Source organism: Zingiber officinale, chromosome 7A (assembly GCF_018446385.1).
Source record: "Zingiber officinale cultivar Zhangliang chromosome 7A, Zo_v1.1, whole genome shotgun sequence".
NCBI classification, from domain to species: Eukaryota; Viridiplantae; Streptophyta; class Magnoliopsida; order Zingiberales; family Zingiberaceae; genus Zingiber; species Zingiber officinale.
In genome coordinates, this window is record NC_055998.1 from 72241615 (window position 1) to 72313703 (window position 72089).

General features: G+C 40.6%; 3 protein-coding genes and 1 pseudogene across 3 annotated transcripts; 2 read left to right on the forward strand and 2 right to left on the reverse strand.

The window, feature by feature from the left end:
* The first annotated feature begins 28324 nt into the window (after nt 1-28324).
* On the forward strand, nt 28325-31371 carry LOC122001516 (axial regulator YABBY 5-like). Its single transcript, XM_042556291.1, has 6 exons — nt 28325-28776; nt 30491-30619; nt 30704-30821; nt 30904-30952; nt 31034-31109; nt 31248-31371. Exons 1-6 carry the CDS (start codon nt 28702-28704, stop codon nt 31368-31370), a joined length of 570 nt encoding a protein of 189 aa, XP_042412225.1. The 5' UTR covers nt 28325-28701; the 3' UTR covers nt 31371.
* Nucleotides 31372-32420: 1049 nt separating this feature from the next.
* Nucleotides 32421-35848, forward strand: LOC122001514 (calcium-dependent protein kinase 10-like). Its single transcript, XM_042556289.1, has 7 exons — nt 32421-33666; nt 34217-34360; nt 34476-34628; nt 34776-34891; nt 34993-35160; nt 35285-35509; nt 35579-35848. The coding sequence occupies exons 1-7, from the start codon at nt 32856-32858 to the stop codon at nt 35699-35701; spliced, it is 1740 nt and encodes a 579-aa protein (XP_042412223.1). The 5' UTR covers nt 32421-32855; the 3' UTR covers nt 35702-35848.
* Nucleotides 35849-35888: 40 nt separating this feature from the next.
* Nucleotides 35889-37085, reverse strand: LOC122001515 (probable carboxylesterase 8). The gene has a single exon (XM_042556290.1). The coding sequence runs from the start codon at nt 37076-37078 to the stop codon at nt 36008-36010; it is 1071 nt and encodes a 356-aa protein (XP_042412224.1). The 5' UTR covers nt 37079-37085; the 3' UTR covers nt 35889-36007.
* Nucleotides 37086-39677: 2592 nt separating this feature from the next.
* LOC122003311 lies at nt 39678-39781 on the reverse strand (annotated as a pseudogene).
* Between the last annotated feature and the right edge of the window lie 32308 nt (nt 39782-72089).

Sequence of the window (72089 nt, forward strand, 5' to 3'; positions counted from 1 at the left end):
AGCGGAAAATACAGAAACAAACACACAACGCTAACACGGTTGGTTTTACTTGGTATCCACCTCACAAGAGGTGACTAATCCAAGGATCCACACCAACACACACACCCTCCACTAAATAAAACTCTCCTTTGTGGTAACTACCAAGGGCGGAGAAGCCCTACAATACTCAATACAAGAAGAGAGGGAAAGGATACAAGAAATACAAGCTTACAAGCTTACAATGAGTACAAAACCCTAACCCTAGCTTCTCTTCTTGGCTTTGATCCGCCTCTTGACTTGGAGAGCTTCCAAGATCCTTCAAGAACTGGCGGTGAGTGCTGTGGAGGAGTTGGCGAGAGCTGAGTGAATCGAGAAGCTCTTCCGCAGCCATCACCTGCGGCTATAAGCCAGCGGTCGGATCCGATCGTTCGAATGTTCCCAATCGATCGGGAGGCTTTGGATCGATCCACGGATCGATCCGAGCGCTTCGCTCGAAAGCGCTGGATCGATCCACGGATCGATCTAGCGCTTACAGCAGCCGCGTCCCAATCGATCCACCGATCGATTGGGACATCTGGATCGATCCACGGATCGATCCAGCGCTCGATCGGCGGATCGATCCACGGATCGATCCGACGCTTTTGTCCAAAACTAAGTCCCAAATATCCCAAACCAACATCCGGTCAACCTTGACTGTTGGTATGTCATGCCTAGCATCTAGTCACTCCTTTGACTGCTAGGACTCCCTTACCAAGTGTCGGTCAATCCCTTTGACCCACTTGGACTTTCTCTGTGCCAAGTATCCGGTCAATCCCTTTGACCTACTTGGACTTTTCTTTCATGCCAAGTATCCGGTCAATCCTTTGACCTACTTGGACTTCCCAACACCGGATGTCCGATCATCCTTGATCCATCCGGATTTTCCCTTCGGCTTCACTCACGTGACTTTCACCTAGCTTCACTCACTAGGGTTTTCCATCCCTAGCTTCACTCACTAGGACTTTCACCGCTTCACTCACGGGGTTTTCCATCCGCCTAGCTTCACTCACTAGGACTTTCTTTCTGCCTCACTCCACTGCTCAGCTTCACTCACCGGGACTTTCATTTTGCCTAACATCCCGTTAGGACTTCCCGATCAAGTATCCAGTCAACCTTGACCTACTTGACTCTTCTTCAATCAATATCTTATTGTCAAACATCTAAACCCAAACCAAGACTCAGCTTGGTTACCCAGGTCAACCTTGACCTGAGGGATATTGCACCAACAATCTCCCCCTTTTTGATGTTTGACAATACCACAATAACACTTACAATCCCATATGTAAGTTAGGCTAATCCCATAACCTCCTTCTTCATGCCACTAGGTAATGAAAGCATAAATTAAGCTCTTCATTCTCCCCCTAAGAGGGCAAACTCCCTCTAGGTAATGAAAGCCTAACTTACTCCCTTTCATGAGTCCTTTCATTCTCCCCCTTTTGGCACACATCAACCCATCGTTGGACACACATCAACCCATGCTCCAATTCTGGGCACACTTCAACAAATCCATTTGTTGAAGACTCTCCCCCTGAAGAGTTGCTCATCGTTGTTCACAACATCACTCGTTGTGATCAACACGATAATGAAGGTCCCATACCCTTCATTTATCCTTAACTTCTCCCTCAATGTAGACAACTACCCAACCTTGAGCATTATCTACCACATGAGTGTCCACTTGAAATAATGAGGATATCCACTCCCCATTTCTCCCCATTTCAAGTTTAAATGCTCAACCTTGAGCAAGTTCACAACAGAAGGTTAACCACCTTCCAAGGTTCATGAAAAATAACTTTCATATCTTTAAAGAGTCCCTCCCCCTAAAGACATGGTGGTAACTTCTGTCATTGCACCAACAATGACTTGGAATCCCTAAAACATTAGGAAACCCAAATTTGGAAGTTTTGAGGTTCAAATATTCAAAATTTGAAACAACCTCAACCTAAACTTCTACTTAGTCTTCGTTAACCAATCCATCCTTGTTTTCAACATGAAAACACCCTTTATATGTATACAAATGTATTTAAGGGGTTTGAAATGGTTACCTAGACTCAAAGAGGTTCAAAGATGCTGAAATCAGGCCTTCCCAGCCAAAATCAGCAACTTGGATCGATTGGAGTTGGGTTCCAATCGATTGAACCTTTCTGAATCGATCCACGGATCGATTCAGACACTCCGATCGATCGGTTGATCGATCCAGCGAGCTTCTGTGCATGAGCCGTTGAATCGATCCATGGATCGATTCATGGAACTCAATCGATCCATGGATCGATCGGAGTCTGATAGTTGCTGAAATTCCTTTTCAATCACTTCAGAAACCCTAGAAAATTCTACAAAATCCAAAATTATGAAATTTCGTGTAGACATTATTTAGGGCATACTTAATCATGGAAAAATAGCTTTCTATGAAAATACATCATATTTTCAAAGATTGACACAAACTTGAAAACTTGCAAAGACTTTAGTGTTTTTCTTCAAATTTGTGTCTAACTATTCAATAGTGATTACTATCAAAAGATAGCCTTCACCAAGGTTTTCCAAAAACATTTTAAAAACATTTTCAAAACCAATATCCCATCATGTTCCTTGGGCATAATGCACATGACTTGTACATTAGCTTTCCCAATGATGGGAAAACACATAACTATGTGTTTTGATGAATTTAAAACTCAAAGGAATGCACTAAATCAACATCTTGAGCTTTGTTCATCATCCTAACATCTCACTTGTATCTAATGTGCACTAAACCACATACAAGTCACCTTATAGTCTTTGTGAGATGTAGATTTTGGTTTTTGCCCTAATCTAGGGATCATGCATATCTATCTAGGCATTTTAGAAATGTTAGACATCCACCTAGGATGTCACTTGTCAATAAGTGTCGTTAAATGCCATTTGTCCTTAATTACAAGGAATTAAACTTAATGCATGATTATGTTATGGCATACATCAAAATAAAATAACTTTGAAAAAAAATATTCTATTACTACATGATGTATGAATGTCATGACATGGTATTTTTGGATTTTCCATAATAAAACATGAATGCAAAAACTAGACATGATGTCATGGCATATGATGGGCAAACAATCATGGCAAGATTTAGCATAAATAAAATATACCTAGATTAACTATCTAAGTATCCTTAAAGTCTTAGCTAAACTTACACCTTAAACCTAGATTGCCCTAAAATGCTTCAAGAGAGTGCCAAAACCTAGATTGACATTTCTAATTTCCTCAAGAGTAGCACTTTTAAATTAAGGCTTAGTTTGCCTTTAATTTCCTAAGAACATACCAAAATCCCAACTTGGTAGTTCTTGTGTTTTCTCAAATTTGTGCCACTTTAAAATAAAATCAATACTTCTCCAATTTGGCACATTTACTCTTTCAAGGAGTAATCAAAAGGTCCATTTCATTTTCAAAGGTTAACTAAAACCTTGAAAATGCTCCTTGAGTGTCAATTTCCTCAAAGTTGGGTTAACTACCCTTCTAATCGGAGTTGACACTCTCTAACCCATCTATGGGGTAGAGAAGATGCTCCTAGGAACCCAACACCTATTGGTGCTCCTTGGATGCTCTAGGTACTCACTAGGGATAACTTCCCTAGATACCTTCCTAGTGACCTTGTTCGGCTTCTTAGAAGCCTTGGTCACATTTTCTAGGTCAACTCTAGGGATAACCTCCCTTGTGACCTTGTTTGTGACTTTCTTAGACTTCTTAGAAATCTTAGTCACATTTATTGCAAAAATACTCTTAGGGATGACTTCCCTAGTATTCTTGGCTTGACCACTAGACCTAGGGTTTGTTCCATAACTATATGGAACTCTATGATAAGAGGGCACATCCTTCTTAGCCTTTGGTTTGTATCCCAAACCTCTATGGCCATTGGATGGCTTTTGTACCCCTAAACCTAGGTTATGCTCATTTTGCCCTAATAGGATATTTTCCATCCTTTTTAGGGTCTTTTCCATTTTATCAAGCCTTGATCTCAAGACTTGATTTTCTATCACTAAGTCCTTAGTTTTTGGTTTTTCATTTGATCCATGAGCATTTTTGTTTCTAGGCTTGTATCTTACATCCTTAGAGTTATCGCCTAGGTTTTTACCTACATTCCTAGCCTTAGGGATAGTAGTTTTGGCATGTAGGGCCACATGCTTTTCCTTAAAGCCCTCATGCTTCCTATTCTTATGGTAAATCGCATTAAAATGATAAAAGTTAGAACTATCATGCTTTTTACTATAATGTAAAGGGTTAGGCTCAATAAATGTTACCTTCTTCTTTACCTTGGAGGCTCCCCCTTGCCTAGTGCCTCCTTGAGCCTTGACCACCTTCTTCCCCTTGGGGCATTGACTTCGGTAATGCCCCTTTTGATTGCAAGAGAAGCATATAATATGCTCCTTGCTCTTCTTTGTGTTGGGAATGATCTCCTTGGGCTTCGCCTTGCCCTTTTGTGCCACTTGGCCCTTCTTCTTGGCCAATTTAGGGCACTTGCTCTTGTAGTGCCCATGTTCCCTACACTCAAAGCATATAATATGATTTTTATTATTAATTGAAATATTTATACCTTTGCTTGTAGGGGTGGCATCTTTTTCTTTGGATCCGGAGGTAGAAGCTTCCTCTTGATCGGACCTTGATTCTCCTCCATTTGGTTTTTCTTGACTTGTGGAGGTAGACGCTTCTTCCTCCTCTTCTTCTCTTGACCCGGATGTAGAAGCTTCTTCTTCTTCTTGATCCGGTGTCACCAAGGATTGCTCCCCCTCAATCCTAGAGGTGGAGGCTTCATCATCTTGAATATGAAACAAGGAGTATGCTCCCTCCTTGTTCCCTTCGTTGCATTCCCTTGAGGATGAAGCTTCTTGGATTTCCTCTTCTTCGGAGGTTGAGTATCTCTCAACCTCGGAGTCCTCCTCTTGGTCTTGCTCCAAAGAGTCACCCTCTCTGGATTCTTCATTATCTTGTACAGTGGAGGGGATCTCTTCATGAAGCTTAGCCAATTTGCTCCAAAGTTCCTTTGCATCTTCAAATTCTCCAATTTTGCAAAGAATGGTGCTTGGCAATAAATTGACCAAAAGCTTGGTCACATTGTCATTTGCCTCGCACCTTTGGACTTGCTCCGGGCTCCATTTGCTTTTCTTTAGAGCTTTGCCCTTTGAATTTCTTGGAGCCTTGAAACCTTCCATTAGAGCAAACCATTGCTCTATCTCCATCATCAAGAAATTTTCAATTCTTGATCTCCAAGAATCGAAGCTTGTGGATGTGTATGGTGGAGCCACCCTTGTGTCAAATCCAAGTCCATCTTGGAATTGCATCTTGAAGTTGAGCTTGATAGAATCTTGAATTTGAAGAATTTGCTTCAACTTCTTCACCCTCTAGCTTTTCTTGTTATGCTTGACCCTTCCGGCGATGATTCCGGTGAAGAGCGGCCTTGCTCTGATACCACTTGTTAGGACCAAAAGTAGCTAGAGGGGGGGGTGAATAGCTCGTCGCGTTCGCTCGGTGCTCGGCGTTGCTTGTTCTTTCAAAGATGTGCAGCGGAAAATATAGAAACAAACACACAACGCTAACACGGTTGGTTTTACTTGGTATCCACCTCACAAGAGGTGACTTATCCAAGGATCCACACCAACACACACACCCTCCACTAAATAAAACTCTCCTTTGTGGTAACTACCAAGGGCGGAGAAGCCCTACAATACTCAATACAAGAAGAGAGGGAAAGGATACAAGAAATACAAGCTTACAAGCTTACAATGAGTACAAAACCCTAACCCTAGCTTCTCTTCTTGGCTTTGATCCGCCTCTTGACTTGGAGAGCTTCCAAGATCCTTCAAGAACTGGCGATCTGAGCTTTGTGAGCGCTGTGGAGGAGTTGGCGAGAGCTCTGGAGTGAATCTGAGAAGCTCTTCCGCAGCCATCGAACGCCTGCAGCTATAAACGACGCCAACGGTCGGATCCCGATCGATTCGAATGTTCCCAATCGATCGGGGAGGCTTTGGATCGATCCACGATCGAAAGCGCCTGGATCGATCCACGGATCGATCCAGCGCTTATCGCGCGAAGCAGCCGCGTCCCAATCGATCCACCGATCGATTGGGACATCTGGATCGATCCACGGATCGATCCGGAAGCCTCTGTTCGCTGGGACAGATCTGGATCGATCCACTGATCGATCCAGAGCCTGGATCGATCCACGGATCGATCCAGCACTTGGTTTTTGTCCAAAACCAAGTCCCAAATATCCCAAACCAACATCCGGTCAACCTTGACCTGTTGGTATGTCATGCCTAGCATCTAGTCACTCCCTTGACCTGCTAGGACTCCCTTACCAAGTGTCCGGTCAATCCCTTTGACCCACTTGGACTTTTCTCTGTGCCAAGTATCCAGTCAATCCCTTTGACCTACTTGGACTTTTCTTTCATGCCAAGTATCCAGTCAATCCTTTGACCTACTTGGACTTCCCAACACCAGATGTCCGATCATCCTTGATCCATCTGGATTTTCCCTTGCCTGGCTTCACTCACCAGGACTTTCACCTAGCTTCACTCACTAGGGTTTTCCATCTGCCTAGCTTCACTCACTAGGACTTTCACCTGGCTTCACTCACCAGGGTTTTCCATCTGCCTAGCTTCACTCACTAGGACTTTCTTCTGCCTGGCTTCACTCACCAGGACTTTTCTTCTGCCTGGCTTCACTCACCAGGACTTTCATTTTGCCTAACATCCCAGTTAGGACTTCCCAGTCAAGTATCCAGTCAACCTTGACCTACTTGACTTTTCTTCAATCAATATCTTATTGTCAAACATCTAAACCCAAACCAAGACTCAGCTTGGTTACCCAGGTCAACCTTGACCTGAGGGATATTGCACCAACAGATTTAGGGTTCGTTCCATAACTATATGGAACCCTATGATAACTAGGCACATCCTTCTTAGCGTTTGGTTTGTATCCCAAACCTTTATGGCCATTGGATGGCTTTGATTTTCCTAAACCTAAGTTATGCTCACTTTGCCCTAATAGGATATTTTCCATCATTTTTAGGGTCTTCTCCATTTTGTCAAGTCTTGACCTCAAGACTTGATTTTCTCTCACTAAGTCCTTAGTATTTGATCCATGAGCATTTTTGTTTCTAGGCTTGTATCTTACATCCTTAGAGTTATCGCCTAGGTTTTTACCTACATTCCTAGCCTTAGGGATAGTAGTTTTGGCATGTAGGGCCACATGCTTTTCCTTAAAGCCCTCATGCTTCCTATTCTTATGGTAAATCGCATTAAAATGATAAAAATTTGACCTAGCATGCTTTTTACCATTTTGCAAAGGAATAGGCTCAATGAAAGTTACCTTCCTTTTTACCTTGGAGGCTCCCCCTTGACTAGTGCCTCCTTGAGCCTTGACCATCTTCTTCCCCTTGGGGCATTGACTGCCCTTTTTGTTGGCACAAGAAACACACAATGTGCTCCTTGCTTTTCTTTGTCCCGGGGGTGGTCTCCTTGGGCTTCTCCTTGCCCTTTTGTGCCACTTGGCCCTTCTTCTTGGCCAAGTTGGGACACTTGCTCTTATAGTGCCCATGTTCCCTACACTCAAAACATATTATATGATTTTTATTTTTAATTGAAACATTTATACCTTCTTGTACAGGGATGGCACTTGCTCCTCCATTTGATATTTCTTGAATTTCGGAGGTGGCGCAATCTTCTTCTTCTTCACTTGACCCGGATGTAGAAGCTTCTCCTTCTTCTTGATCCGGCGTCACCAAGAATTGCTCCCCCTCAAACCTAGAGGTGGAGGCTTCATCATTTTGAATGTGAAACAAGGAGTATGCTCCCTCCTTGTTCCCTTCGTTGCATTCCCTTGAGGATGAAGCTTCTTGGATTTCCTCTTCTTCGGAGGTTGAGCATCTATCAACCTCGGAATCCTCCTTTTGGTCTTGCTCCAAAGAGTCACCCTCTTTGGATTCTTCATGATCTTGTACAGTGGAGGGGATCTCTCCATGAAGCTTGGCCAATTTGCTCCAAAGCTCCTTGGCATCTTCGAATTCTCCAACTCGAGCCAAGATGTGGCTAGGCAATAAGTTGACCAGAAGCTTGGTCACTTTGTCATTTGCCTCGCCCCTTTGAATTTGCTCTGAGCTCCATCTGCTTTTCTTTAGAAGCTTGCCCTTGGAGTTCGTTGGAGCTTTGAAGCCTTCCATTAGAGCAAACCATTGCTCTATCTCCATCATCAAGAAATTTTCAATTCTTGATCTCCAAGAATCGAAGCTTGTGGATGTGTATGGTGGAGCCACCCTTGTGTCAAATCCAAGTCCATCTTGGAATTGCATCTTGAAGTTGAGCTTGATAGAATCTTGAACTTGAAGAATTTGCTCCAACTTCTTCACCCTCTAGCTTTTCTTGATATGTTTGCCCCTTCCGGCGGTGATTCCGGTGAAGAGCAACCTTGCTCTGATACCACTTGTTAGGACCAAAAGTAGCTAGAGGGGGGGTGAATAGCTCGTCGCGTTCGCTCGTTGCTCGGCGTTGCTTGTTCCTTCAAAGATGTGCAGCGGAAAATACAGAAACAAACACACAACGCTAACACGGTTGGTTTTACTTGGTATCCACCTCACAGGAGGTGACTAATCCAAGGATCCACACCAACACACACACCCTCCACTAAATAAAACTCTCCTTTGTGGTAACTACCAAGGGCGGAGAAGCCCTACAATACTCAATACAAAAAGAGAGGGAAAGGATACAAGAAATACAAGCTTACAAGCTTACAATGAGTACAAAACCCTTACCCTAGCTTCTCTTCTTGGCTTTGATCCGCCTCTTGACTTGGAGAGCTTCCAAGATCCTTCAAGAACTGGCGATCCGAGCTTTGTGAGTGTTGTGGAGGAGTTGGCGAGTCTGGAGTGAATCGGAGCAGTGATTGCTGCCATCGAACGCCTGCAGCCTTAAACGACGCCAACGGTCGGATCCCGATCGATTCGAATGTTCCCAATCGATCGGGAGGCTTTGGATCGATCCACGGATCGATCCAGCGCTTTCGCTCGAAAGCGCTGGATCGATCCACGGATCGATCGGAGCTCTGATAGTAGATCGATCCATCGATTCGATCGGGACTCTCTGGATCGATCCACGGATCGATCCGAAGCTCTGACCGTGGGACAGTGCGGATCGATCCAGCGATCGATCCGAGCTGAATCGATCCATCGATCGATCCGGACTTGGTTTTATCCAAAACCAAGTCCTAAACCTCCCAAACCAACATCCGGTCAACCTTGACTGTTGGTATGTCATGCCTAGCATCTAGTCACTCCCTTGACCTGTTAGGACTCCCTTACCAAGTGTCCGTCAATCCCTTTGACCCACTTGGACTTTTCTCTGTGCCAAGTATCCGTCAATCCCTTTGACCTACTTGGACTTTTCTTTCATGCCAAGTATCCATCAATCCTTTGACCTACTTGGACTTCCCGACACGGATGTCCGATCATCCTTGATCCATCCGGATTTTCCCTTGCCTGGCTCACCACGGGCTTTCACCTAGCTTCACTCACTAGGGTTTTCCATCCGCTAGCTTCACTCACTAGGACTTTCACTTAGCTTCACTCACTAGGGTTTTCACCGCCTAGCTTCACTCACTAGGACTTTCACCGGCTTCACTCACCAGGATTTCCATCCGCCTAGCTTCACTCACTAGGACTTTCACCGGCTTCACTCACCGTGATTTCCATCGCCTAGCTTCACTCACTAGGACTTCCTGCCTGGCTTCACTCACCGGACTTCCTTGCCTGGCTTCACTCACGGGACTTTCTTCTCGCTTCACTCACCAGGACTTTCATTTTGCCTAACATCCCAGTTAGGACTTCCCAGTCAAGTATCCAGTCAACCTTGACCTACTTGACTCTTCTTCAATCAATATCTTATTGTCAAACATCTAAACCCAAACCAAGACTCAGCTTGGTTACCCAGGTCAACCTTGACCTGAGGGATATTGCACCAACAGAAAGCTCATCTACATCCACAACCCTAGGTAACTCAAACACTGTGATTTCAAGCAAATTACACATAATGTGTTTTGAGTGTAGGAAGTTTGGGCACTACAAGAGTAAGTGTCCAAAGAGGGTTAGAAAGACTCCACCGGCACCAAAGGTCAAGGAAGCCGGAGTCCCGACATGCAAGAGCAAGAAGCACGTGGTGTGCTTCCAATGCAAGCAACGGGGACACTATAGGAGTCAATGTCCAAGGGGGAGGCAACCTCACAAGGACATGAGGCCAAACACGTGTAAAGGGGGAGCTAAGGCAAACCCTAAGGTAACATTTAAAGCTCATTCTTGCAATTCTAGTAGGATGCATGCTAATAGTCTTATTGCCATTGTCAATAATGATAAGCATGTTAACACTAGAAATCGATACATGTGCTTAGGAGCCAAGCATGTTGGCCTAGATAAGAACAATTCTAGAAATGCTAACCCTAGAATTAACTCATCTAAGGCTAAGGAAAATCTAGGTAGAAACCCCAAGACAACTAGACATATGCCTAGGAACACCTCAAGAAAGAATGATAAATTAAAACTTGAGGTTTTAGAGAAAGAAAATCAAGTCTTGAGGTCAAAACTTAACACTCTAGAAAAGGCCCTAAAGAATTTAGAGAAGTCAACTCTAGGGTCTAAGGGTCAAATTTCAAAGCCCAAGGACAAGAAAGGTTTGAGTCACAAACCTAAGTCCCAAATGGTCAAGCCCACCTATCATAATGTTCCATTCGATTATGGAACAAAAACTAGGGCTAGGGAGACCACCACCAAGGTCACAAGGGGAGTCACCCCTAGAGTTGATCTTGATGAGTCCCAAATGATCAAGGCTTTAAAGCCTAGGAGGGTCATTAGGAGGGTTGCTAGGGAAGTTATCCCTAGTGAATATTTAGTGAACCCAATGAGCTCTAATAGGTATTGGGTTCCTAGGAGCATCTTCTCTACCCCATAGATGGGTTAGAGAGTGTCAACTCCGATTAGAAGGGTAGTTAACCCAACTTTAAGGAAATTGACACTCAAGGAGCATTTTCAAGGTTTTGAGAACTTTTGAAAATGAAATGGAATTATCATTTACTCCTTTGAAGAGTTAAATGTGCCTAAAGATTGGAAATTTCATTTTTAATCTTAATTGGCACAATTTGGGAAAATCTAGAGAACTCTCGAAAAAAAATGAAACATGCCAAGTTTTGAGGATAAATTTGATCTTTAAGTGGCATGAATTAATCTAGAGTTCAAGAAGTGTCAAAATTAGGTTTTTGGCATTTTGGGGCAATCTAGGATTAAATTTGAAGTTAGCCAAGTGGTTAAGGATACTTAGATAGGTAATCTAGGTATATTTATTTATGCTAAATCTTGCCATGATTGTTTGCCCTCACATGTCATGACATCATGTTTAGTTTTATTATCATTTGAAATGTCATGATAATGCTTAGGCTAGTTTTTATGTCATGTTTATTTAAGTTTCAAACTTTATGCCATGACATCATGACATTGGCACATGTTTTCATTTATGATACCATTTTATGCCATGTCATCATCTCTTGCATTAATAATCAATTGAATTGATTTAAGGATGAAAAACACATTTTGATATTGAGATCAAATTTGTGTTTAGAAAATGCATGAGACCTTAGTCTAAGATACCTAAACCCATATCTCACATTAAAATTGCCATGGATGTGTTTGATACACTTTAGATGTGTGTGAGATATTAGGATCATGAATTAGGATCAAGGTGCATAGTTCTTGTACCTAGATGAGCCTAATTCAAGAAATGAAGGATCATAGGGAAAGCTTGTGTACAAGTCATGTACATTTAGCCCTAAGATTATGGTCCTAAATTAAAAGGTTTAAAATCATTTTGAAATTGATTTGGAAAACCTTGATGAAGTCATCTTAGTGATTGCATTCATCATTGAACATTGTGATACAAAGTTGAGTTAAACTTGAACTATTTCAAAGTTTTTGAACTTTGTATCAAGATTGAAAAATGGAAGTTATTTTCATAGAAAACTATTTTTCCATGATAGTATATGTTATGAGGAATGTATCCTCAAAATTTCACAATTTTTTGAATTTTCTGGAATTTTCTAGGAGTTTCTGAATTTCGGGAAGGAAATTTCAGAAATCTCCTGTCAGAGTCTGGATCGGTCTGGGGACCGATCCAGGGAAGTCCTGATCGGTCTGCGGACCGATCCAGTGAAGCATGGATCGGTCTGCAGACCGATCCAGTAAGATCCAGAGAGCTTGGTGCGATCTGGTGAAGGCCTGATCGGTCTGGTGACCGATCAGTGACGATCCAATGCGATCAAGCATGGATCGGTCTGGGGACCGATCCAGGGGGTTTTTGATCGGTCTTAGGACCGATCAGTGCGTGCCAGTTTCTGATTTTCAGCAGGTGTCTGAAATTTCAGCTTTTGGGAGTTGAGTTTCGAGTTTCTAAAGGTTTGAAACTCTCCAAGACATTGTTGGTGCAATGGTCAAGGGGGAGTTGACCTTTAGGGGGAGTTTTTACCTAATTGTCAAGGGGAGTTGACTCTTAGGGGGAGTTTTTACTCCTTAAGACTTTTGAGGATTAGTGACATAGGATTGTCACTAAGTTGATTGTTGAGTTTAGTATCAAGGGGGAATTAAGAGTTTCAATGAAAGGTATGGGACTTTCATTAGGAGGAAACTCTTGACCTTGATTCTCTCTTTTTGATGTGTGTCAAAAAGGGGGAGAGTGTTGGAGAATGGGAGAATGTTCTAGATAATGTTCAAGGAAGAACATTGAAGAACATTGGGAAACCTAAGTTAGGTTATCGGATTAACCTAACTTGATTATGGTTTTGTCAAACATCAAAAAGGGGGAATTGTTGGTGCAACCTTAGGTCAAGGTTGATCTGGTTGACCTGACTCGAGTTGACCTGACTCGAGTTGTATTTTGATGTTTGACTTAGGAAGATTGTTGGTGCAACCTTAGGTCAAGGTTGACCTAGTTGAGTTGTATTTTGATGTTTGACACTCGTGGAAGAGTTGTATTCTTGATATGGGACAAATGTTTGGGAGATTATTGGTGCAACGTAAGTCAAGGTTGACCTGGTTGACCTGATTCAGGAAAGAGTTCAAGTATGGAGACTTGGCACGGAGAAGTCCTAACTGGGATGTTAGGCAGGTGGAAAGTCCTGGTGAGTGAAGCCAGGCAGTGGGAAAGTCCTAACTGGGATGTTAGGCAGTTGGAAAGTCCTGGTGAGTGAAGCCAGGCAGTGAGAAAGTCCTAACTGGGATGTTAGGCAGGTGGAAAGTCCTGGTGAGTGAAGGCGGGGAAAGTCCTAACTGGATGTTAGGCGGTGTGGAAAGTCTCGTGAGTGAAGCCAGCGGTGGGAAAGTCCTAACTGGATGTTAGGCGGTTGGAAAGTCGTGAGTGAAGCAGCAGTGAGAAAGTCCTAACGGATGTTGGCGGTGTGGAAGTCCCGTGAGTGAAGCAGGCGGTGGGAAAGTCCTAACTGGGATGTTAGGCGGTTGGAAAGTCCCGTGAGTGAAGCCGGTGAGAAAGTCCTAAGCGGGATGTTGGCGGTGTGGAAATCACAGTGAGTGAAGCCGGTGGAAGTCCTGGTGAGTGAAGCCAGGCAAGGGAAATCCAGATGGGTCAAGGTTGACCAGACATCTGGTGAAAAGTCCAAGCAGAGAGGTTGGCACGGGAAAAGTCCAAGTATAGAGACTTGGCACGGAGAAGACCAAGTTGGAGACTTGGCACGGGAAGTCGGAGAGAGCTCGGTAGCTCGGGAGCTCGGTAGCTCGGTAGCTCTGTAGCTCGATAGCTCGGTAGCTCGGTAGCTCGGGAGCTCGGGAGCTCGTAGCTCGGTAGCTCGGTAGCTCAGTCTCCGGACGAAGTCGGAGAGAGCTCGGTAGCTCGGGAGCTCGGTAGCTCGGTAGCTCGGTCTCAGGACCAGGTAGGATTTAGGGCTGGGAGCTCTAAACCTGGATCAGTCTGGTGACCGATCAGGAGTCGATCAGAAGCCGAACAGGAGCGAGGCGCAAGAGGGGCTGATCGGTCTGGGGACCGATCAGCACAAAGCCTGATCGGTCCCCCGGACCGATCAGGAAGTTCCCTGATCGGTCTGTGGACCGATCAGTAGGTTCCCTGATCGGTCCACAGACCGATCAGGGCACTAGCCGTTGCGACGCAACGGCTAGATTTCTTCTGTGCTTCTTTCTCCGCAGGTATAAAAGGAGGCTGAGAGCTTCTACATTGAGTACTACTTCTTCTTCCTTGGATTGAAGCTTCTGCTTCTGTGCTCTGAGGTTTTGAGCTTTGTTGAGCTCGCTTCCGAAGCTTCGCGTGAGCTTCCAGTCGACGGTCAGCTGCTGCTGTTGTCCGAGAAGTTGTTGCTTCACAGGCAGCCGATGAGAAGGCGAGTTAGTGTTTGTACATTGTTCTTGTCTTTCTACTTGTATTTCTTGTACTCCTTCTTGTTGTTGCATGTTTTGTGGCGAGGTTTCTCCACCCAGAAGGAGTTCATATTAGCCGGTTTTCCAGGGACTCATCCACCGACGGATTGACTGGACTCGTCCACCTTACGGACACGTCGAGGAGTAGGAGCCCTAATCTCCGAACCTCGTTACATCGGTTTGTTTTTCTTCTCCTCAGTTTCTTCCTTGTATTTCCGCTGCGACTAACCCTAACTGTAGGAAGAACGCGAGAATTTGGGGCGGCTATTCACACCCCCCCCTCTCTAGCCGAGTACGAACGATCCTAACAACAATTAGTAGTCACGAGGTGATGTTGGATCTCAACATTCTTGTAACTTGGGTAGCAATGATGTGTTGCTAGATACCGCTCATTACTTATACTTCTAAATGGGTTTAGGAGTATTGCCAACGTTACAAGAACCTATAGGGTCACACACAAAGGACAATTAGATGGAGATTAGGTTCTTTTGATGAACCAAGAGGATTAGGTTCATGTGATGAACCAAATTGGATTAAGAGTAATCCAAATTAGATTAATTGAGTAAGACTCGATTGAGTTAGACTTGAGTTAGACTCAAGTGAGGCTAGATTTGAGTTAGACTCAAGTGAGGCTTAATGATGATATTCATTGAATTTTGAATTCAATGATAAATGGAATTCAATTTGAATTTTAGATTCAAATTTCGAATGAGTTTCAAAATGGTCATTTAATGAAGAATATTAAAGACTCATTAAGGCTCATTAATGAGGCTCATTAATGGTGTTAATGAGCATTAAGTATTTTTCATTAGATGAAAATAATTAAGCCATTTTTTACTCTTAGTTTCATTATCGATCATTATTCCTCCTTGCTTCTTCTCGCCCTCTCCTCCTCCTTGGCCGAAACCCTCAAAGAGTGCTAACACACTCTAAGGTTTCTTCTCTACCTAATTGTTCGTGTGGATACACATAGAGAGGTGTTCACTTGACACCCTTGAGATCCGGCATCTTCTGGGATGAGAGGGATAAGCGAAGGGCTTCCTATCAAAGGTATAAACTCCTAAACATGTAGATCTAAAGTAGATCTAGGATTAGAAAACACATACATGAAAATTTAATATTCGCACGAATCCGGTGGCATGAGATTTCGGGGTTTTCGCAACGCAAAAAATAGTTTTTGCAACCCAAAAGACCCAACACTTGGCTCTTCTTCTTGGCCAACTTGGGACACTTGCTCTTGTAGTGCCCTTGCTCCCTACACTCAAAGCAAATGATATGGTTTTTATTTTTTACAATTAAAGTTTCTATACCTTTGCTTGTAGGGGTGATTCTTGATCCTCCATTTGATGTAGCTTGAATTGTGGAGATTGCATCATCTTCTTCTTCTTCTCCTTTTGAGGATGTGGGTGCTTCCACCTCTTCAACCCTTGAGGATGTGGATGCTTCCACCTCTTACTCTCTCGAAGATGTGGATGATCTCTCCTCATCTTCCTTCTTCTCCTCTTCTTTTTCTTCCTTGAATGTTGCACTCGTGTCAACATCTGATTGGTCCTCCTCTTCTTGGACCAATGAGTCCTTCTCCTTGGGCTCCTCTACTCCTTGGAATTGTGATGGGTGTTCATGATAGGCAATGATCTTTTTCCAAAGATCATATGTACTTGTGCATTCACCTACACTCACAATGATATTAGAAGGTAATAAATTTAACAAGATTTTTGTTACCTCCTTATCCGCCTCCGCTTGCTTCCGTTGCTCCTCGCTCCAATGTCGAGGTGAAAGGCACTTCCCCTTTTTTTCTTTAGGAGCTTAAAATGGGTCTTCCAATGCAACCCATTGGTTCCAATCCATTTGAAACAATGTCTCCAACCGTGTCCTCCAATAATTGAAGTCTTCTTTGTCGTACGGAGGTGGAATTTGGATATCCCATCCGAGCGGTCCTTCAATCTCCATCTTCTTCTTCCTCTAGCTTCTTGCTCTCTTGGCGGTTAGTCCATAGAAGAGACACCTCACTCTGATACCAATTGTTGGGACCGATGTGCCCGCTAGAGGGGGGGGTGAATAGCGTTTCATCGCGCTTGCATTGGTTTGCTTCGTCTTGTTGTTGTGCAGCGGAATACTTGAAGACAAACACTCACAATGCTAACAACTATGATTTACTTGGTATCCACCTCAAGAAAAGGTGACTAATCCAAGGATCCACACATGACCCGCTATCTCCACTAAGAACAACTCCTTCTCGGTCGCAGCCGGAGGCGGAGAAGCCCCGTACAAACTCACACTACAACACAACACTTCCACAAGAAGAAGAAAGGCAAATACAAATGAATACACTCTTCCTCTCGCTCACTTGTTGCTTGTAGTAGCCTCTTGAACCTTGGGGATGCAACCCAAGAGCATTCAAGAACCGGCTGTGAAGATCTGGAGGAATCGCTGTGAAAATCGGAGAGGAATCGCAGAAAAGAACGCAAAGTTCTGGCGAAGAAAACGCTCTGCCTAGGCTTTAAAAAGTGCTCCCAATCGATCGAATTCATCCCCAATCGATTGCCACGTCAACACCGCTCCATCGCAGTCGTCCATCACCTGCATCCTGCACAACGGTCACTTCCCAATCGATCGATCGATCGATTGGGACTTCTTAAATCAATCGCCCGATTAATTCAGAACCTTTCTGTGCTCTAATATTCGCGTGAGAACTTCTGCTACCCAATCGATCGACCGATCGATTGGCAGCTCCCAATCGATCGCTCAATCAATTGGGAAAGCCTTTGTGCTTGTAATTTCACATCCCAATCGATCGACCTATCGATTGGGCCTTCCCACAATCGCAGCACAGTCCAAATCGATCGACCGATCGATTTGGACCCTGTTCAATCGATCACCCGATCGATTGAACACTCTAAACTTGACTCAAACTCAAGTCCAAAGTCCCAAACCCAACTTCTGGTCAACCGTGACCTGTTGGGTCTCCATGCCTAGCATTTGGCCACACCCGACCAACCTCGAAATAGCCTTCTAGCCTCCTCCATTAGCCTTGCGTCCCTCGGATATCTCTCCATCCTTCACGCCTTGCCTTCAGGAGCTTCCTTCGGCCTCATCCTAGTTGTTGGGTCTTCCTTGCCAAGTCATACCACGACTTACCTTGCCAAGACCACGTGCTTGGACTTACATCTTTTGCCAAAATCACACTTGGACTTTCCAATTGCCTGGCTCCTCACCAGGACTTTCTCCTTTGCCAAGATCACACTTGGACTTTCCAATTGCCTGGCTCCTCACCAGGACTTTCTCCTTTGCCTGGCTCCTCACCAGGACTTTCCAATTGTCTAGCTCCTCACCAGGATTTTCTCCTACCTAGCTCCTCACTAGGACTTTCCCGTTGCCTAACTCCTCACCAGGACTTTCCCTTGCCAAGCTCCTCACTAGGACTTTCTAAATGCCTAACATCTAGTTAGGACTTTCCCAGTCAAGTCTCCTGTCAACCTTGACCTACTTGACTTGTATTCTCATCAACCTGGTCAACCCTTTGACCATCTCCATAACAGGACGATTGCTCTAGTAATCTCCTTATATTGTCAAACATCAAAACTCAAATCCTGACTCAAGCTTGACTCAACTCAAGCTTAGTCAAACTGGTCAAACTTGACCTAGGGAAATTGCCCCAATACATTTCGAGGAAACGTGTTTAGAGCATACCTTATCAAGTCTCGTTTCTCCATTTGATGATCGATTATATGAAGCCCGTTGAGGATGCCCTTTATCCTTGCATGTAGTTGACTCACATATTCTCCTTCCTGCATTTTTATGTTATAATTTATTTAAATAGAGGTCCCTTTTTGTTACCTTTGCGTCGTTGGCTCTCTCATGAAGTTCAATAAGTTTGTCCCACAGCTCCTTTGCACTTTCATGTGGGCCGACGCAGTTTAGCTCCTCCTTTGTTAATCTATACTGGATTGTGTTGAGGGCCTTGAAGTCAATTTGGGCTCTCTTCTTCATTTCCATATTCCAATTTTTTGGATCCATTGGAATTCTCGCGTTGTCGACGGGAGCCTTGTAACCTTTGGTGAAGCTGAACCATTGGCCGAAGTCGGTCTTCAGATATATCTCCATCCGCTTCTTCTAGTATGGGAAGTCATCACCATTGAAGAGAGGAGGACTAACAGTGTTGTATCCCTCATTTTGGGCCATGAATCGTGCACAAGGAGAGAAAAACAAAAAGGTGGTCCCAAGATTGGGTCTTGGATTAGCAGTGTAGTAGAAAAATTAAATTATTAAGACTAAATTGGTGTTGCACCAATTTAGAGTAGTTTGCAATGAAAAAAAAAATATCCAAAGAGGTAATTATACCAATTTAGATTATATCGAAAAGCTCAAAACAAAAAAAAGATAGAAGAAAAAAGAAAAGAAAAAAATTATCACCCCCTTTGCCTGATTGGTGGTTGCACCAATTCAGAGTGGTCGGTACTTTCTTTGTTACCTCTTGTAGAATCGAAAAGAACGCTAAAGGGGGGTGAATAGCGATCGTGAAAATCGACAATGAATTAATCGAAGTATGCAGTGGAAGAAAAAAATGAACCAATGCTAACAAATTGAGTTTTACTTGGTTCGGAGCCTTCGACGACTCCTGCTCCAAGGTTCGCACTCGTCAAGTACTTTCGTTGGGCAATCCACTAATAGTTCACAAAAGATTATAGGAGTTAAGTACAAGAACTGGAAAAAGTTACCAACAACAACAATAGAATTGAAAAGTCTTGGTCGTCGGTTGTTGGTGGAGCGTAACAGCATTGCGGGAGCATTTTTGAAGCACCGAGCAAGAAGAAAACTTGTAGTAGTTGCTATTTTAAAGCTCCGAGTTGAAAGCCTTTATATAGTTCCATTCCGAGCGCCTGGACCACATAGCTCGGCCAACCGACGCGCTCCACATCAGCTTGTGGATGAAGTTTCGGGTCCAGGCGCCTGGACCAACTCCAGGCACTCGGATCGCCTAGGTGCCTATGGCTTGCCCGGGTGATCTTGGTCCGGGCGCCCGGATCCCTTTTCTTCAATAGCTTTCCCTTGCAGAAAAGGTTAGTCTTGGGCAACCTAAAAATATTTTTTTCCTATAAAATAGAGTTAGCATAACATAATAGAATATGAGTAGTAATTAAATTCTATCTCCTCGAGACTAGGATCTAGTCAACGTCTCAGTTCAAGTTTCCCAAATTGACCTAAGCTGGACTGACACCTACAGTTCCCTCAACGGGGAGCGCGTCCTCACTGGGTCTCTCCTCCAGTTGCTTACCTTTACTTACCACTTGCAATCACTCAACTTGCCTCTGATCAACTAGGTCTTCCCACCAGTTGTCGGTCTGCAGACCCAACTGGACTTCGGTCAGTTGTCAAGTCTTGCGGACCCAACCAGACTTCCCGCCAGATATCGGGCCCCACGGACCTATCTGGACTTTGCACTAGCTATCGAGCCCCGCGAACCTAGCTGGATTTCAACCTGGTGTCAGGTCCTTCAGACCAGTCAACTCCTGCACAGTTGGTAGAAGCGTTAGACAAACAACCCATCTAATTATAACCTATTTGTCATAGATCAAAACTAGACTATTAGTGCAATCTGCACCAATAGCTTAGTTGATAAAAAAAAAAAAAGAGATCCGGGCGGTTCACATTAATAGGGGATCACTTATACAAGAGGGCTTTCTTGAGACCATTTCTCAAATGCATCGAGTCGGAGGATATTCAATATATTATATAAGAAGTGCACCAAGGTTCTTGCGAAAGTCATCCGGGTAGTCGTTCACTAGCTTGAAAGATTCTATTGGTCGGTTATTTTTGGCTCACCCTACAGGCAGATGCAGCTTGGACTGTGGCAACCTGTTTGTCATGTCAAAGACATCAAAATATACTACATCGACCTATGGAAGAGCTGTAGACATCCATTGTCTCTTGCCCATTCGACTAGTAGGCCATAGATATTGTTAGACATTTTCTCATGGCAACCGATCAGAGAAAATTTCTTCTCATAGCCGTGGACTACTTTTCTAAGTGTGTGGAGGTTGAGCCATTGGCTAAAATAATGGACCAAAGGGTTATTACATTCTTATGGCAGAATATCGTGTGCCTGTTCGGCATCCCTCATAAGCTTATCTCTGACAATGGGAGGCAATTTCAATGATGGAAGATTAAAGAGTGGTGTGTGAGCCTTCACATCTGTGACTTATCTGTAAAGCAATGGTTAAGCAGAAGCCACTAATAGAGAAATCATCAGAGGACTCAAAATTCAACTCGACCACCATGGAGAAAGTTGGGTCCACGAGCTACTGAGCATGCTATGGGCTTATCGCACCATGCCTCGAGAAGCCACCATCCTAACCCCATTCCACATGGTGTACCAATTGAGATCAGCATTGCATCTAATCGGAGATAGTTATATGATAAAGAAAATTACGAGCGACGTCTTATGGAGTTGGACTTAGTAGATAAAATAAGAGATAAACCAGTCGTTCAGCTGATGGTGTACCAGCAAAAAATGAAGCAAAACTACAATAGAAGGGTTATTCCAAGATCTTTCTAAGTCGGCGACTTAGTATGGAAGAGAATCAAACCAATCAGCGATGTTAGCAAGCTAGAGGCTCCATGGTGTGGACTATATAAAATAATATAGAAGTTCAGCTCGGATTCTTACCATCTACAAGATGAGAATGGAAAGAATATGGATGACCATGGAGCGCAAACCATCTACAACCCTATTGGGTCGGATAGTAAGTTTGTGATTGAATTTATATAAATTGTAAAAATATTTGTTTTATGAATGCAGGAAGATTTGAATGAAAAATAACTAAGTGTTCTAGACTTTTGAGTCGATCAACCGAGTTATAAGTGAGCAAAACTCTCGCACTAAGTATCTAGACTCTCGAGCCGGTCAGCCGAGTTATAAGTGAGCATGCTCTCATGCTTCTAGATTCTCACACCGTTCGACCGAGTTATACATTCACTAAGCTCCCGCACCAAGTATCCAAACTCTTGAGACAATCGGTTGAATTATAAGTGAGCATGATCTCACACTTCCAGACTCTCACACCGTTCGGACGAGTTATAAGAGATTTAATCTCTCGCACCAAATATCCAGACCTCGAGTTGATTGACCGAGTTATAAGTGAGCATGCTCTCACATTTCTAGACTCTCACATTGTTCGACCGAGTTATAAGTGAGCAAAGCTCTAGCACTATGTATCCAGACGCTCAGTCGTTTGGCCAAGCTATAAAATGAGTAGGCTCTTGCACTAAGTGTCCCAGATACTCACGCCAATCGGCCATCTAATGAAAGAGCTTGTTCCCGATCAAATCTTTAAAAGTTAAACCGAATGGCTAAGTGGAGAGTAAACTTACTTTCAATATTAAGTGTGGAGACTCTCCTATGGACCCAGGAGACCACTACCATATGAATTTTTTATAGCATTGCTCAAGTCGATTGGGAGAGCTAAGCCTCACAAACAAAAAAGAAGTAAGCTATAAGTTAGAGCAGCCATAGAACAAGAACTCTAAAAAGCAAAACGAGCATGCATTGAACCATACTTAGAAATTTTCTACAAAGTTACTTTGTGGTTATAAGAAACTATCAATAAGCTTGATAGAAAACTATGCCAGATCCGCAATCACGTCGTCGAGGAGCCCCTCCAAGATCTTTTGCCTTTTTATGAAGGAGGAAGGAACCTTAGTAGAAATGCAACCACCTTCCTTCAGCTGTCGGATGGTCACATCAATGCCATAGCCAAATAGTTTGATGGTCTGATCAGTCTGCACCTAGTTGAAATCTCTGGAGTGAAGATATTCCATCCTATAGGTTTCCAACCGGTCGGGCGCTTCCTCCTTATACTTAGCAAGTTCAGACTTGAGTGATCGCAGCTCGGTGTCTTTCTTGTCGATTATTCTTTTGTGCTGACCAAGCTAGAGTTCATGGCCTGTCTGCTTGGTCGTATAGCCGACTTGCTCTGCGGCCAAGGTGGCCTTTGTCTCTTCCAGCTTCTTCATCAACGCCCAAGCCTCCTTATTTTTTAGGTCAAGATCTTCTGGCCCTAAGTTTCTAAGTGTTGGCTGAGTTGATCTTTGCCTCAAAATTATGGGCTTGCTTCCTAATCTTTTCCAACTCAATGGCCTAATTGTGATTTTTATCCTTTTCCATGGTTAAATCCCACTCAGATCTAAGAAGCTGGTCAGATTACTCCTCCAAGTCATCTTTTAGTTGTGTCACCTCTGTAGTTAGGTGTTCGATCAAGACTTGGGAAGCACCCACGTCCTCGCCCGCTGTTTGCACCTGCTTGAGCTCATGGTCCAACTGAGATAGCCTTTGGTAGAGACCTAGGTCATCCACCTAGAACTGGTATATAAAGAAATTGGCTACGTGAGGCTGAACGGAAAGAATAAATTTAAAAATAATTTAGGAACTTACCCCATTGGAATTTTGGCTAAATCAATCAGCTAACTTAGATGGAGGGATGGTTGCCACCCAGGCTTTGGCTTCTACCCAGGTCTGGGCCAAGGGACCCTAGATCCTTATCTTGTGCTTGGGTATGCGTGGCTGCTCAGGATTGGGGTACCTCCATTCATCAATGGGAAATCTAAGGATGGTCATTACATGCCCGTGTGAACTAGAGCCAATCCGCTCTGAGCTGGCTTGGCTCTTAGATTTGGACATTAGAGTGGAGCGGATGGTGGAAAGAGGAGCTATAGGGCAAGCTAGCGCCAGCAGTAGATAAGATAGAGGTTGGACTACGATGGCACCAGACAACATCTCGGAGAGAGAGGGCATCCGATCAAAGGAAGAAGGAGTTGGTTCACTGGTTTGTCTCTCAGGAGTAGCAGAAGTGGAGCTTTTGCCCTGTTCCAAAGAAGTCGGTGTGTAGACGTGGTTGTCTAGGATTAGGGAATAGAAGACGTTAATCGAGCAGTAGCTTCCATCTAGAGCCTCTTGCAGCATTGCCGGCGAATCAACGGCTCTGTGAAAGTCATTGATTCTGAAGGCACTGATATGGGTGCCAAGGAGGGTCGCTCGAGAGGCATCTCGCCAATGTTAGCAGCAGTATCACTCCCAACTGCTTAGCTCGCTTCTCTTCGCTGGTATGCACCTCCGAGGTTCCGACCGACAGTAATCCATGACTCTCTAGCTCGGCAACTCCACAAGCTTTCAATTCTTCATCTACTAACTTAGTGGAGCCATTAAGTAAAGCCTTAAGCATCACTTTTATTGCAAAAAAAAAAAAAAAAAATCAATTAGACCAAAAAACAAGGGAAGGAAAAGCGGCTCACCAAAAGTGTAGGGCAGGTGGGCTCAGACGAGACTCAGTCCAAACATATACAATACGCCCTCCAGCAGCAGCTTATGTATGTGAAATTTTAGGCCGGTTAGCTGTGCGACGGCTTGGAGGTAGGCTGACTCCTGCTGATATTTGCCCAGTTCGAGAGAACTCGATGGTTGCATCTGCTAGCCGGCAGGAAAATGGGTCGGTCGAGGAGTTGGACATAAAAGTAGTGGGATTTCCAACCCTTATTAGACGAGGACATCTTATCAAAATAAACAATGCCCACTTATGCCTGGAAGAGAAAGACGTCAGGCTCAGACTATTTGGGATAATAAAAATAATAGAAAATATGACGATGAAGAAGGATCATGTACAATCAGAAAAGCACCACACCTCGCACAATAACCTAAACGAGTTTGGTATTAACTATTGCAAAGGAATGTGAAAATGTCTATAGACTCGGAAAAGAAAGGAGGTATTGCAAAGCGAAGATCAGCATACAATTGGTCCTTAAAGAAAGGGAGGAAGCCATCAGGAGGTGTGTGAGGACAATCATATGAAGAAGGGATAGCAATTTGGTGATCATTAGGAATATAATAAGTCATTTTCATTTGATCCACCTCGTTGCCATTAAAATCCGATGAAGTGGGGTTGTGCCATAAACTCGAGACAACAGGAGGAGGAGAAGGAGAGAGCGCCATGTGAAGGAAGATGAAAATCAGAGATTGAAAGGAGAAAAAAAAAGAGGACTTACTAAAAGAGAATCGCCAACGAGGAACAGAAAGCAAAGAGCAAGTAGGCAAACGAGGGTGAAGAAGAAGGTGATACAATGAAGGGAGAAAGGACTTTAAAAACCTTATCGACAGTTATCCAGAGTCATCCGATCAAGGGCTTGGTAAAACCAGATTCGATAAGAACCGTCAAAATTTGAAAAGATAGTTGTTACATCGAATCCTAATAGCCACCTGTCACATCGAATAGTCGGCAACAGAGGATCATGAAATGTGGCATTCAATCACAAGTGACATTAATGAGGGATGGAAATGATCAGCATGCGTATGATTAAAAAACATGCTCAGCATACTTTACATTAATAGAAAAGGATTTGAGTAATTTTCAAGAAAATAGGATGACATCAGCAGCAATTAAAAGGCATATGAGTGTAGGTGGCCGCTCGAGAAAGAGACCAGAAAGAAACTAACAAACAGCTAAGTGTCATCCGCGTCTGATCCGAGCGGTGTCAATCCAAAAGTCTCCCAATCAAGAAGAAATTAGCTTCTTTAGGAGCTGTAAGAGAAATAACTGTGCAATCCGAGCGGCGACCTAGATAGCAAAACACCTAGTTAGGAAGAAGAGTTGTAAAAAAATACTAATTGTCTAGTCAGTCGGACTTGCAACATCCTTCGACTAGACTTGAGGGGAATACTTGTGATACGATGATAAAGATGGGCCCCCCAAAAGTGGGTTAAAGTAGTAAAGATCGGCTGACGTGGAGGTCAAAGTCAAATGATCAATGTCGTAGGGTCGGGTGGACTATGAGACCGCGAACTGAAGATCATGCAAGGTTAGCCGAGCGAGCCCTGAGAGCCGGTTAGATGTGAAAGGCCAACCAGACCATCCGACTGTTCCGAGCAGTCGTCCTCTGCAACTTGCAGTCGATGTCAGGAGTCAAATACTAAGTTACTTGGCCCACCGCCCTTGCCGATCAGACCTTAGGTCTAATCGGATGCAATGCGCCTCTCCGACAATAGTAAAGTTGAGTGAAGAACAAGTCGACAGCTTCACTCCATATAGCCGAGCTGGTGACATCTCGTCCAAGTAGCCCCCGGTCGGCCTACAATGGGACCCATATACATGTCTTACCATACTCTTTGGGAAATTTGTGTCACCGACAACAGAGAATGTCCTACAAACAAATCATACTTTAAAAGCTTCTAACCTATCACATCACAAAGATTTGTATATTCGCTTCAGGAAATGTATCAGAGATAATTTTTTACTTGTCTTTTCTCAGAAATCTTTAGAAAACGTGTATATACTTTAGAATACATGCACTGACGCTACAGTGACACTATAAAAGAGGTTCTCCATCTACAGACGGAGGTATGTGATACTTTATTATTCTACGTGCACTCTGCTACCGTTCACTTCTACTATTATCTCCTTCGAAACCTAGTACTGACTTGAGCGTCAGAGGGCCAACGCTGAGGACCTCTTTCCTGGTCCGACACTAACGCTCCCTGCCTTGCAGAATAGCACGGAGTCTTCATCCGGTCAATAGTAAAATCACATTCCTAGTTAACCATCTTCTTAGCTCTTGGACATGATCAAATTTTATTTCACTCCACATCATCTTTACTATTTTCAAAATGCCCCTGATAGCTTTCATGTTTGTGAATATGCCCTTTAAAGTTTGGAAACTTGTCAATTCATCCTCTAAACATTAATACCATTAGTGTACTAGACAGAAAAAAACAAAAACAATGCAGTACCTTTCAGCTCTAATGAAATAAACATCATGTATCCGTCACACATTTATTTGATATTAATAATTAAGGGGTTAAATAACAATAATTTTTAAATTTTATGGGAAATTTAATAATAATTTTTTTAAAAGTTTTTTTCTACGAAATGGATAAGTATAATTTTTATTATGAGATAGAACAATGAAAAAATAATATAAAATTCCAATATTTTACTAATCAAGCTCTTTCATAAAATCACTTATAGAACACTTAATTAGTTAAAGTTGTTGACAAAAGCATCACGTATCAGCAAAAGAATCTAGGCAACTTTTAGCTCCAAAACTTTTGTCTAATGTCTCTCTTTCCACATAGTAGTTGGCAAGTCTAATTATTTTGAATGACCACATGACTCGTTACCCGAAAGACACAATTTTAAGTGTCCACAAGCAATATCGACTAATCTACTTCAATAGTTCTTTTCAGGCCTAGGTAACACATATATCAATTTATTAGTTTAATCTCACGAAAAACCTCTAAGTCCAAGTGATGGGTAAAAGTCTCAAATGCAGCACACTGCACATAACCACTAGAATAACTTTAACCGCACTTGATTAGATCAATATATAGGTACATCATAGTTTGTAAACAATCTTGGATCGTAGGATCGCACATCCTACAATTTGGAAGCACAAATCAATCCTGAATCATGCAAAATCGATTTTGCAATAAAATCGGAGTAGAATCAGTAGGATTAGTAGAATTAGAATAGGATTAGTAGGATCATAACAAGATGAGAGCATGATTAATGGAAGTTTTTAGAGGTCATAACTTTTGACTCGCGTTAACTATGAGACTTATAATATATCAAATCAAAACTTGTTCACAGATCTATAGTTAATTTCAAGGTTTATCCTTAATCACCTAGTTTCATATCCAAAAAATATTATTTAAAGTCTTTTCGATGACCCCGAAGATTTTTAGTCTTTTTTATTATCTTTTTTTATCTTTTACAGAGTTAGGATTAGAGTTTTATGACTATTTAAATATTTGTCTATTTTCTGAGTCTGTTTTTATTAATAATATTCTATCATTTCTTTTTCCAAAATAATAAATTTTTGGATGTTTATTCTTTGATATTTTGTAGAATTAACATATCTTTAAAAGATTATTTTCGACGTTGGTGTTGAATCAAAGGATTCAATAGCTTTCCTATGTTAGCTATTTTGTTAACTTTTAAATTGAGTCATCTTATAAACCAAGAGAACAATCTTGAGGTTGAATGTGATTATTATTATTATTATTATTATTATTATTATTATTATTGTGTTAATAGATATTTTATACTCTTTTTGTGAAATGGAAATATAAATATTATTTATATATTAAATGAGTTTTTTTAGATATTTTTTCTAATGATTAACTATGTATCATAAAATTTTAATGATTTTTTATATGATTGTACGATTCCATCATCCAATCCCAGCCAATTCGATTCTGACCTCAAATTGATTCTGTGTAGGATCATGATTTTAAAAATTATGCGTCCCATTTAAGTGACACTACTTGAACAATTTTATCCCTACAACACACTGAAAACATGGACAATGGCATGTTTTTGTTCTGATATAATTAATTACATTATGCAATAATTACTGTTCATAATAACTAATTAAAATGACAAGCAGGAGATGTGCATGTCACACTGGTTAGAACTTTTGAGCTAAAAAAGTGTGGCAAAATTTGGCACCTTGTTTGTATTTGAGTCCTTCATTTCATCAACCATTGCAAAACTCAACTCCATTTGTGTAGTATACAGCACTTTTGCTGTTCCATCTATCTTCTGATCTTGTCAAGTTTATCCACATATAACTGTTTGCCTATTGAAAATGGACCTTTGACATGGAGGCTCTCCCTTTTCTTTCTCTTGATAGATAGATTTTGTTCCACTTATTATTTTGATGATAACAGCTATTATTAATTAAATTCCTGAAAAATTGTTATTAAAGATATCAATTTTTGTAATTAATGAAACAAAAGTAAAAGAAAATAATTAAGGGTGGCATCTTTCTCTTTCTCTCTCCAAATTAATGCAACACTGGCTCTCTCCCTTCCCCCACACAAAAATTGCTTGTGAGTTACAGACATTGGATATGGAAAGGCAGTAGAATTTCTCTCCCATCCACTCATTGTTTCAATCATAGCCACTCCAATTCCACTTCAGAGCCACCACCAATCTCCTTGCCCCACAATACTACTACCATCCTCTTGTCGATGTTTTGATCCAGCTATCTGATATCTCAAAGCATTTGGGGCAAGTGATGAGAGATAAGGGATCCCCTTCCCCTTTCATGTATGTCTACTAGCTATGCTCTCAATTTGCTACTCAAGATCCATCTCTTGTAAATTAAACCCTCTTCCTCCCTTCTTTGATCCCCTCGACGCGTGAAGAGACATCGATCGTCCATTGCTAGTGTGCGATCTAGGCTAAATTTTTGGCACAATGGCAACGCAAGCTTTACGTCATGATCAGCATATTTGCTATGTCCAGTGCATCTTCTGCAACACCATCCTTGTGGTATAAATATGTTGGCATAGCTCTAGTTCAATTCATACTATATATTATTTGGTCTTCCTTTTTTTTAAGATTCAGTTTAGAAATAACCAACATTTATTTCTTGAAATATATGATCTAGGTCAACATATGCATATATGTGATAGTCTCATAGAGGGGGCAAAGTTTCATTCATTGTTGAAGTCTTTTTAGGTTTTCTTCTAGGGTTCTAGCTAGGGTTCGTCTTTATAGCTAGTAAGCTATGTGGAGACTGACCTATTTGACTGGTAGTATTATTTATTGTATACTTGACGATATGACAGAAACCGATCCAAATGTTTATATATATATATATATATATCAAATTGACATTTGAATGACACGCATAAACTCTTCAAATATTGATCTTCCACTTCAATGTTGGTCCTACCAATTTTTTTTTTTGACTTTTGATGTATTATTCTTTGTTTGGTTTCTACTGTTTTTGAGTAATTAACTTCTGCGTGTGTTTGGGCAGATCTCTCTATCCATTTTGTTAGAAGAAATATATAATACAACTTTCACAGTTTTCGATCGTGAAAATTATCCTTGTTCTTTCCAGATTTAGAAATGATTAACATCATTTTTTTTCCCAGTTTTCTTGTTTCAGTGGCTTGAAAACTGAAAAAGAAGAAACACATAACCCACCTTCTTCTTCTGCCTCTTGTTCTTCTTCAGTTTCTTCTGATGTTGTTGTCTCTAATTTCCCTTTTTTCTCACTAAATTGAAAACTGGAAGAGAAGAAATTAACAAAGTACGTAAGCTGCTGGTATTACTTCTCTACGTTTTGTGATATTATCGTATTTTCTTTTGTTTTCCAATGACTTGAAAACTGCAAGTAAGAAAGAAAGAAAGCTGCTGCTTCTTTCATAATCATCACATTGTGATACTATTTTCTTCTTCGTCTTCTTTTGTGATATTGCTGTTTTTTCAGTGACTTCAGATGGAAAGAGTTCTCCTGCTTCATTTAATTTGTGATATCATTGTATTCTCTTAATTTTAAGCTTGGTCATGTTCTTCTTATTACTATTCTCCATATTTTTGTGAGATTCTTGTGCTTCCTTCATTTGAAGCTTCTTCTTCTTAGGACATAATTGTCTTGTCTTCATTTTGTGGTTCTTTCCAATGACTTGAAAACTGAAAGAGAAAAGAAACAAAGAAATCTTCTTCTTTTTTTCTCCATTTCAAGCTTCTTCTTCTTCTCATGATATAAATTCTCTTTTCTGAAAAATGAAACAGAAGAACAAAGGCAGGTGTTCATGCATTTGCCCCCATATTATGATACTATTTTTCCTTTAACGTACAAAACGTTTTTTTTTTTTAAATTCTTCTGACTCATGCTCTGTCACATTGATTTACGAGAGTGAGTGCAACATTTGTTTCCCCCTGATAGAAATTGCCTAAAAGGTAGGCCTTCAGCCATATTTAGCTCTAAAAGTTAGACATCGGGAAGGGAAAAGGTAAAGCTTACACATCAATGCTAATAAATAAGACCACACAAGAGACTAATCATCTTTTTCATCCCACTACACTTATCACAGACCACTAGCCTTTTGCCCTTCTCCTCCTCCTCATGCTACCATGGCAATAAATACCCTCTCTGTGTTCAGCAGCTCATGAGCAGTACCTTCTTATTCCAAAGAATTTAAAATAATAATAATAATAATTATTATTACTATTATTATTATTATTTCTGCAGGTTTGTGTTCCACGAAACAGCTTGGCCAACAATAGCATTGTGACAGTAAAATGTGGACATTGCTCAAGCCTTCTCTCTGTGAACATGGGAGCCTTGCTTCAAACACTCACTTTTCATGATCATTTTCAGGTTTGCCAATCTTAATGATCTTTAATCCATCCCTGAGATCAAAGGAAAAACGTAAACAAAAAATATAAGGTTTTGGTGTTGCAGAAACAAAACATGGCGTCTCATAGAGGGAAAAGGATGGAACATGGTTCGCCTTCCAAAAGCACAAGGCCTTCCTTTCTGTACACAATGCCAAAGGATCAAAAACAAATGCTCCTGCCGCGTAATTAAGCTTCTATTCTCTAGTGTTGCTATTGATTAAATAAGTCATTCGTATTAAATAGATTATATTCGATATTAATCAGCACCTGAGAAGCGACAACGTGTTCCTTCTATGTATAACAGGTTTATCAAGTACGTTATTTATACATACATGCATTTATTTAAATTAAGAGTTTTTAATTATTGTGTTAATTAGTAGTTCAAATTATACAGAGAGGAAATACAAAGGATAAAGGCAAACAATCCAGACATCAGCCACAGAGAAGCTTTTAGTACTGCAGCAAAAAATGTAAAAAAAAAATTATATCATTTGCATTAGAATTTCCTATATATCTTCTCTCTTGCTTATAATGTGCTAAATAATAGTTTTTTACTATTATTTAAATTTTAGTGTAAATTATATTTTCTAATTAACTTTTGGTTGCAGTGGGCTCACCTTCCTCACATTCATTTTGGGTTAACGTTGGATAGCAATAAGCAAAAGGAGACCGATGAAGCCATTATGGCTGCACCAGCAAGCCAACAATTAGACCATGAGAACTTCTTCTGATAAAAACAAATATATATATATATATATATATATATATATATATTAATTAGTTTGATTTGTATATATGTGTGTGGAGAGAGATTTTAATCTCTAAGGACTGTATCCGTTGTTATTCTGAAAGAAACTTCTAAATTTTCTATATTTCTCTCTCTTACTTTTATAAAAATTATTCCTGGGAAATAATAAATACGGTAAATAGCCGGCTAGAAAATGAATATAAGGTATTTAATCAATGCATGTTATTTTAATAATATATGTAATCATTAATAGATAGAGAGATAATTTTAAAAAAATTAAATATAAAATAGATAGAAAATAATATAATTAACTTATAAAATATGATATTATTTAGACATCCTTAATAATAACCTTAATTAGGAAAGAGTCCAGATTCTAATTATTTATTAGTGTCCTAATAAATAATAGATAGATATATAATTGTCTGAACATTTATATTTTATATATGTAGCTCGGACTTTATTGAGCTTGTCAGAAGGAATGCACATGCACAATTTTGGATTTTTGGCCAATATTATTTAATTTGGTATACAATGTTTCTGAAAGTATAAATTTGAGTTAAATATTAGACCTTAATTAGGCTTGGCCAAATATTAGATCATGAGCTTTTCAGAAGGAATGCACTCAATGTTGGATTTTTGGCCAACAACTTGGGTATACAATATTTCTGAAAGTATGAATTTGAGTTACATATTAGACATTAATTGAGTTATAATAATAATGATTAAGGTAGAATGTAACCCTAGCTATGAAACCTTAGCATAGTGGAAATATAATGAAGTGTCAGTGTCAACAGCGATTCAGAATGTGTCAATGACTAGTCACATTTTTCACTTTGCTGGGGATTTCTTACCTCGCCACTCATCCATTAAATTATCTTTTATTAATATTTTATTTAATAATATTTATTATAAATATTTTTGTAAAATCAGATCATCAAGTCAACTATTTTTTATTCTTTTTTAATCGTATCAATAAACTTTAATAGCGTTTTTTCTATCTACAAATTAACAATTTTTATTTATTTATTTTCCGTTGATCCCCCTTAAGGCCTTCTCCTTCCTCCGCGCGCTCTCCGTTCTCCCCGCATTTCTTCTTCTTCTTCTTCATCAATTTTGGATGGTGTTCTTCTCCATCAATCGAGGAACTTTTCGTCGTTTCTTCTTCTTCTTCTTCTTCTTCTTCTTCTTCTTCTTTTTTATTTTTTATTTTTTGGTTGTTGTTGTTGCACGCAATGATGGGAGCCGTCTCTTCCTACCCAAAGGAAAAGGCCTTTTTGTGATTCCTCGTTGTTTTCCTCCATTTTTAACGGTTTTCATCGTATAGATCTCGAATGCACATCCGTTCTTGTGTGCAAGATCCATTTCGATCTTAAAGCCGTTGGTTCGGAGGCCATCTCGATCGGTCTACAGGTGTTTGATCTAATGCCGAAGAGACGTCAATGGGACCATTGATCGCTCAATCGTGATGGGGAATCTGTGTGTCGTCCCACGCTTCTCCAAGAGTGGATTCTTCCAATCCTTGTCCGCTATTCTGTGGCGCAACCGATCGAAGCAAGACGCTCTTCCTGTTTCCAATGGAAAGGGGCAGAAAGGCGAGGCATCCTTGCCCTCGCCCTTGCCCTGCCCAGCTGAACCAGTCGTCGAAGCGCCCCAACTAATCAAGATCCAGGAGAACGGGGCAAAGCCGGCGCCCATTCGATCATCGACAGATCGACCCGATAGGCCCACCCATGCGAAGAGAGGTTCCAGTGTCGCCGGACTGCAAGTCGACTTCGTGCTTAAGCGCCAAACCGAGAACTTGAAGAACCTCTACAGCTTAGGCAGGAAGCTTGGACAGGGACAATTTGGCACGACATATCTATGCGTAGAGAAGGCGAGCGGAAAGGAGTTTGCTTGCAAGTCCATTCTGAAGAGGAAGTTGACAATGGAGGAGGATGTGGAGGATGTGAGGAGGGAGATCCAGATAATGCATCACTTGGCTGGCCACCCAAATGTGATCTCAATCAAGGAGGCTTATGAAGACGCAGTGGCTGTTCATGTTGTGATGGAGCTCTGTGCAGGCGGTGAATTGTTTGATAGAATCATTCAAAAGGGCCATTACACAGAGAGGAAGGCGGCAGAGCTTGCAAGGGTGATCGTAGGAGTTGTGGAGGCTTGCCATTCCATGGGAGTCATGCACCGCGATTTGAAGCCCGAAAATTTTCTCTTCGTTAACCAATTGGAGGATGCACCCCTCAAAACAATCGACTTCGGATTGTCTATTTTCTTCCGGCCAGGTACTATTTTATTGTTGTCGTTAAATTCTAGTTGAAGCTCACGGTGAAGCTTAATTTGCTCCTTCATGTTTATGCTCATGCACCTACACTATTTTATCAAGGACAATTTTCAAAATGCCCCCCCCCCAAAGCTTGATTAACTATAAACACCTCCTAAGTTTCGATTTTGTTGTCAAAACGCTTCCTCTCCATTAACAAATGAATTTTTTAGGTTGTAGTTTAGAATGGTAAAATAGTTATTTTGATCTTCGACAGGTAGCATTTTGACAACAAAATGGAAAGCTTACGGGGCAATAAGTATCATGCTTTAATATATTTATTCCATATAATCACGGTTATTGCCTTGTTGGATTCATAGGATATCCATCATTTAGGGTAAATCTTGACCATAAGATTGTAAGATCCTATGGTTAAATTAAAATCTTGACTAATTTGACTTAGAGGACAACAGAGTTAATCAAAAGATGAGTTTGCTCTATATAATTTTGTTGTGTTACTTGTTATGAATTGTTTCCTTCCAGTGTATTATTTAGCAGATTCCCCTTTTCAGGAGAGATCTTCACTGATGTTGTCGGTAGCCCTTACTATGTTGCTCCTGAAGTCCTAAAGAAACGCTATGGTCAAGAGGCAGATGTATGGAGTGCTGGAGTCATCATTTATATTCTTCTTAGTGGAGTTCCTCCATTTTGGGCTGGTGAGAAGTTGTTCCTCAGTTTTATCAGCATAGTGTTTATGTATATATCGTTACGTAGACAACACTTTATTATGTGCTATCATTCTAACTATATTTGTTATAATTTGTCCTTCAGAAACAGAGCAAGGTATTTTTGAAGAGGTATTGCATGGTAATGTTGATTTTCAGTCAGATCCATGGCCTAGCATCTCAGAGAGTGTGAAAGATCTAATAAAAGGAATGCTCGTTAGGGATCCCAAGCAGCGGTTGAGTGCCCATCAAGTTCTGTGTAAGTACTTATTTTTATGTAGAGATAGGATTGAGTTAGCTAAAAGCTAGTTTGCTTTCGAAGTTTTATTGTTTGCAAGAGAAAACTATGATGATCTAGTTCTATGGTGAATTGTGTTTGCGGAGCTTGCTTTTGGTTTCCTGTCAGGTCATCCGTGGGTGCAAACAGATGGAGTCGCCCCTGATAGGCCTCTAGATTCTGCTGTTCTATCTCGACTGAAACAATTCTCTGCCATGAATAAGCTGAAGAAGATGGCTATCAGAGTAAACTTTTAAAATTGATTTTGAAGAATTCATATCATACTTTTATTGCAACTATGATGTATTTGTCGAGGTAATGTTGTTCTAAAATGGTTTTTCTGTAGGTGATTGTTGAACATCTTTCTGAAGATGAAATTGTTGGCCTTAGAGAAATGTTCAAGATGATAGACACGGACAATAGCGGGCAGATAACATTCGAAGAACTCAAAGTTGGATTAGAGAGGGTTGGTGCAAATCTAAAGGAGTCAGAAATCTATGCACTTATGCAAGCGGTAAGTAATTCAAAGATAAGCAAGCTATTCTAGTGTTAATCACTTCTTATTCCAAAAGCTAGTTAGTTTTTACACTCAGATCTCCTCCTTATCCATATATTTCTTGAAATTTGGAAAATTTTAGGCAGATGTTGATAACAGTGGAACTATTGATTACGGCGAGTTTGTTGCTGCAACTTTGCACCTAAACAAGATAGAGAGGGAGGACCATTTGTTCAAGGCCTTCTCCTACTTCGACAAAGATGGGAGTGGATATATAACTCAAGATGAACTGCAACAGGCTTGTGAAGAGTTCGGCATAGCCGATGTCAAGCTAGAGGACATGATTAAAGAAGTTGATCAAGATAATGTAACCCTCTACAAAACTAACTATCATAAAGATAAGTTTCTCACCTCTGGATATCTTTCATTTTTGCAGGATGGACGAATAGATTACAATGAATTCGTAGCCATGATGCATAAAGGAAACAATGGACTCGACAAGAAAGGGATGCAAGCGAATTTCAGTATTGGTTTTAGAGATGCATTGAAGATTGGTTGACAAGGAAATTTTGCTAAGATTTCTTATCATTCTTTTTGTTTCTTTGTTTGTAACTATTATCGAGAGTTTTAGGAGCTAAAGTTGTATTTTGTTGTATGTATGGATGATTATCAGTGCAAAATAGTTTGGAGTTACGTATACTTAATTCAGTGCAAAATCACATAACAAATCGTTTTAATTTCTGATGAAGACGGAAAAGTTTTAGAGAATTCACATGAATTCTTTATTTCAATAGGAGGAATTTTTCTATGTTTAAGAGTGAAAAGCACAGAGTACCTCAAAACAAAGATGATGATGTTGTTTTAATTACAGCGTCTGCGATTCGATCGGAGCAGAAGGAGGTGCTTCAGCACCACCGTCGCCGCAGATGAACTTTTTTGCCTCCGCCACCGCTTCCGCTTCCTTGCTGGGATCGATCAGCTCGACGCCGTGACAGCCGTCGGACTCCAAGCTCGTCACCACGATCACTCCCCTCCTCTGCAACAACCTCGCGAACTCCTTTTGCCGGTCAAGAAGTGGATCTCCGGTATGTCCTCTGACCAAGCACGGCGGGAAATCACGCAGTCCGGCGAATAGCTTCTCTTCGTTCTTAAACGGGTTGGAGTACTCGTGGTCCCTGTCGACGCCCTCCGGCAACGCCAGCTCCCACATTAAGTCGTTCTCCGCCAAAGATAGGATCTTGCCATTCTTCAGCCTCTCCTCGGAATCAGTCCTCTCGATTCCTCCGAAGTAAGGCTGGTCCAGCACCAGGCCAGCGATGCTCAGCGGGGCCAAGGAGTCCTGGATCGCCGCCGCCCGGAGGGCGGCGTGGAAGGCGATGGTCGCGCCCGCGCTGTCGCCCATGAGGAAGCAGCGGGAGAAGTCGGCGCATTCGGTGAGCGGGAAGGGGAGGTTTCCCTCCGCAGAGGCCCCCGTGGCGTGGGCCCGGAGCCAGAAGAGGGCGTCGAGGGCGTCCTCGAAGGCAGCGGGCAGGCGGTGCTCCGGAGCGAGGCGGTAGTCGACGGAGAGGACGACGGCGGGGAGGGCAGCCGCGAGGCGGGAGCAGAGGCCGTGGAAGGGGGAGGAAGCGGCTCGGAAGATGATGAATCCGCCACCGTGGATGTAGACGATGACCGGGAGCTTGGATCCGGCGGGAGGCAAAGAGGGTAAGGGGAGGAAGAGTCGAATACCGGTGCGGCGGGCGGAGTCGAGCGGGAGGTCGCGGCAGAGGACGGCGGCGTCGGAGGAGGGAGGAGAAAGGGGGAAAATGGCGTCTCTGGTGAGGGAGCCATCGGCGTTACGGGAGATCCTCAAAACCTTGTAGGGATCCATGGCGGTGCAATCACTCTTCTTTCCGCCATAAAAGATCGCGATACAGCTTTTAAAGGAGAATTCCATCTGAACCAGCGCCGGTTGTTCAACGGTTACAATTTCATTTTATATTATTAACGAATATTAATTTTTACTTATTATTATTATTATTATTATTATTATTATTATTCGGATGAAATAATTCAACAGTGTGGATGGTCCCAACCTTTCTTTCAACAAATATTTTTGAATATTTATAGATTAATTTAATGTGCTATATGCATGCAGTTAACAAATCTTTATTGATTCTAAAATAATTAGCTACCGTATTTAAATAATTACTAAGTACTATGATTTTTTTTTAAAAAAAGATATATTTATTTTCTTTAATAGGGAGAATTGACTTAGTTATAATAGGTACGTTCCTTTTTAACGTTAGACTAAAAAAGGTACATTTAATCAATTATATTTAATCTTTTGTAGTAGTTGGCTATAATATGGAAACAAATTAATAATCTTACTCGATTAATTGTAATCGATTATAGACAAATAATTATGTCAATAACATAATTGGAGGAATAGTTGATACCCATTTAATGTAGATTAAAATTTTAGATTAAATAATTTAATTAATTATATTTAATTATTTTTAATGATTGATAATTATTATATAGGAACAAATCAATAGGAAAATATTTATTAATTGGACAAATTAATAGGAAAATATATATACATATATAGAAAACTGATATTTTTTTTTAACAAGGTACGAAAATATATTTATTAGGGAGAAATGTACTGATCTGCATTATGCACTGAATATACATTTAGTAATATTCATATATTATTAAAAATAAGTCATTTGTTGATATTAGCATAAAGTTCTTGTAGATTTAGTATAGTGTCTTTTTCGCTCCACAAGGATCAAGATCAAATGAATATTCATATTTTTTCTATCGAAGAAAGATATATCTATGATCTATCCATGAATAATGGTCGAGTAAAATATAAATTATTAGATATTCGGATAAAAAAGATAACAAAATTCTTAACTATTCAATAAGACTTGATCACACTATGGGTATGTTTGGTTCGGGGTTATTCTTGATAACCTTAGTTATTCATCTAAAGTTATCAACAAAAACCTTATTTGGTTTAGGTATTCGATGATTCCCGAGTAATGTTCCATGCTCTACACGTCAGCAAAAGGGTCATGTAGCCCAGAATCGGAAAATCTCAGAAAACTAAGGTTTTTCTTGATTTCGGAGTTAACGAATTTTTTTTTACCAAAAATACCCTTCGATAAGAAAAAACATGGAAAAAAGAGAAAAAATATAAAAAAAATATTAAAAAATATAAAATAAAAATAAAAAATGTTTAAAAAATTTTAAAAATAAATATTTTTTTTAAATTTTTTTTAAAAATATAAATTTTAAAAATAAAAAATTTTTAAAAAAAATTTAAAAATTAAAAATTAAAAAAATTTAAAAATTAAAAAAATTTAAAAAATTTTAAAATTTTAAAAAATTAAAAAAAAAATAATTTTTTAAAAAAAATCAAAAAATTTAAAAATAAAATAAATAAAAAAAATTAAAATTTAAAATATGTAAAAAAATAAAATAAAATATAAATATAAATAATATAAAAAAATATAAAAACATTAAAAAAATAAAAAAACACATAAAAAAGTAAAAAAAATATACAAGAAAAAAAAAACTAAAAAAATATAAAAAAATAAATAATAATAATAATAATATGTATAGTTGATTTTGTAATTGAGGGTAATACGGTAAAATATTAAACTAAGGTATTCATTAAAACCTTCAAACAAACAAGTTTTTGTTACATTATGTACGTTGAACCGAACAACATTTGGTTATGTTTTATTCCCCATAACCTTGGTTATGTGATTACCTGGTAATCACATAACTAAGGTTATACATGATAACTTGAACCAAAAGCACCCTATATATAATGGTCATTAAAATCTTATATATTCTTTTATTATTATTCCTGGGCAACGCACAGGTTATCAGTGCATTTTTTCTTTATTTTTTTAAAAATCAACATTTTCTTGAATAAAAATCCCAACTACATTATTATAACTCGTAAAATCTTAAAAAAATTTTGCTTAAATACTATAACCAAATTGGAAAACCTAAACCCTAGGGTAAAGAATTAAAAAAACTATATTAAAATTTTTTAAAATGTTACCTATAGGGTTCAAGCAATTCCCAACCGGATTATAGTGTTCAGTTAAAAGAAAAATTAATAATTAAAAATGAAAAAATTAGGGTGCGTTTGGTTTGCGTGTTTTTCATTTTTATTTTTTGGAAAACATGTGTTTTCTAGAAAATAGAAAATATTTTTAGACATTCTCTATTTTTCTAAAAAAAACTATCTATTTTTTAGAAAATAGATATAGAAAATGCAAACCAAACATCATTTTTTTAGAAATACGTGTTTTTCAAAAAATGAAAATAGAACATGCACAAATCACATTTACGGGCATAGTAATGTGTTTACGGGGTATAGTAATATATTTAAAATTTATATTTTAGAGAATGTTGATTTTTAAAAATGATTGTTTTTTTTAAAATACTAATTTTCTCTGTATATATATAAACAAAAAAATATAATTACGTATTTCAAGCACCAGCGTTGCATGTGTAATATAATATATGAAATAGACTCTCATAATAAAAAATTAATTTAATTTTTTATATCAAATAGTAAATTGATAAGAACAGATATTACACTTGATTATAGCCAAAAGGCCGAGAAACATATGCTTTTTAGCGTTGTCCGCCCAAGGTATTTATAGAAGTTTCTCCACACACAGTGTTTCCAATCTTAAGATATGAGACTAAAGTGAATCATGATAGTGTGTTAGGGTCGAAATGTGCTAGAGGGGGGAGGGGGTGAATAGCTCGTCGTGTGCTTGTCGTCTTGCTTCTTGGTGATGATAGGCAACAGAAAATACAAGAAATAAAAATACAACGCTAACATGGAGGATTTACTTGGTATCCACCTCAAGAAGAAGTGACTAATCCAAGGATCCACACACGACACGCACTCTCCGCTATGAAAACACTCCTTTACGATAACTACCGAAGGCGGAGAAACCTGTACAGGACTCACACACAAAGATACACAAGAAGAACAAAATACAAGCTAATACAATAGGAAACCTTACAAGATTTATACGGTAAAACCCCTAGCTTGCCTTTCTTCTTGTGTATTGTTGCCTCTTGAACGTTGGAAGTGCACCAGCACTTGTTTTCAAGAGCCTCCAAGAACTGGCTGTGAGCTGTGGAGATGTCGCAGTAAGGATCGGAGAAGAATCGGGTGAAAGTCTACTGAAGAAAACGCTCGTAACGGCATTATCCAGCGCCAACGGTCGGACCCCAATCGATTGGATTACTCTCAATCGATTGGGGAGACTTTGGATCGATCGATTAATCGATCCAGAGCACCTCTGTGCTCTTGGAAATCATTTGAATCGATTGTCCAATTGATTCAACATGTCTCACGATTTTCCAACGCTCCAATCGATCGGGTGATCGATTGGGAGGGCTTATGTGTGACAAACCCAGCTTCCCAATCGATCAATGAATCGATTGGGAGTAGAGTTTATCGCGGGACACACCCAATCGATCAACCGATCGATTGAGCATGATTCAATCGATCGGTTGATCGATTGATTTCAACTTGATTTGCTCTAATCAAGTCCCAAGCCCTTAAATCTCAACATCTGGTCAACCATGACCTGTTGGAATATCATGCCTAGAATTTGGTCACTCTCGACCTATTAGGACTTCCTCACTAAGTGTTCGGTCAATCTCTTTGACCCACTTGGACTTTTCTCCTCGTGACAAGTATCCGGTCAACCCTTTGACCTACTTGGACTTCTCAATACCAGGTGTCCGGTCAACCTTGACCCACCTGGATTTCCACGTGCCTGGCTTCACGCACCAGGACTTTCCTTCTGCCTAGCTTCACTCACTAGGACTTCCCATCTGCCTGGCTCCACTCACCAGGACTTTCACCTAGCTTCACTCACAAGGGTTTCTCATCTGCCTGGCTTCACTCACAAGGACTTTCCATTTGTCTGGCTTCACTCACCAGGACTTTCACCTAGCTTCACTCACTAGGGTTCCCATCTGCCTAGCTTCAATCACTAGGTCTTTCACCTGGCTTCAGTCACCAGGATTTTCCAACTGTCTGGCTTCACTCACCAGGACTTCTCCTCTGCCTAGCTTCACTCACTAGGTCTTTCGCCTAGCTTCATTCACCAGGATTTTGCAATTGCCTAGCTTTACTCACCAGGACTTCTCAGTCAAGTATCCAGTCAGTCTTGACCTACTTGACTCTTCTTCATATGTAACTGGCCAACCTTGACCAGAGGAGAATTGTACCAACAATCTCCCCAAATGAACGATTGCACCTGCAATCTCTATGTATTATCAGTCTCTATGTATTATCAAACATCAAAACCCAAGCATCAAGACTCAAGCTTGAGCCATCTCAAGCTTAGTCAACCAGGTCAACCTTGACAATCTCCCCCTTTTTGATGTTTGACAATACCTTTAAGTTAGGCTAATCCCATAGTCTCAACTTCCTTTCCTGCCAAAGTATGAATGAGGGTTTACTTCATTCTCCCCCTTTCCTAGAGGGCAAATTCCCTCTTTAGGTAATGAAGACCTAACTTAAACCCTACATTCTCCCCATATTGGCACACATCAAAAAGAACTCTCCCCCTAAAGAGTTACTCACCGTTGTTCACAACTTCACTTGTTGGACACAACACTACAATGAACGTCCCATACCCTTCACTGTATTAAATGCTCACTCTAGAGCATTAACCAATCCAACAATGAATGTCTCATACCCTTCACTGTATTAAATGCTCACCCTGGAGCATTATTCCACATTATAATGCTCATCCTAGTATTAGTTAGAGCCTAGAGCCAATCATTCGATGATTGTATTATGGACTTATTGTATTATATTCATATTTATATAAATAAAGGTATGTGTTTTTGGTTATTATACTTACTTGTATTGGTGTCAAATAAACTAAGTATAATAATGTCCTTGAGTAAAAGGTTCTCACCTATATCAATCGGTTAGTTGAACCGATAGTGAGATGATATAGGGAACACTACTCTTAATCATTCCTAGTCGAGTATTAACATTCAGGGACAATGTTAATGCAATAAGACTAGCATGTAGGTCAGCTCGATGACTTGATCTCACAAGTCATGGATATAGAGATATCAAGTTGACACATGGGTATACATTGGAGAATGTATACTGAATGACCCGCCATAAGAAAGTATCATGGATCGTTATATGAGTGTCATATACTTTCTCATGTGGCTATTAGTATGACTACTAGTGCTTAGACCTGAAGTCACCATGGATCCCTACATAAGGAGTTATGTACTTTGGTTTCGTCAAACGTCACCCGTAACTGAGTGGACTATAAAGGCGATTACTGGGTATGTAACGAATTATGCAGAGGGACGTGAGTGATGTATATGGGATTTATCCCTCCTATATGACGGGGGCGACATCGATATTCTTGATAGAGTGAGACCACGAAGTGCATGGCCATGCCCAAATGAGTCAATATGAGATATTGAGCTCATTTGATTTAGTGAGTCTACTTGGAGTTCAAGATTTAGATTGATCAGAGGATGACATGGTCTATGCCTCACATTGATCAATCTAGATGTCTAGGATAAAAGGACACTTGTCATATATTGTGAGGAGTCACAATTAGTAGTCACAAGGTGATGTTGGATCTCAACATTCTTGTAACTTGGGTAGTAATGATGTATTGCTAGATACCGCTCATTACTTATGCTTCTAAATGAGTTTAGGGGCATTGCCAACGTTACAAGAACCTATTGGGTCACACACAAAGAACAAGTGGATGGAGATTATGTTCATATGATGAATCAAGAGGATTAGATTCATTTGATAAATCAAATTGGATTAAGAGTAATTCTAATTGTGCTAATTGAGTTGGACTCAAGTTGATTTATGTGTTCAATGAGTCTAATTTAGATTATGACTCATTGAATCAATTTAATTAAATGAATTAGATTCATTATATTAAATTGGCTTGAATTAAATGGTTGGATTAGATCAACCATGAGAGAGATTAAGTCAAGTTTGACTTGACTTGAGAGGAAGAGGAAGAGTCAAGTTTGACTTGACTTTATGCCACATCATATGTGTGACTTGGCATTAAGTGGCCAATGATGATGTGCCACATCATCATAGTTAATACATGATTGTGCCACCTAATGGAAGTTACATCTTCTCCTTTGCTTTAATGTGGCCGGCCACATTAATGAGAGGAGTTACTCTTGATGTGGCCGGCCACTCAAAATGAATGGGATTCATTATTTTTCATTCAAGGCTAATTGCATCTTCTTCTTCCTCAAGCTTTCCTCAAGCTCTCCCTCTCCTCTTCTCTTGGTCGAAAATTTTCAAGAAAGAAAGAAGGTGAATGAGTTTGAGTTTCATGAAGAAAAAGGTAGAGTGATTGTCACATAGAAGAAGAAGAAGAGTGTTCATAAGATCCATTCTATTTCTCTTCTCTATCCTTTTTCTTTTATTCCCATCCGAGAGCCCTAGAAAGTGCTAGCACACTTGTGGTGTTCTCTGTTAGTTAGAGCCCTAGAGCCAATCATTTGATGATTGTATGGACTCATTGTATCATATTCTTGTATATTAATAAAGGCATTTGTTTGGTTATTATACTTATTTGTATTAGTGCCAAATAGACTAAGTATAATAGCGTCCTTGAGTAGTAGATTCATACCTATATCAATCGATTAGTTGAATCGATAGTGAGATGATATAGGGAACACTACTCTAAATCATTCCTAGTCGAGTATTAACATTCAGGGACAATGTTAATACAATAAGACTAGCATGTAGGTCAGCTCGATGACTTGATCTCACAAGTCATGGATATAGAGATATCAAGCTGACACATGGGTATGCATTAGAGAATGTATACTGAATGACCCGCCATGAAAAAGTATCATGGATCGTTATATGAGTGTCATATACTTTCTCATATGGCTATTAGTATGACTATTAGTCCTTAGACCTGAAGTCACCATGGATCCCTATATAAGGAGTTATGTACTTTGGTTTCGTCAAACGTCACCCGTAACTGGGTGGACTATAAAGGCGATTACTGGGTATATAACGAATTATGTAGAGGGATGTGAGTGATGTAGATGGGATCTATCCCTCCCATATGACGGGAGCGACATCGGTATTCTTGATAGAGTGAGACCACTAAGTGCATGGCCATGCCCAAATGAGTCAACATTAGATGTTGAGCTCATTTGATCGAGTGAGTCTACTTGGAGTTCAAGATTTAGATTGATTAGAGGATGACACGGTCTATGCCTCATATTGATCAATCTAGATGTCTAGGATAGAAGGACAATATTACATATTGTGAGGAGTCACAATTAGTAGTCACAAGGTGATGTCGGATCTCGACATTCTTGTAACTTGGGTAGTAATGATGTGTTGCTAGATACCGCTCATTACTTATGCTCCTAAATGGGTTTAGGGCATTGCCAACGTTACAAGAACCTATAGGGTCACACACTTAGGACAATTAGATGGAGATTAGGTTCATATGATGAACCAAGAAGATTAGATTCATTTGATGAATCAAATTGGATTAAGAGTAATCCTAATTGGGCTAACTTGAGTTCGACTCAAGTTGATTCATGTGTTCGATGAGTCTAATTTAGATTTTGACCCATTGAATCAATTTAATTAAATGAATTAGATTCATTATATTAAGTTGGCTTGAATCAAATGGTTAGATTAGATCAACCATGGAAGAGATTGGGTCAAGTTTGACTTGACTTAAGAAGGAAGACCAAAGGTTAATTTTGACTTGACCTTTTGCCACCTCATTGGTGAGTTGGCATTAGGTGGACCAATGATGATACTCCACATCATCATGGGTGCCACCTCATGGAAGTTACAAAGTCATTCTCTTAATGGCTTCATATTAATTGCAATTAATGCAATTAATTTGGGAGTTTTTCACCATGGAGAGTGGCCGGCCACTTGGTTTTTGAATGTGAATTCATTTTTCATTCAAGTTGTGTATCTTCTTTTTCTTCCTCTTGAAGCTCTTCCTCTCCCTCTCCTCCTTGCTTGGCCGAATCTCACCAAGGTGCTAGCACATTTTTGTGTGAGGTTTTCTCCACCTACGTGTCCGTGTGGATACTTCTAGAGGACCGACGCTTGACGGTCTAGAGATCCGGCAACTCCTTGGACGAGCGGGAACGCGAAAAGGGCACGCTTCAAGGTATATTCTTAACACATAGATCTAGGAGTAGATCTAGATATTTTTGTAACTCGTACTCGTAATTTTCGTTTGGTTTTCCTTGCACGGATCCGTTGGCCTTGGGTGATTCGGGGTTTCCGCGACGCGAAAAGCGGTTTTCGCGGCCCGAAAAACCCAAGTTTGTTTTTGGTTTTATGAAAACTAAATTTTCTGTAATTTTCTGTAAAATTATGATTTTCGAGTTTTTATGGGTAATTTTTCCGTAGAAGCGAAGCAGAAGTGTCTCAGCACTTGTAGGCTTCGGCTACCGGAAAGATTTTTCCAAAACGGCTTCGTTTCGCCCCAAAATTTTTGGGGACAGCAGCCTTGGGTGCCATTAGATTGCTTAGGAGCAACTCGCGATGGTTAGATCGTGGGTAGGGGTACTGCCCCTAACCCCGCAAGGGGATTTGCTCCGCGGTTGCACCCGAGATCGCTAAAGATTTTTCCGAAACGGCAATGTCTCGCCCAAATCGTTTTGGGACAGCGGGTTTAAGCGCTTAGATCGCAACGGAACCCTCGCGATGGTTAGATCGCGGGGGGGCGCTGCCCCTGGCCCCGCAAGGGATCCGCTCACGATTGTGCCGAAACCGCTAAACGGGTCCGCCGGGAAATTTTACTCGTAAAATTGTAAAAATTAATTTTAAAATTACAGAAAATTATGAAAAATATTTAATTTTGAATTATATATTAATTTTGTGATAGTCATGGCCCAAAAACCCAATATAATTGGATTGTGTTGTAATTCATAATACGGCCTGCGTGCCGTTATGTGTTGTATGTTTGTATTTTATTCGCGACCTGCGCGTCGTGCCTTCTCTTATATTCTTGTTGTAAATTAGATTTAGACTCGAATGTAACTCGAGTTTCAAATTGTAATGTACAAATTGGAGCAGTGGAGGGTTCACACGAGACGGAGTTCCGAAGCGGGCACGAGCAACACAAGGTGGTCAAAGGGAGGAGCTTGGAGAAGCTGTTGACCCTAGGTTGACCAATCGATCTTCTCATTGGCTTGAGAAGATCGTAGTAGGGCCATGACTAAATCACAAATAGATTAATTTATTGCTTGTGTATGTGATGCATATTTAATAAGTAGTTAATTAATTAGTGCCTTACGATTAGATTAGATCTAAGTCGTGCACATGATGCACCCTTGCGATTAGATTAGATCTAAGTCGTGCACAAGATGCATCCTTTTCGATTAGATTAGATCTCAATCGACTCAACTCTAATGCCTAACCATGCCGTGATACCTATCACTACCTCGATCACATGTATTGTTGAATCTGCCAAAGCAGAGTAATACATATTATCTTGGTAGGGTACGGAGGGGAAATCTTGGTCCCGCCTATCAACGCATTGGTGAATACAAACTCAATTAGATTGAGTATTCCTAGTTACTCGGTTGGATCGAGTCAACTATAGGCATTCTTCCAATAGTTGGAAAGGTAGGACAAAATCACGTTTATATTAACTCTCGGGCGTATTAGCCAAAGCTAACTCGAGTTTTAATATAAATATGGATCTTGATCCTATAAACAAGAGTTGCATAGAGATGTAATTGGTAATCGTTACCTACCGATCATACTAAGCCTTGGGCGTATTAGCCAAAGCTAACTCAAGGGTTAGTATGATGTGGATCTTGTCCCACATGAATTATAGTATTCAGCGGGAGCATCATTTAGTTAAAGACCTAATTAAATGATTTTAAAAGAATATGATATTTATTTCTGCAAATTTTCTGTTGTAGATAACCATGACATCGAACACGAATTCCTTCTCCTTGCGATCTGTCCTTGAGAAGGACAAGCTCAACGGAGCGAATTTCCTGGACTGGTACATGAACTTGAGAATAGTTCTCACCCAGGAACATAAACTGTATGTTCTGGAGCAGCCCATTCCGGAGGCTCCTCCTGCCAATGCCCCGCGAGCAGACAAAGATGCTTACAAGAAGCATCAAGACGACGCATTAGATGTGTCCTGTCTAATGCTCGCGACCATGAACTCTGAGCTTCAGAAGCAACACGAGTTGATGGGCGTTTACGATATGGTTGAGCATCTTCGCCAACTATATCAGGGACAAGCGAGGCATGAGAGATTTGAGATCTCTAAGGCACTGTTTCAGTGCAAGATGTCAGACGGGGCTCTTGTAGGTCCTTATGTACTCAAGATGATTGGGTACATAGAGAACCTACAAAGACTGGGGTTCCCACTTGGCCAAGAGCTGGCCACTGACTTGATCTTGCAGTCCTTGCCGGATAGCTATAGTCAATTCGTTCTCAACTATAACATGAACGAGATTGACAAGCCACTGCCCGAGCTACTTAGTATGTTACGAACTGCTGAGATTAACCTTAAGAAGGTTAAGCCCATTCTGATGGTCCAGAAGCACAAGGGCAAGGGCAAGCCCAAAGGTAAGGGAAAGTCCCAAACCAAGGGCAAAGGCAAGGCACTGAAGCCTAAAGGAGGGGTCGCCAAGGATGCTACCTGCTTCCACTGCGTTCAGACCGGGCACTGGAAGAGGAACTGCAAGGTATACTTGGAGGATCTTAAGAAGAAGCGAAGTGAGACTTCCACTTCAGGTATATATGTTATAGAAGTCAATCTATCTATTTCTACATCATGGGTATTAGATACTGGATGTGCTTCTCACATTTGTACTGATGTGCAGGCGCTGAGAAATAGCAGAGCATTGGCAAAGGGCGAGGTGGACCTACGAGTAGGCAATGGAGCACGGGTTGCTGCTGTTGCTGTAGGAACTTATCAGCTATCTCTGCCCTCTGGGCTTGTACTAAATTTAGATGATTGTTGTTATGTGCCTGCTCTTACTAAGAACATAGTTTCAGTTTCTTGTTTAGACAAGAAAGGATACTCTTTTATAATAAAAGATAAATGTTGTTCTGTTTATTTAAAAGATATGTTCTATTGTAGTGCACCACTAATAAACGGACTCTATATTCTAGACCTTGAGAGCCCTATCTATAACATTAGTACCAAGAGGTTCAAGTCAAATGACATGAACCAAACTTATCTCTGGCACTGTCGCTTAGGTCATATAAATGACAAGCGCTTATCCCAGCTCCATAAGGATGGTTTGCTGGACTCATTTGATTTTGAATCATATGAGATATGCGAGTCATGCCTACGAGGCAAGATGACCAAGACTCCCTTTAGTGGGCACAGTGAGAGAGCGACTGATTTGTTAGGACTCATACATAGTGATGTATGTGGCCCTTTCAATGTCGCTGCTAGAGGCGGTTATAGATACTTCATCACATTTACTGATGACTTCAGTAGATATGGTTATGTGTACTTGATGACACATAAGTCCGAATCCTTTGAAAAGTTCAAAGAATTCAAGAATGAAGTACAGAACCAGCTTGGCAAGAGTATTAAAATACTTCGATCAGATCGAGGTGGTGAATACTTAAGCCATGAGTTCCGTGACTACTTAGCTGAGTGTGGGATTTTATCTCAACTCACTCCTCCTGGAACACCACAGTGGAATGGTGTATCCGAAAGGAGGAATCATACCTTATTAGATATGGTACGATCTATGATGAGTCACACAGATCTTCCGACATATCTATGGGGATATGCTCTAGACACGGCAGCTTTCATTCTCAACCGAGTTCCATCCAAGGCCGTGATAAAGACACCATATAAGATATGGACTGGGAGAGATGCTCAGGTGTCTTTCATGAGGATTTGGGACTGTGAGGCTTACGTACGACGTCAAGTCTCAGACAAATTAGGACCCAAATCCGACAAGTGCTATTTCATCAGATATCCCAAGGAAACTAAGGGATATTACTTCTACATTCCCAGTCAGCACAAGGTAGTTGTGGCAAAGACTGGGGTCTTTCTAGAAAGGGACTTTGTTTCTAGAAAGACTAGTGGGAGCACGTTCGATCTTGAAGAAGTTCAAGATGCGAATACTAGCACTGAAGCCTCGATGGAAGTTGAACTGGAACCACAAAGTGTTGTGGATGATGTTCCACAAGGAGTTGAGGAACAACAACCAGTTCAAGTAGACATACCTCTTCGCAGGTCTGATAGGGTACGTCGTCAGCCTGAGAGATACTCATTTCTCTTGTCTGACCATGATGACATTGTGCTCATAGAGGATGAGCCTACCACCTATCAGGAAGCTGTGATGAGACCAGATTCCGAGAAATGGCTAGAGGCCATGAGATTCGAGATGGAATCCATGTACACCAACCAAGTATGGACTTTGGTTGATCCACCTGAAGGGGTAAAACCCATTGGGTGCAAGTGGGTCTTTAAGAGAAAGACTGACATGGATGGACTTATCTATAAGGGTCGCTTGGTAGCTAAAGGTTTCAAGCAGATTCATGGTATTGACTATGATGAAACCTTTTCTCCAGTAGCGATGTTTAAGTCCATTCGGATCATGCTTGCTATTGCAGCCTACCATGACTATGAGATATGGCAGATGGATGTCAAAACCGTGTTTCTGAATGGAAACCTACTCGAGGATGTGTACATGACACAACCTGAGGGTTTTGTCGATCCACAGCATACTAGCAGAGTATGCAAGCTGCATAGGTCCATTTATGGACTAAAGCAAGCTTCTCGGAGCTGGAATCTTCGATTCGATGATGCAATTAAATAGTTTGGTTTCATCAAGAATGAAGATGAGCCTTGTGTCTACAAGAAGGTTGTAGGGGATATTGTTGTCTTCCTCATATTGTATGTGGATGACATACTATTCATTGGGAAGGACATCCCTATGCTTCAGTCTGTCAGGACCTGGCTAGGGAGTTGCTTCTCAATGAAGGACTTAGGTGAGGCATCCCGCATTCTAGGGATACAGATCTATAGAGATAGATCTAAGAGGTTGCTTGGCCTAAGTCAGAGTACATACATTGACAAGGTACTCCTTCGGTTTGCCATGCAGAACTCCAAGAAGGGATTTCTACCGATGTCACATGGCGTGAGTCTTTCGAAGACTCAAGGTCCCTCTTCTAGAGAGGAGAGAGACCGCATGGATCAGATCCCTTATGCCTCAGCCATAGGATCGATCATGTACGCCATGCTATGTACTCGACCTGATGTCTCGTATGCTTTGAGCATGACGAGCAGATACCAGTCAGATCCAGGTGAAAGTCACTGGATAGTGGTCAAGAATATTCTTAAGTACTTAAGAAGGACTAAAGAATATTTCTTGATATATGGAGGCAATGATGAGCTAGCTGTAAAGGGTTACAGTGATGCTAGCTTCCAGACCGACCAGGATGACTATAGATCGCAGTCGGGGTTCGTATTTTGCTGTCAGCTGGAAGAGTTCGAAGCAGGATACAGTAGCTGATTCTACAACAGAAGCCGAGTACATTGCTGCATCAGAAGCAGCAAAGGAGGCAGTTTGGATCCGCAAGTTCATCACTGAACTTGGGGTGGTTCCTAGCATCGCTGACCCAGTTGAGTTCTATTGTCACAACAATGGAGCTATAGCACAGGAGAAGGAACCTCGCTCACACCAGCGGACCAAACACATACTACGGCGCTTCCATCTCATTCGAGAGATTATCGATAGAGGAGATGTGAAGATTTGCAGAGTACCTACAGAGGCTAACATCGCAGATCCCTTGACCAAGGCTTTGGCACAGAGGAAGCATGATGGTCACACTAGGTCATTAGGCCTTAGAGCCTATACTGATTGGCACTAGTGCTAGTGAGAGATTGTTAGTTAGAGCCCTAGAGCCAATCATTTGATGATTGTATGGACTCATTATATCATATTCTTGTATATTAATAAAGGCATTTGTTTGGTTATTATACTTATTTGTATTAGTGCCAAATAGACTAAGTATAATAGCGTCCTTGAGTAGTAGATTCATACCTATATCAATCGATTAGTTGAATCGATAGTGAGATGATATAGGGAACACTACTCTAAATCATTCCTAGTCGAGTATTAACATTCAGGGACAATGTTAATACAATAAGACTAGCATGTAGGTCAGCTCGATGACTTGATCTCACAAGTCATGGATATAGAGATATCAAGCTGACACATGGGTATGCATTAGAGAATGTATACTGAATGACCCGCCATGAGAAAGTATCATGGATCGTTATATGAGTATCATATACTTTCTCATGTGGCTATTAGTATGACTATTAGTCCTTAGACCTGAAGTCACCATGGATCCCTACATAAGGAGTTATGTACTTTGGTTTCGTCAAACGTCACCCGTAACTGGGTGGACTATAAAGGTGATTACTGGGTATATAACGAATTATGTAGAGGGATGTGAGTGATGTAGATGGGATCTATCCGTCCCATATGACGGGAGCGACATCGGTATTCTTGATAGAGTGAGACCACTAAGTGCATGGCCATGCCCAAATGAGTCAACATTAGATGTTGAGCTCATTTGATCGAGTGAGTCTACTTGGAGTTCAAGATTTAGATTGATTAGAGGATGACACGGTCTATGCCTCATATTGATCAATCTAGATGTCTAGGATAGAAGGACAATGTTACATATTGTGAGGAGTCACAATTAGTAGTCACAAGGTGATGTCGGATCTCGACATTCTTGTAACTTGGGTAGTAATGATGTGTTGCTAGATACCGCTCATTACTTATGCTCCTAAATGGGTTTAGGGCATTGCCAACGTTACAAGAACCTATAGGGTCACACACTTAGGACAATTAGATGGAGATTAGGTTCATATGATGAACCAAGAGGATTAGATTCATTTGATGAATCAAATTGGATTAAGAGTAATCCTAATTGGGCTAACTTGAGTTTGACTCAAGTTGATTCATGTGTTCGATGAGTCTAATTTATATTTTGACTCATTGAATCAATTTAATTAAATGAATTAGATTCATTATATTAAGTTGGCTTGAATCAAATGGTTAGATTAGATCAACCATGGAAGAGATTGGGTCAAGTTTGACTTGACTTAAGAAGGAAGACCAAAGGTTAATTTTGACTTGACCTTTTGCCACCTCATTGGTGAGTTGGCATTAGGTGGACCAATGATGATACTCCACATCATCATGGGTGCCACCTCATGGAAGTTACAAAGTCATTCTCTTAATGGCTTCATATTAATTGCAATTAATGCAATTAATTTGGGAGTTTTTCACCATGGAGAGTGGCCGGCCACTTGGTTTTTGAATGTGAATTCATTTTTCATTCAAGTTGTGTATCTTCTTCTTCTTCCTCTTGAAGCTCTTCCTCTCCCTCTCCTCCTTGCTTGGCCGAATCTCACCAAGGTGCTAGCACACTTTTGTGTGAGGTTTTCTCCACCTACGTGTCCGTGTGGATACTTCTAGAGGACCGACGCTTGACGGTCTAGAGATCCGGCAACTCCTTGGACGAGCGGGAACGCGAAAAGGGCACGCTTCAAGGTATATTCTTAACACATAGATCTAGGAGTAGATCTAGATATTTTTGTAACTCATACTCGTAATTTTCGTTTGGTTTTCCTTGCATGGATCCATTGGCCTTGGGTGATTCGGGGTTTCCGCGACGCGAAAAGCGGTTTTCGCGGCCCGAAAAACCCAACATTCTCTTCTCCATCCTTGTGTGTTAGAGAACACATCTTGTTCGTGTGGATACTTCTAGAGGATTGTCTACGTTGGCAATCTTGAGATCCAACGTGCCTTGGACTTGCGGGATTGCGAAGGGCTTCGCTTCAAAGGTATAACCTTTTTCCCTTGTAGATCTAAGTGTAGATCTAGGTAAACTTGTACTCGTAGTTTTTAGAAAATTTTTTCTTTGCACGGATCCATTGGCTAGGGAGTTTCGGGGTTTCCACGACGCGAAAAAGTGATTTTCGCGGCCCGAAAAACCCAATAGTGGTATCAAAGCAAGGCACTGGAAGAGGAACTCTAAAGAATACCTGGAAGATCTTAAGAAGAAGAGAAATAAGATTTCTACTTTAGGTATACATGTTAAAGAAGTCAACCTCTCTATTTCTTCATCGTGGGTATTAGATACCGGATGTGTTTCGCACATTTGTATTAATGTACAAGCGCTGAGAAATAGCAGGGCATTGACGAAGGGTGAGGTAGACCTACGAGTAGGCAATGGAGCACAGGTTGCTGCTATTGCTGTAGGAACTTATCATCTATCTCTGCCCTCTGGGCTTGTATTAGAATTAGATGAATGTTGTTATGTGGCTGCATTAACTAAGAACATAATTTCAGTTTCTTGTTTGGACAAAAAAGGCTTCTCTTTTATTATAAAGGACAAATGTTGTTCTGTTTATTTAAAAGATATGTTCTATTGTAGTGCACCTCTGATGAACGGACTCTACATTCTAGATCTTGAAAGCCCTATCTATAACATAAATATCAAGAGGTTCAAGTCAAATGACCTGAACTAAACCTATCTCTGGCACTGTCGCTTAGGTCATATAAATGATAAGCGCTTATCCCAGCTCCATAAGGATGGTTTGCTGGACTCATTTGATTTTGAATCTTGTGAGACGTGCGAGTCATGCCTACTAGGCAAGATGACCAAGACACCTTTTAGTGGGCACAGCGAAAGAGCGACTGATTTGTTAGGACTTATACATAGTGATGTATGTGGCCCTTTCAATGTCGCTGCTAGAGGCGGTTATAGATACTTCATCACATTTACTGATGACTTCAGTAGATATGGTTATGTGTACTTGATGACACATAAGTCTGAATCCTTTGAAAAGTTCAAAGAATTCAAGAATGAAGTACAGAACCAGCTTGGCAAGAGTATTAAGATACTTCGATCAGATCGAGGTAGAGAATACCTTAGCCATGAGTTTCGTGACTATCTAGCTGAGTGTGGGATCCTATCCCAACTCACTTCTCCTGGAACACCACAGTGGAATGATGTATCCGAAAGGAGGAATCGTACCTTATTAGATATGGTACGGTCTATGATGAGTCACACAGATCTTCCGACATTCCTTTGGGGCTATGCTCTAGACACGACAGCTTTTATACTCAACCGAGTTCCATCTAAGGTTGTGATAAAGACACCATATAGGATATGGACTGGGAGAGATGTCCAGGTGTCTTTCATGAGGATTTGCGGTTGTGAGGCTTACGTTAGACGTCAAGTCTCAGATAAATTAGGACCAAAATCTGACAAGTGCTACTTTATAGGATATCCCAAGGAAACTAAGGGATATTACTTCTACATTCCCAGTCAGCACAAGATAGTTGTGGCAAAGACTAGAGTCTTTCTAGAAAGGGACTTTGTTTCTAGAAAGACTAGTGGGAGTACATTCGACCTTGAAGAAGTTCAAGATGCGGATCGTAGCACTGAAGCCTTGATAGAAGTTGAACTGGAACTACAAAGTGTTGTGGATGATGTTGTTCCACAAAGAGTTGAGGAACAACAACCAGTTCAAGTAGACCTATCAACTATCAGGAACGTCTAATAGGGTACGTCGTCAGCCTGAGAGATACTTATTTCTCTTGTCTGACCATGATGACGTTGTGCTCATAGAGGATGAGCCTATCACCTATCAGGAAGCTGTGATGAGACCAGATTCTGAGAAATGGCTAGAGGCCATGAGATCCGAAATGGAATCCATGTACAACAACCAAGTATGGACTTTGGTTGATCCACCTGAAGGGGTAAAACCCATAGGGTGTAAGTGGGTCTTTAAGAGAAAGACTAACATGGATGAACTTATCTATAAGGGTCGCTTGGAAGCTAAAGGTTTAAAGCAGATTCATGGTATTGACTATGATGAAACCTTTTCTCCAGTAGCTATGTTTAAGTCCATTCGGATCATGCTTGCTATTGTAGCTTACCACGATTACGAGATCTGGCAGATGGATGTCAAAACCGCATTTCTGAATGAAAACCTACTCGAGGATGTGTACATGACACAACCTGAGGGTTTTGTAGATCCAAAGCATACTAGCAAAATATGCAAGCTGCATAGGTCCATTTATGGACTAAAGCAAGCTTCTCGGAGCTGGAATCTTCGATTCGATAATGCAATCAAACAGTTTGATTTCATCAAGAATGAAGATGAGCCTTGTGTCTATAAGAAGGTTGTAGGGAATATAGTTGTCTTCCTCATTTTGTATGTGGATGATATACTACTCATTGGGAAGGACATCCCTATGCTTCAGTCTGTCAAGACCTGGCTAGGGAGTTGCTTCTCAATGAAGGACTTAGGTGAGGCATCCCGCATTCTAGGGATACAGATCTATAGAGATAGATCTAAGAGATTGCTTGGCTTAAGTCAGAGTATATATATTGACAAGGTACTCCTTCAGTTTGCCATGCAGAACTCCAAGAAGGGATTTCTACAGATGTCACATGGCGTGAGTCTTTCGAAGACTCAAGGTCCCTCTTCTATAGAGGAGAGAGACCGCATGGATCAGATCCCTTATGCCTCAGCCATAGGATCTATCATGTACGTCATGTTATGTACTCGACCTGATGTCTCGTATGATTTGAGCATGACGAGCAGATACCAGTTAGATCCAGGTGAAAGTCACTGGATAGCGGTTAAGAATATTCTTAAGTACTTAAGAAGGACTAAAGAATATTTCTTGATATATGGAGGCAATGATGAGCTAGCTGTAAAGGGTTACAGTGATGTCAGCTTCCAGACCGACCAGGATGATTATCGATCGCAGTCAGGGTTCATATTTTGCATTAATGGTGGTGCTGTGAGCTGGAAGAGTTCGAAGCAGGACACAGTAGCTAATTCTACAACAGAGGCCGAGTACATTGCTGCATCAGAGGCAGCAAAGGAGGCAGTTTGGATCCGCAAGTTCATCACTGAACTTGGGGTGGTTCCCAGTATCACTGACCCTATTGAGCTCTTTTGTGACAACAATGGAGCTATAGCACAGGCGAAGGAACCTCGCTCACACCAGCGGACCAAACACATACTACGTCGCTTCCATCTCATTCAAGAGATTATCGAGAGAGGAGATGTGAAGATATGCAGGTACCTACAGAGGCTAACATCGCAGATCCCTTGACCAAGGCTTTGGCACAGAGGGAGCATGATGGTCACACTAGGTCATTGGGGCTCAGAGCCTACACTGATTGGCACTAGTGCTAGTGGGAGATTGTTAGTTAGAGCCCTAGAGCCAATCATTAGATGATTGTATTATGGACTTATTGTATCATATTGATATTTATATAAATAAAGGCATGTGTTTTTGGTTATTATACCTACTTGTATTGGTGCCAAATAAACTAAGTATAATAGCATCCTTGAGTAGAAGATTCTCACCTATATCAATCGGTTAGTTGAACCGATAGTGAGATGATATAGGGAACACTACTCTTAATCATTCCTAGTCGAGTATTAACATTCAGGGACAATGTTAATGCAATAAGACTAGCATGTAGGTCAGCTCGATGACTTGATCTCACAAGTCATGGATATAGAGATATCAAGTTGACACATGGGTATGCATTGGAGAATGTATACTGAATGACCCGCCATGAGAAAGTATCATGGATCGTTATATGAATGTCATATACTTTCTCATGTGGCTATTAGTATGACTACTAGTCCTTAGACCTGAAGTAACCATGGATCCCTACATAAGGAGTTATGTACTTTGGTTTCGTCAAACGTCACCCGTAACTGGGTGGACTATAAAGGCGATTACTAGGTATGTAACGAATTATGCAGAGGGATGTGAGTGATATAAATGGGATCTATCCCTCTTATATGACGGGAGCGACATCGATATTCTTGATAGAGTGAGACCACGAAGTGCATGGCCATGCCCAAATGAGTCAATATGAGATTTGAGCTCATTTGATTTAGTGAGTCTACTTGGAGTTCAAGATTTAGATTGATCAGAGGATGACACGGTTTATGTCTCACATTGATCAATCTAGATGTCTAGGATAGAAGGACATTTATCATATATTGTGAGGAGTCACAATTAGTAGTCACAAGGTGATGTTGGATCTCAACATTCTTGTAACTTGGGTAGTAATGATGTATTGCTAGATACCGCTCATTACTTATGCTTCTAAATGAGTTTAGAGGCATTGTCAACGTTACAAGAACCTATTGGGTCACACACAAAGAACAAGTGGATGGAGATTAGGTTTATATGATGAACCAAGAGGATTAGATTCATTTGATAAATCAAATTGGATTAAGAGTAATCTTAATTGGGCTAATTGAGTTAGACTCAAGTTGATTCATGTGTTCAATGAGTCTAATTTAGATTATGACTCATTGAATCAATTTAATTAAATGAATTAGATTCATTATATTAAATTGGCTTGAATTAAATGGTTGGATTAGATCAACCATGAGAGAGATTAAGTCAAGTTTGACTTGACTTGAGAGGAAGAGGAAGAGTCAAGTTTGACTTGACTTTATGCCACATCATATGTGTGACTTGGCATTAAGTGGCCAATGATGATGTGCCACATCATCATAGTTAATACATGATTGTGCCACCTAATGGAAGTTACATCTTCTCCTTTGCTTTAATGTGGCCGACCACATTAATGAGAGGAGTTACTCTTGATGTGGCCGGCCACTCAAAATGAATGGGATTCATTATTTTTCATTCAAGGCTAATTGCATTTTCTTCTTCCTCAAGCTTTCCTCAAGCTCTCCCTCTACTCTTCTCTTGGCCGAAAGTTTTCAAGCAAGAAAGAAGGTGAATGAGTTTGAGTTTCATGAAGAAAAAGGTAGAGTGATTGTCACATAGAAGAAGAAGAAGAGTGTTCATAAGATCCATTCTATTTCTCTTCTCTATCCTTTTTCTTTTCATTCCCATCCGAGAGCCCTAGAAAGTACTAGCACACTTGTGGTGCTCTCTTCTCCATCCTTGTGTGTTAGAGAACACATCTTGTTTGTGTGGATACTTCTAGAGGATTGTCTACGTTGGCAATCTTGAGATCCGGCGTGCCTTGGACTTGCGGGATTGCGAAGGGCTTCGCTTCAAAGGTATAACCTTTTTCCCTTGTAGATCTAAGTGTAGATCTAGGTAAACTCGTACTCGTAGTTTTTCAAAAATATTTTCTTTACACGGATCCGTTGGCTAGGGAGTTTCAGGGTTTCCGCGACGTGAAAAAGCGGTTTTCGCGGCCCCAAAAACCCAACACCTAGAGCATCCATAACCCCTCAATGAAGATATCCACTTTCCATTGCTTTTCAACGCTCAACCTTGAGCAATTGTCTTTCTAAACGAAGGTTTAACCACCTTCAAAGGTTTCAGAAAATAATTTCTATGTCCTTAGTGAGTGACTCCCCCTAAAGACATGTTTCAAACTTCTGTCATTGCACCAACAATGACTTAGAATCCCTAAATATTTAGGAAACCCAAAATTTGAAAGTTTTGAGGTTTAAAAATTCAAAATTGAAATCAAACTTCAATCTAAACTTCTACTTAGTCCCCCTTAGCCAATCCATCCTTGTCTTCATCATGAAAACTCTCCCTAAATGTATAAAATAGGGTTCAGGGGGTTAGGAATGATTACCTTGTTAGAGTGTATACTAAAAGCCTAGCTTTTGTAAACATTTATTTATGAAATAAAAGAATCACATTGGTCAAATGTCTACATTTTATTTGTTAAGTGTAGTTGTTCAATTAATTTATATTGTAGATAACATGGTGTGTGGTGTCACACACAGAAGATCATGTTATCAGTTCTTTATAAATTATAAACAGTTGTTCACGACTAAGATGGAAAGGAACAAACCATTGGAATAGTTGTAGTGTAATTAGGTATTAGTTTATCTTGACTAATAAATTACACTAGTACACTCTAAGTGTATTGAGTAGGGTCATTTTAGGTAAGTTCTTTTATACTGACTTAATAAAAGAACTAGACCTTAGTTATTATGGAAGTGTGTGCTCTTACTCCTAATATAATAACAAGCATATATATTTAGTATTTATTTCTTTAACTTATCAAAGGGTGAGATTTAGCTCGATAAATCAATAGGCCCGATAAGTTGGAAAATTATATTACTTATAGTATGTGTTGTTGATTATAGAAGGAAACTATATCCTAGTAATGTAGGTTGAGAATGCCCCCAAGAGGAGCTCATAAGGATTGTCATGTTAAACCCTGCAGGTGGACTTAGTCCGACATGACAATAAGGTTGAGTGGTACTACTCTTGGACTAAGACATTAATTAAAGTGAGTTGTCAGTAACTCAATTAAATTAATGGACATTTAATATCTTAAACACAGGGAGACTAACATACTCATGATAAGAAGGAGCCCATAATGTAATTTGGGATTGATGCGGTAGTGCAATAATAACTCTCTAGTGGAATTAGTTATTGTTGATGAACTTGAGTTGTGTGTTCGGGGCGAGCACGGGATACTCAAGCTCATCGGAAGGCCAAAACCAATTTCTCCTCTAGGTCCCTGTCGTAGCCTCATTAAAGCCTTAAATCCGCTCATAAAAAGCCCATCTTGGTGTCCAAGAAGGGGCCGGCTCATGACTTGGTGACCAAGCCAAAGGGGTCGGCCATAAACTCCTTGAGGTGGTCGACCACAAGCAATTGAAGGGTGTTGGCCACATATTTCAAATTAGAATGGGTGTTTTGAATTTTTAAAATCTTCTCTTTGTAGATATCTACAAGTTTTAAATGAGAGATTTTAAAATATAAAACTTTCCTTATTTGAATTAGGCCACATGGTTTAAAAGAAAGTTTAAAAGTTTTAAAACTTTCCCTTTTTAACCATCCTCATGGTTTTAGAAAAAAAGGAAGAGAAGTTTTAAATTTGAATCTTTTTAATTTTGTAACCATGTTTAAAAAAAAAAAATTTATAAGAGAAGTTTTAAATTTTAAAACATGGTTTTAATTTTTAAAACTTTCATTTTTTAACATCCACGTTAGGAAAACAAAAGAGAGCTTGTAAAATTTTATAAGAGTTTTTTCTTTGCTTATAAAATTTTTTACAAGGTTATTTCTTTCCTTTTAAGGGGTCGGCCAATCAATTGAACCAATCAAAGATTGATGATTGAATCAATCAAAGGAAAGGAAAAGGAAAAATAAAAGGGGAAAAGGAAAAACAAAAGCAAGATTTTATTTTTTGTAAAAAGTCTTTCCTTATTTTCTTTGGGCAAGTAATATAAAAGAAGGGGAGGAGAGACCTCATGTATAATTAATTCTTATTCTCAAGTTGGTGCTTCCTCTTGGTGGCCGGCCCTCTCCCTCTCTTTTTCCCCTTGCTCTCTTTTGTTCTCTTGTGGTGGTGGCCGGATTTTAGAGAAGGAGGAAGAAGGCTTTTGGGTGGTGTTCATCTTGGAGGATCGTCACCCACACGACGTCCAAGGAGAGGCGAGGAATATGGCAGAAGATCTCGAGGTTATTAGCATACAAAGAAAAGGTATAACTAGTAATTATTTTACGCATCATGCTAGTTATTTTTTTTTGTAAGAATTCCAAACCCAAGAGGCATTAGATGTTGGTGCAATATTCCCTACGTCAAGGTTGACCTGGTTGACAAGCTTGAGTTGGTTCAAGCTTGAGTCTTGATGTTTGGGTTTCGATGTTTGACAATACATGGAGTCAGTACATGGAGATTGTAGGTGCAATTGTTCATGTAGGGAGATTGTTGGTACAATTCTCCTTTGGTCAAGGTTGACCAGTTTAGTGAAGAAGAGTCAAGTAGGTCAAGGTTGACCAGATACTTGACTGGGAAAGTCCTAACTGGAAGATTAGGCAGAAGGAAAGTCTTGGTGAATGAAGTCAGGTGAAAGTCCTAGTGAGTGATGCTAGGCAGAAAGGAAGTCCTGGTGAGTGAAGCCAGGCAGTTGGAAAAATCTTGGTGAGTGAAGCTAGGCAGTATGAAAATCCTAGTGAGTGAAGGTAGGTGAAAGTCCTGGTGAGTGAAGCCAGGCAAGTAGAAATTCAGATGGGTTAAGGGTGACCAGACATCTGGTGAAAGCCCAAGTGGGTCATGGAGGACCGGACACTTGGCACAAGACGGTAAGTCCAAGTGGGTCATGGTTGACCTAACATTTGGCAAAGAGAAAGTTCAAATGGGTCAAAAGTTGACCGAACTCTTAGTGGTCGTAAGTCCAATAGGGAGTTGGCATGGAACTAGGAAGTTCAGATGTAGTAAACTTCCGAAAGCCATAACTTTTGACTCGGATATCAGAATGAGGTGATCTCAGATGAAAAACGAAGCTAATTTTAGGCTCTATCCATTTTTCACTTTTCAATCGATTGGGGGGTTCAATCGATTGGTTAACGTGAATTCATGTACAAATGGGCTGAATCAATTCGGTAATCGATTGAAACCTCCCTAATCGATTGGTCAATCGATTGGGAGAGTTTTTGAGCAAACAGTGAGCTTCTGAATCGATCCATTGATCGATTGAAACCTCCAATCGATCGGGCAATCGATTGGGAGGCTGGAAAATCATGCGATAGCTCTGGAAATCACGCGAGACACGTTGAATCGATTGGGCAATCGATTAAAGTGTTTTCCAAGAGCACAGAGGTGCTCTGAATCAATCAACTGATCGATCCAAAGCCTCCCCAATCAATTGGGAGCAATCCAATCGATTGGGATTCGACCATTGGCGCGGATAAAGCCGTTGGTGAGCATTTTTCTGCGCACTTCTTCGATTCTTCTCCACGGGCGATTACAATAGTTCTCTACAACGATCTTTTCTTCCTCACCGCCAGTTCTTGAAGGTTCTTGGAGGCTCATCCATGTCAAGAGGTGAGTTGTAACAAGAAGAAGAAGCTAGGGTTTTCATTGTAATCTTGTAAGATTCATGAGAATGAGTGTTTTTATAGTGGAGGGTGCGTGAGTGTGTGGATCCTTGGACTAGTTACCTCTTCTTGAGGTGGATACCAAGTAAATCCCTAGATTTAGCGTTGTTGTTTGTGTTTCTTGTATTTCCGCTGCACATCATCCCAGGAAGCGAGCAACGACGAGCACGACGATTGTGACGAGCTATTCACCCCCCTCTAGCTACATTTTGGTCCCAACATTAGATTCTAGTTTTTCGAATTTGTAATTCATGTTTGTGTTTTTTTTATTTTTCAAATTTGTGATTCGATTGTTCTTTTTGGTTAAACCTAATGTTATTTTAGAAAATTAAATATTTAATTTCGTTAAAAGGTTTTGTCGAGGCAATGGTGGATGCTCTCATACCCAAGAAGGTCATGTGCCTCGCCATGTTTGTCCTGGGAACCGATTTTCGAAATAGATATTTAATTGAATTTGTAACATAGGATGATTTGGATCAATAGTGTTAAGTTCCGCTTGCGATCCAAGTCTAAACTATTAAGAACAGATAAGTTAAATTTGGAATCAATAATGTTAAGTTCTGTTTGCGATTCCTAATTTAACTTCTAAAGAACACAATAGGTTGTTTAGGAAAAGTTTGACACTTATACAAAATTTTTGTACAGTGGAACCGGTACGATCTTCCTAGGACCAACTAACAATTGGTATCAAAGCTAGGGTTTGCCTCTGTGTGTTTTGGTTTTCAATTAATTATGCACATGTCATACATAATTTAGGCAGGATAATAGTAGGATGTGCTAACTTTGTGGTTGCAAGCTCCAACTATTATGGCTTATAGATGTTGTGTGTGATTGGACCCTTGGATATGTCAAGGGCATTATTTTGTGTGTGCATGATTATATGTATCAAATACAGCAGGAGTTGTATTAGTTTTAGAATTTTACTTTTTTGTTTGATCTAGAATACATGTACATTCCTTTATGAAATATAGGATCGATATATGTAAAATTCTATATTTGTCGTGGATCGTATCCTTGCGAGGCGTGGTGCTATTGAAGGACCAGAGGTGCAACAGAATAAGAAGTAAGATAGATGCGATGACAAGACCCGATGGTGGTGGCTAAAGATGGCTGCAGCTAGGGTTGGAACGCACGGAGGACAACGATGGAAAAGGTCATAATAGTTGGAAAATTAATTTCCACATTTATTGCTTTTATTTACTGTGATGTGTGTGTGTGTGTGCATGTGATATATGCTAGCATAGGTTAAAATTCCTCACCTTAAATAACTAAGTGGGAGAGGAATTTTTAAATAAATTCCACGGTCTCCATTACTAGTTTATAAGTGATGCAACAAGCTTGCATGTTGGCTCTGAGTGCCTCCCTCCACAACGGATGAGTTTGTTGCGGATCACTAGATCAAACTTCCTTTATGGATGGTTATAGGAAATTATTTAGGAGTGTGTGATCTTTGTTGGTGCAATATTCCCCAGGTCAAGGTTGACCGTGTTGACTGAGCTTGAGTTGAGTCAAGCTTAAGTCTTGATGTTGTTGGTTTCGATGTTTGACAATACATGTAGTCAATACTTGAAGATTGCAGGTGCAATTGTTCATGTGTGAAGGAGAGTCAAGTAGGTCGAGATTGACTGGATACTTAACTGGAAATCCTGGTGAGTGAAGCCAAGTGAAAGACCTAGTGAGTGAAGCTAGGCAGGAGGAAATCCTGGTGAGTGAAGTCAGGTGAAAGACCTAGTGAGTGAAGCTAGGCAGAAGAGAAATCCTGATCAGTGAAGTCAGGTGAAAGACCTAGTGAGTGAAGCTAGGCAGAAGAGAAATCCTGGTGAGTGAAGCCAGGTGAAAGACCTAGTGAGTGAAGCTAGGCAGAAGGGAAATCCTGGTGAGTGAAGCTAGGTGAAAGACCTAGTGAGTGAAGCTAGGCAGAAGGGAAGTCCTGGTCAGTGAAGCCAGGCAAGGGAAATCCAGATGGATCAAGGATGATCGAACATCTGGTGTTGGGAAGTCCAAGTAGGTCAAAGGGATTGACCGGATACTTGGCACAAGGAAAATCCAGATGGATCAAGGATGATCGGACATCTGGTGTTGGGAAGTCCAAGTAGGTCAAAGGGATTGACCGGATACTTGGCACGGGAAATCCAGGTGGATCAAGGTTGATCGGACATCTAGTGAAGATAAGTCCAAGTGGGTCGAGGGTGATCGGACACTTGGTGAGCGAGTTCTAGCAGGTCAAGGGTGACTAGATGCTAGGCATAATGTACCAACAGGTCATAGGTGACCAGATGTTGGTTTAGGAGGCTTTAGACTTGATTTTAGAGAGAAATCATGAGCTGGATCGATCAGCCGATCGATTGGCTCATGCCCAATCGATCGGCCGATCGATTGGGCGAGTCTTCGCGACAAGCCTCCTCCCAATCGATTAGTGGATTGATTGGGACAAGTGCACGATTGCACAGAACGACGCTAGATCGATCGGTCGATCGATCCAGATCCCCCAATCGATCAGTGGATCGATTGGGAGCTGCGATTTCGCGCGACAAGCCCTGGATCGATCAGCCGATCGATCCAGGCAATTCCCAAGAGCACAGAGGCGCTCTGGATCGATCAGCCGATCGATCCAAAGCCTCCCCGATCGATTGGGAGCAATCCGATCGATCAGGATCCGACCGTTGGCGTCGATTAAAGCCGTTGTCGAGCTCTTTCTTCGACAACCCTTACACTGTTCAGCTCCGATCTTCACCAGCGACTCCACATCATCTCTCTGAAGTTTAGATCGCCAGTTCTTGAAGGTTCTTGGAAGTTTTCCAACTCAAGAGGCGGATCAAAAGCAAGAAGGAGAAACTAGGGTTAGGGCTTTCAGTTGTTAAACCTGTAAGAATTCTTGTATTTGTTTTCCCCTTTTCTTCTTCTTGTACTGAGAGTATTGTAGGGCTTCTCCGCCTTTGGTAGTTACCATAAAGGAGTGTTTTTCATTATGGAGGGTGCGTGAGTGTGTGGATCCTTGGATTAGTCACCTCTTGTGAGGTGGATACCAAGTAAATCCTCTTGTTAGCGTTGTATATTTTGTTTCTTTGTCTTTTCCGCTGCATATCTTGAAGAAACAAGTAACGAAGAGCAAGACGAGCGCACCGAGCTATTCAGCCCCCCTCTAACTACATAATCAGTTCCAACAAGTGGTATCAGAGCGTGGCCGCTCTTCACCGGAATCATCGCCGGAAGGGTCAACAAGCTAGAGGGTGAAGAAGTTGAAGCAATTCTACAAGTCGAAGACTTCATCACAAGAAGCTCAACTTCAAATGGAATTCCAAGACGGGCTTGGATTCGATACAAGGGTGCCTCCATCATTTATTTCAACAAGCTTCGATCTTTAGAAATCAAAGATCGAGAATTTCTTGATGATGGAGATAGAGCAATGGTTTGCTCTCATGGAAGGATTTGAAGCTCCAAAAAATTCCAAGGGTAAAATTCTCAAGAGGAGCAAGTGGAGCCAAGAACAAATCCAAAGATGTGAGGCAAATGACAAAGTGACTAAGCTTTTGGTCAATCTATTGCCGAGCAACATCTTGGAGAAAATTGGAGAATTTGAAGATGCCAAAGAGCTATGGAGCAAATTGGCCAAGATTCATGAGATCCCCTCCACTGTACCAATCCAAGAAGAATCCAAAGAGGGTGACTCATTGGATCAAGATCAAGAGGAAGAGGATTCCGAAGGTGAGAGATGAGCATCTTCCGAAGAAGAAGTCCAAGAAGCTTCATCTTCAAAGGAATGCAATGAAGAGGGCAAGGAGAGGGCATACTCCTTGTTCCATGTACAAGATGAAGATGAAGAAGCCTCCACCTCTAGAATTGAGGGGGAGCAATTTTTGACGACACCGGATCAAGAAGAAAAAGAAGTCCATCCGAGTCAAGAGAAGAAGAGGATGAAGAAGCTTCCACCTCCACAAGTCAAGTCGAATTTATTGGAGGAGCATCATTATCAGATCAAGAGGAAGCCTCTACCTCCGGATCAAAAGGAGAAGGTGCCATCCCTACACATGAAGGTATAAACATTTCAATTAAGAATAAAAATCATATCATATGTTTTGAGTGTAGGGAGCATGGGCATTATAAGAGAAAATGCCCTAAATTGGCCAAAAAAAAGAGCCAAGTGGCACAAAAGGGTAAGGAGAAGCCCAAAGAGACCGCTCCCTCAGCAAAGAAGAGCAAGGAGCACATTGTGTGCTTTTTGTGCAATCAAAAGGGACATTACCGGAGCCAATGTCCCAAGGGGAAGAAGGCGGTCAAGGCGCTTGGAGGAAGCACAAGTCAAGGGGGAGCCTCCAAGGTAAAAAGAAATGTATCATTTATTGAGCCTACTCCCTTGAATAATGGTAAAAAGCATGGTAGTTCTAATTTATATCATTTCAATGGTATTTACCATAAGATAGAAAGCATGATAGCTTTAAGGAAAAACATGTGGCTCTACATGCTAAAACTACCACACCTAGGTTTAGGAAGGTAGATAAGAATTTAGGCAATAACTCTAAGGATTTTAGTTATAAGCCTAGAGATAGAAATGCTCATGGACTTAATGATAGAACAAAAACTAAGGACTTATGGAAAGAAAATCAATTCTTGAGGTCAAGACTTGATAAAATGGAAAAGATCATAAAAAGGATGGAACATATCCTAAAAGGGCAAAATAAGCATGGCCTAGGTCTAGGAGTACAAAAGCCATCCAATGGGCATAGAGGTTTGGGATACAAACCTAAGGCTAAGAAGGATGTAATTTCTTACCATAGGGTTCCATATAGTTATGGAACCAACTCTAGGTCAAATGGTCAAGTCAAAAATACTAGGGAAGTCATCCCTAAGAGTATTTTTGCAACAAATGTGACTAAGACTTCTAAGAAGTCCAAGAAAGTCACTAAAAATGTCACAAGGGAAGAAATTCCTAGGGTTGATCTAGAAAAGGTGACCAAGGCTTCTAAGAAGCCTAACAAGGTCACTAGGAAGATATCTAGGGAAGTTATCCCTAGTGAATACCTAGAGCATCCAAGGAGCACCAATAGGTTTTGGGTTCCTAGGAGCATTTTCTCTACCCCATAAATAAGTTAGAGAGTGTCGACTATAATTGAAAGGGTAATTAACCTAATCATGATGAAGTTGACACTCTAAGAGCATTTTCAAGGTTATTGTTAACCTTTGAAAATGATAAGGATTAATGATTTACTCTTGGAAAGGGTAAAATGTGCCATAGATTGAGAAAGTTGATATAAACTTTAATTGGCACAAGAAATCAAGTGTAAAGAAATGGCAAGTTGGGATGTTGACATTTTTTTTGGAAAGTGAGACAAATGTAAGCCTTATTTCGAATTATTACTCTTTAAAAGAGAAATGTGTGCTAAAAATTGAGGAATATGTTTAATTTAAATTGACACAAATTTGAAAAAGGGAGAAAAATGTCAAAATTAGATTTTAGCATTTCTTGGGACATTTTGGGAATGTAGGGTTTAAACTTTAATTTAGCTAAGGGTTAAGGATACTTAGATAGATAATCTAGGTATTTCTTTTATGCTAATTTTTCTTGCTTTATTTGCCCATCATATGTCATGACATCATATTTGCTTTTGCATTCATTCCTTATTATGAAAAATACAAAAATATCATGTCATGTCATACATACATCATATAGTTATAGGAAATTTTCTTTTGAAAATTATTTCTTTTTGATGTATGTCATAACATATCATGCATTATTTTAATTCTTTGCAATTTAAGGACAAATGACATTTATTAACAAATAACATCCTTGGTGGATGTTCATAACCTCAAAATGCCTAGATAGATATGCATGATCCCTAGATTAGGGCAAAACCAAAAGTTTACATCTCACTAAGAACTATAAGGTGACTTGTATGTGTTTTAGTGCACATTAGATACAAGTGAGATGTTAGGATGATGAACAAAACCTCAAGATGTTGATTTAGTGCATTCTGGTGAGGTTTAAATTCATCAAACACATAGTTATGTGTTTTCCAATCATTGGAAAAGCTAATGTACAAGTCATGTGCATTGAGCCCAAGGAACATGGTTGGATATTGGTTTTGAAAATCATTTTAAAATGCTTTTGGAAAACCTTGGTGAAGGCTATCTTTTGATAGTAATCATCATTGAATAGTTGAGCACAAACTTGGAGAAAACACTAAAGTTTTTACAAGTTTTCTTGTTTGTGTCAATCTTGAAAAATATGAAGTATTTTCTTAGAAAACTATTTTTTTCCATGATAATATATGCCCTAAATAATATTTACAACGATTTTTATGATTTTTGGAATTTTATAGATTTTTCTAGGGGTTTCTGAAATTGACTAAAATGGAATTTTAGCCTTTTTTGAGCTTCAATCGATCACCCGATCGATTGAAGGGGTCTCAATCGATAGGGCGATCGATTGAGAGCAAGCTTCTCATGAACAGACGCTTCCTGGATCGATCCACTGATCGATCCAACCCTCCTGAATCGATCAGTGGATCGATTCAAGCAGGTTCAATCGATTGGGACCCAACTCCAATCGATTGAGAATGCTGATTTTGGCTGGTAAAGCCTGATTTCAGCATTTTGGACCATCTTTAGTCTAGGTAACCATTTCTAACCCCTCAAAATACATTTGTATACATTTAGGGAGAGTTTTCATGATGAAAACGAGGATGGATTGGTTAAGGAAGACTAAGTAGAGGTTTAGGTTGAGGTTTGGTTTCATTATTGAATTTATGAACCTTAAAACTTCTATTTTGGGTTTCCTAAAGGTTTAGGGATTCCAAGTCATTGTTGGTGCAATGACAGAAGTTACGTGCATGTCTTTAGGGGGAGTTATTCTTTAAGGACATGAAAATTTATTTTTCATACACCTTGGAAGGTGGTTTTACCTTCTTTAGTGAAAATGCTCAAGGTTAGGCATTGGAATACAATGGAGAGTGAATATCTTCATTGTTTAGTGGTATATGCTCAAGGATGATCATTTGATGAAAATAAAGGGTATGTGACCTTTATTTGAATCGTGTTGTGCACAATGAGTGAAGTTGTGAACAACGGTGAGTAACTCTTCAGGGGGAGAGTTTCTTTTTGATGTGTGCCAATAGGGGGAGAATGAAGGGTTTAAGTTAGGCCTTCATTATCTAAGAGGGAGTTTGCCCTCTTAGGGGGAGAATGTAGGATTTAACTTACGTCTTCATTACCTAGTGGCATGAAGGAGGTTGAGGCTATAGGATTAGCCTAACTTAAAGAAGGTATTGTCAAACATCAAAAAAGGGGAGATTGTTGGTGCAATATTCCCCAGGTCAAGGTTGACCGTGTTGACTGAGCTTGAGTTGAGTCAAGCTTGAGTCTTGATGTTGTTGGTTTCGATGTTTGACAATACATGTAGTCAATACATGAAGATTACAGGTACAATTGTTCATGTGTGAAGGAGAGTCAAGTAGGTCGAGATTGGCTGGATACTTGACTGAAAATCCTTGTGAGTGAAGCCAGGTGAAAGACCTAGTGAGTGAAGCTAGGCAGGAGGAAATCCTGGTGAGTGAAACCAGGTGAAAGACCTAGTGAGTGAAGCTAGGCAGAAGAGAAATCCTGGTGAGTGAAGCCAGGTGAAAGACCTAGTGAGTGAAGCTAGGCAGAAGAGAAATCCTGGTGAGTGATGCCAGGTGAAAGAAGAGAAATCCTGGTGAGTGAAGCCAGGTGAAAGACCTAGTGAGTGAAGCTAGGCAGAAGGGAAATCCTGGTGAGTGAAGCCAGGTGAAAGACCTAGTGAGTGAAGCTAGGCAGAAGGGAAATCCTGGTGAGTGAAGCCAGGCAAGGGAAATCCAGATGGATCAAGGATAATCGGACATCTGGTGTTGGGAAGTCCAAGTAGGTCAAAGGGATTGATCGGATACTTGGCACAAGGAAAATCCAGATGGATCAAGGATGATCAGACATATGGTGTTGGGAAGTCCAAGTAGGTCAAACGGATTGACCGGATACTTGGCACAGGAAATCCAGGTGGATCAAGGTTGATCGGACATCTGGAGAAGATAAGTCCAAGTCGGTCAAGGGTGACCGGACACTTGGTGAGTGAGTTCTAGCAGGTCAAGGGTGGCCGGATGCTAGGTATAATGTACCAACAGGTCATAGGTGACCAGATGTTGGTTTAGGAGGCTTTAGACTTGATTTTAGAGAGAAATCATGAGCTGGATCGATCAGCCGATCGATTGGCTCATGCCCAATCGATCGGCCGATCGATTGGGCGAGTCTTCGCGACAAGCCTCCTCCCAATCGATCAGTGGATCGATTGGGACAAGTGCGCGATCGCACAGAACGACGCTGGATCGATCGATCGATCGATCCAGATCCCCCAATCGATTAGTGGATCGATTGGGAGCTGTGATTTCATGCGACAAGCCCTGGATCGATCAGCCGATCGATCCAAGCAATTCCCGAGAGCATAGAGGCGCTCTGGATTGATCAGCCGATCGATCCAAAGCCTCCCTGATCGATTGGGAGCAATCCGATCGATCGGGATCCGACTGTTGGTGTCGATTAAAGCCGTTGTCGAGCTCTTTCTTCACCAACCCTTACACTGTTCAGCTCCGATCTTCACCAGTGACTCCACAGCATCTCTCTGAAGTTTAGATCGCCAGGTCTTGAAGGTTCTTGGAAGTTTTCCAAGTTAAGAGGCGGATCAAAAGCAAGAAGGAGAAACTAGGGCTAGGGTTTTCAGTTGTCAATCCTGTAAGAATTCTTGTATTTGTTTTCCCCTTTTCTTCTTCTTGTACTGAGAGTATTGTAGGGCTTCTCCACCTTTGGTAGTTACCATAAAGGAGTGTTTTTCATAGTGGAGGGTGCGTGAGTGTATGGATCCTTGGATTAGTCACCTCTTGTGAGGTGGATACCAAGTAAATCCTCTTGTTAGCATTGTGTATTTTGTTTCTTTATCTTTTCCACTGCATATCTTGAAGAAACAAGCAACGAAGAGCAAGACGAGCACACAGAGCTATTCACCCCCCCCTCTAGCTACATAATCGGTCCCAACAATCTTCTCCAACTGAAGGGACACAATCCTTTTTAATGAACTAAGTATCAAGTAATGGTATACACTTAGACGCATTCAATAGTATCCTCCCCAACGGAGTCACTGCTATTGTTTTTTGCGTGACTAAAGTAAAACCAACTATTAATTTTATTTGTCATAAAGTTAGGATGAAAAGATAATAAAATTAATGGGTAAGACCCTCCTCTTACAAATGTTGAATTTGTATACATCCACACTAACGTGGCATGCAATATTCACGGTGTTTTGAAGTGTTGGTAAATTTAAATAGTATTGTTTGAGGAATCAATATTATTCAAAATTTAGAGTCCTAACCAAAATTTATTTTGTGATTCTTAGGATGACTTTCAACCCACTGGCCATTATATTGAAAGAGAACAGACTTACTGATCCCAATTATATAGATTGGAAAAGAAACCTGGATATTATCTTAACTGCTGAAAGCTATAAGTTTGTACTGTCATAGGTATGCCCAGATACACCCAATGGTGATTCTACCCCAGAGGAGATTGAGTATCATAAGAAATGGGTAAAAGCAGATGAGATGATGCGGTGTTACATTTTGGCTTCAATGTCAAATGTATTGCAACATCAGCATCAAGATTTACTAACTGCTTATGATATAATGAACAATCTCAAAGAACTCTTTGGGCACCAGAGTCGGACTGCTAGGCAAGAGGCAATGAGAAAGTTAATGACAACCACCATGTCAGAGGGGACACCCGTAAGGGATCATATCCTCAAAATGATGGCTTATCTGAACGAAATACAAGTCCTTGGAGGTAAAATCGATGGGGAAACCCAGGTCGATATAATTCTCCAAACGCTACCCAGAAGTTTTGAGCAGTTCCGCCTGAACTATAACATGAATAAAAGGGAGTATATATTAGCGGAACTTCTGACAGAACTATAGGAAACAGAAGGTATATTTCGT

Bases quoted from the DNA above. Each gene is read 5' to 3' on its own strand.
- LOC122001515 (XM_042556290.1), bottom strand. From the start codon at position 37,078: ATGGAATTCTCCTTTAAAAGCTGTATCGCGATCTTTTATGGCGGAAAG.
- LOC122001514 (XM_042556289.1), top strand. From the start codon at position 32,856: ATGGGGAATCTGTGTGTCGTCCCACGCTTCTCCAAGAGTGGATTCTTC. The intron at 34,361-34,475 runs GTGAGAAGTTGT...TTTGTCCTTCAG, and splicing joins AGTTCCTCCATTTTGGGCTG to AAACAGAGCAAGGTATTTTT. The intron at 34,629-34,775 runs GTAAGTACTTAT...GTTTCCTGTCAG, and splicing joins GAGTGCCCATCAAGTTCTGT to GTCATCCGTGGGTGCAAACA.
- LOC122001516 (XM_042556291.1), top strand. From the start codon at position 28,702: ATGGCAACGCAAGCTTTACGTCATGATCAGCATATTTGCTATGTCCAG. The intron at 30,620-30,703 runs GTTTGCCAATCT...TTGGTGTTGCAG, and splicing joins CTTTTCATGATCATTTTCAG to AAACAAAACATGGCGTCTCA. The intron at 30,822-30,903 runs GTAATTAAGCTT...GATATTAATCAG, and splicing joins AAAACAAATGCTCCTGCCGC to CACCTGAGAAGCGACAACGT.